Source organism: Leucopleurus acutus (genome assembly GCF_964270905.1).
Source record: "Leucopleurus acutus genome assembly, chromosome: 15".
NCBI lineage: Eukaryota > Metazoa > Chordata > Mammalia > Artiodactyla > Delphinidae > Leucopleurus > Leucopleurus acutus.
Window position 1 is genome coordinate 55412126 of NC_139157.1, and position 72089 is coordinate 55484214.

The following is a 72089-nucleotide window of genomic DNA, read 5'->3' on the forward strand; positions in this document are numbered from 1 at the left end:
GTTTGATATTATGCTAACAACTGCAGCAAAAATGATAACAGAAATAAAAATACTAATTAATATTTATGAATTACTATGTGCCAAAATTTCCTGTTTCATGTGCATTAACTCCTGTTTTTTCCAGTTTTATTGCGATATAACTAACATATAAAAATGTGTCTGTTTAAAGTGTACAACATAATTTCACATATGTATATATTGTGAAATGATTACCACAATAAGTTTAGTTAACATCCATCACCTCACATAGTTACAAATTGTGTGTAACGAGAATTTTTAAGATCTACTCTCTAAGCTTTCAAATATACATTATTGTAAACAGTAATCACCATATTGTACATTACATTCACAGAAATTACTCATCTTATAACTGGAAGTTCACACCTTTTACCACCTTTACCCATTTTCCCCACTTCCTACCCCCACCTCTGGCAACTACCAATTTTTTCTGTTTCTATGAGGGTTTTTTTTTTTTTTAAGAATTCGTATAGAAGTGAGATCTTACAGTATTTGTCTTTCTCTGTCTGATGTACTTCACTTAGCATAATGCTCTCAAGGTACATCCATATTATCACAATGGCACAGGCTTTTCTTCTTCTTTTTAATGTAATATTCCATTGTACATATATATCTATACATTTTCTTTATCCATTCTTCTGTTGATGGACATTTAGTTTGTTTCTATGTCTTGGCTACTGTAAAAAATGCTGCAATGGACCTAGGAGTGCAAATATTTCTTCCACATAGTGATTTTGTTTCCTTTGGATGTATACCCAGCAGTAGAATTGCAAGATCATAGGGTAGGTACGTTTTAAAGTTTTTGAGGAATATTTATATTGTTTTCTGTAGTGGCTGCACCAATTTACATTCCCACCAACAGTGCACAGGGGTTCCCCTTTCTACATCCTTGCCAATACTTGTTATTTCTTGTCTTTTTGATAATAGCCATTCTAACAGGTGTGAGGTGATAGTTCATTGTGGTTTTAGTTTTCATTTCCCTGATGATAAGTGATGTTGAGCATCTTTCCACCTACTTGTAGGCCATCTGTGTGTTTTCTTTGGAAAAATGTCTGTTCAGCTCTCCTGCCCATTTTTTCATAATTTTTTTTTTACTTTTGGGATGTATGAGTTCTTTATATTTTTGCATATGAACATTGATCAGATATATGATTTGCAACTATTTTCTCCCATTCTGTAGCTTGCCTTTGCATTTTGTTGATGGTTTCCATTGCTGTGTGAAACTCTTTTGCTTGATGTAGTCCCACTTATTTATTTTTGCTTTTGTTGCCTTTGCTTTTGGTGTCAAATCCCCAAAATATATATATATTTTTTCAAAACCAGTTTCAAGGAGCTTACCCCCATATGTTTTCTTCTAGGAGTTTTATTGTTTCAGGTCTTACTGTCAAGTCTTTAATCCTTTTTGAGTCAGTTTTTGTGTATGATGTAAGATACGGGTCCAGTTTCGTTCTTTTGAATGTAACTGTCCAGTTTTCTCAACATAGTATTATTCAACATGGTATTCAAGTATTCAACATAGTATTGAAGATACTATCCTTTTCCCATTGTTCATTCTTAGCTACTTTAGAGGATACAGCTCTCTTTTTAATCCTCACAATAATCTAAAACATAGTGTTACTTTCACCCCCATATTAAAGATGAAGAAACACAGGTAGAGATGTTAATTAACTTGCTTAAGATCTTAACAATGGTTAGGAAATAATGGAGCAAGGTTTAAGCCCAAGAAGTCTGGCACCAGAGTCTCACTCTTAATAACTATGATACCTCAGTCCCCATTCCTTAGATCCATAATTTCTTTATGAAGTTTTCTTGCTTTTTTTTATTAGGCAGACTTTTCTGCTCTCTTGTTTTCTTTTATGAACAAATACTCCTTTCTCTTCCTCATATTCATGAAAGTCACAAAACCATACGGCTTTCAACATACTTTGTGGTAGTGTCTTCCAATGCAAGCTGTCACCTTCACTCTCTGATTAAATCCATCCCACCACTTCAGACTCGTACCTCAACACTTTCCTCTAAACATATGACACTCTAGTGTTTGGAACATTCTGGACTACTTTGTGTTCCAAACAGTGGGCAAATGTGACTACCCACTACTCAAAACCTGTGTTCATAATATTCTTCCAATCTATCATGTGTTTCATTTCTCTTTTACCAAAACATAACTTACTACTTAGCACAAATGCCATTCCCTCTGAATATTATTTTTTCTAAATAACTGTGTCAGATTTAGTTGTTTCTTTTCCTATTCCAGCCTATCATCTTGTCTATATCCTTATGATTGCACTTGTTTTATTTTCCTTTTATCACAATTTGATTTTTAAATCTCTAAGTCCATAAGGAATCAAACATCTTTGGAGTGTTAACTTTTTAGCCATCGAACAAATTTAACATAACTAATGACAAAATTGTACACTCACTCAGGCATAAGGTTGATTTTTGCATCACTGCTTATAATGGCAAAATTTGTAAAGTGTCCAGTCATCAAAAGGGGAATGGTTAATTTGATTAGTCTATAGTCATACTCTAGAATAATATCAGTTTTTAAATATAATGAATTAAATTTATGCATAGTGAAAACAGAAAATCCTACAACACTTATTATTAAAAGAAATAAAACTAATAAAAGACAAGCACTCTGATCTGATTTTCCTGGTTTTTAAGACAAGACTAAAACAAAGAAATAATGTTTGTGTATATCTGGTAATGCTAAGCAGAATAAAACCTCTGAAAGATGATCACACGTTAATCCCTAGAATTTGCGGCTATGCTATTACCTTGCATAGCAGAAGAGAATTAAGGTTGCAGATGCAATTAAGGTTGCTCATCAGCTGAGTCTGAGATGGAGAGAGTATGCTGGATTATCTAGGTGGGTCCAGTCTAATCATTTGACTCCTTAAAATCGTTAAAAGAAGAAACATCTTCATTTGGTTCTCTGAATACCAGACAGTAGTGTGAGAAAAACTAGATGCTCCAATGCCAGCTTTGAAGATGAAAGAAGGTGGCTACAACAGGGAATGCGGGCAGCTTCTAAAAAGTGGAAAAGGCAAGAAAAAGATTCTCCCCTAGAGCCTTCAGAAAGGTAAGCAGCCCTGCTGATATCTTGATTTTCTCTCAGTGGAACCCATGTCAGAATTCTGACATAGAGAACTGTAAAATATTACATCTGTGTTCCTTAAACCACTAAGATTATGGTAATTTGTTATAGCAGCAAAAGAAAACTAATACGCCTGGAAATAGAACATTGCCTGGAAGTACATACCAAACTGTTAATTGTTCTCCATGGGAAAAGCGTTAACAGAGGAAGCAGTCACTTATTTATTATTTACATAATAAAGAGGAAAATAAATCAGAATAATAACAGAAAATATTAAACTGTGATATTAAAAGAGCAAATAAGGTCACTAAAACAATTTGGCTAATGTGCAATTAAAAATGGGGGAATGATGCAATGTTGTGTTAGTTCATACAAGATTTTTCCTTACAGCCACTGAAAGAGCTGCTGAATGCAGCAGTCCTTGGTGTTTTTCCTTTTGTCTGATAAGACCATCTAATTTTAGTTGAGAGTGCTCATTGCATGGTGCTTCCAGATTTTGTGCATTAGTGAATTCTTTCCCCATCTAATGATTTAGGATATGTGTATTTATTTTTCTTATTCTAGTGATTACCTTAAACATACTGAAGAAACCTATATTTTTGAATTCATCAACTTCCTTATCAGCTCTTTTTATCACATAAACCTTGAGAAAATTAAAATTAATCCCTTCCTCTCACACACGCACCCAAGCTGAATTCAAATTCTTGCTGGCAATTTCAGGATCTCAGGGAGGTCACAGCCTGGTCTTTTTGATCCTCACAACTATTCTGGCTGCTCCCCAAACACTGGGCACATTTTTGTTTGCCCCTCATGCCATTTGAGTCCACAAACTCTCTCAGGCATTCACCTGTTTTTCTTTTCAATCTTTCAAATGAAAAAGACATATCCTAGCTCTTTTTTTTTTTCCTGGAAAAGTACTGTAAGATGGAAACAAAATTTGAAAACAAAACAAAATTAAAAAAAAAATAAACCCACAAAACAAGCAGTATATTCCATATAACCATTATATACTGAATGTTGACTCTTCTTCCATTTCTGGAGTTTGACTGCCTCCATATAATGCAAAGACCACAGAGGTAAGGGTCTTGTTTCCTTATTCCCATTGACTCTCACCCACACACAAGTCAAAATACTGTCCCTGAAATTGAGTGTTTATCTGGAGGTTATTTTTTTGTTTTTCTTAAACGGAAGAAAGAAAATTAAGAGATCACAAGTTAAAAGTCTATAAAGCACCCTCACTGGAATGGGTTTCTTTAAACTCCTTGTTCAAAATGTCAACAACAAATTTAAGTGTTTATTCTTTATTGATCACACTGAAACATACTGCATCCTTTGAATCTGCAGAACAAGATCTTTATTTCAGGAACATTTAATTCTAACATAATACTGTTTAATTATAAAACATCATGTTGACTTTTTGTCTAGTACTATATATATATATTCTTTTTAGTTTATTAATTATTCTTAATGCACTTCTCCTAAGACTGCAAGTCATCTAAAAAGGATATTGGTGTCTTCCTTCCACTATTACCTATCTCCTTTTAATGTTTCCTTTAGAAATGATTTATGAGACTTATAGTTTTAATATAGTAGAATATAAATATCTTTATCCTTTTCATGTCCTTTTATAATCTCCTCTTGAATGCGGGTAAGAGTTGTGACTTGCTTCTAACCAAGAGAATATGGTCAAGGTGATAGGATGCCAGTCTTATGATTATGTTGTAGAAGACTGGTTAGACTCTGGCATCATGCAATTTTCTAATATTGCAAATATGATGGGGAAAACTGGCATCTCATTGTTGCCTTAAATATTATTTCTCCTATTCCTAATGATTTGAGAATTTCTTCATATACTTACTATCATTCAGATTTCCACTTGTGAGTGTTACTTATCCATACGGTATTCTTTATCTGTATTTCTATTGTGTTTCTGAGTGATTTACATGAGTTTCTTGATTCACCTTTCTCTTAGTTTTTGTTGTATATACTAAAAATAGCATTTTACAAGTTGTTAATGGTCTGTTGACTTTATGTAGGTACTCTGTATAGAAATCCATAATTTTGATGAAATCAAATGAGTATGTGTTTGCTTATTAATTTATTATTTTATTTATTTAAACTTGTGCTAGGGCCCTATTTGAAATTTTTCACACTACTAGGCCAAATATATTCTAAATAATTACATAGTAAATACTAATTACTAAATATGTTTAACTTTCACATTTAGATCTTTAATACATCTGAATTACACATCTACATATATTATAAAATTTTATATTGAAATTCAATTTTATTTTCTCTATATAAGAGTTTTCTCTAACACCAGCTACAAAATCTTACTTTGCTTATCTATTTAAAATCAAGTATTCAAAAACACATTTCTTGGTCTCTGAGTTATCAATTCTATTTCATTGGTCATTTTTTTTTTTCATTCCTTGTTTGCTTCTATTACTATGGCTTCATCATACCTTTTCAAAACTGGTAGCACATAACACTTCCCTCATTTTTTTTTTCTTTTTTTTCTTTCTGAAAAAAAAAGTGACAGCCTTTAATAGATCTTTATTATTCCAGTGAAATTTGAAAATAATCTTGTTAGTTCTGGTTATCTTAGTAAAGATTTATTTTTAAAAACAGATTCAAGTTTGGTCATAGCCATGTATCACTTTCCATGTTTTATGTTTTTCTCATATCAATATTAATATGTGGTTGTATGATTAGATATGAGATGGTATTTTATAATAGAATTTATTTGACTTTATTTATGAATTATAATTTACTAGCAACAATTTTTGATACTATTTTAAGCAAATACCTTGTGGCTACTTTTCTCTATGTTATCTTAGCCATCAATTTATTCACTTGTTTTATTGCTTCCCAGATTTCACATGCACACATAAAAATATTGTGAAAATACTGACAGAGACTGGTTTAGGGCTTACTTGCAGGAGCTTTAAGTGTTTTAATGATCCTAGAATGGTTTGGATATTAAGTGTTTAAATTAAATTTATTATAACCTATAGATTAAAATCCATACCCTTACATGGTTTTGGCCTAGGTATTTTTATCAGGTTGCTCAATGTTGTCAGTAATGAGCATTCTACGATTGTTGATATACATTGTTTTATTGCTAAGCTTCATTTCTAGACAGTATCCATATTAGGAAGTTATTGAAGTGTACAGAAAAAGGCAGACAGCAACCTAGTTCCTAAGCATACCTTCCAGTCTTTGAAGAGGTCTGCTCTAGTTCTTCCATGGCTAGTCTACCCCTCAGCCTTTAAACTGGACCTGTTAGTAAGATACATCAGAACTTCTTCCACCTATTTCCTATACCTTTTATTGCATTATAAAATACACACTGTATATTGTTCTGTACTAAATTCTCGGAGCCCCTGTGAATTGTACAAATGTCATTGTTATTTATCAGTTATTGTTCAGCTTGTGATGTGAAATTGTGGCTTTCTCCTGTCTTCAAAGTATATGAAATACTCTAATGAGCTGTGCCCTTACACTTCCATCTTTCTTGGAAGTCAACAATCAAGTACTTATTTTGGCATTGCTGTGGATGGTTTCTTCCTCTAGAAGTATCTGCAGAAAAAGCCTCGTTTACCTTACCACATAGTAGAAACTGCCTGTGCATTGCTTTGCAGCTCTATGACTCTCTTTAATAAAAGTGCTCTTTGTCTTCTGTGATCTCTAATGAAATCCATTTTTTTCCTAAATATGAATAAAGTTATTTTAAGTGACTCTTGTAGAAAGAGTCAATTTCTCACTGGGATCTGGACTAAAACCCAATCCTCCAATTTTATACAACCATTAAAAATCTATATAATTATATTTCTGCTCAAAGAAGATAATGCATGATTCTTGTCTAAATGAAGTGGAATTCTCTTTAATACTGCATGGATGTCTTATATGGTAATTACATGTATTGCATATGACAATTACAACATGACTATACAGATAGAGACATTTCTAATAAATATGAAAAGCTTAGAGTAGCATGACAATATTTATAAGACAAATGTATACATGTTTACTGTTAGTAAAAGACTGTAATGACTATTTTTTATTTACTACATCAGTATAATTTCAGGAAACCATAAATAAATAAATAAATAAAGTCAATAATATAAACATTAAAATAGAGTGCATGTTAGAGCATAACACTAATAGATTGCACGAGTTGTGTATTTATCTGCTATGCTCAATTATAAATCTTTTATAGAAGTTTGCTCATTTAACTCTTAGTAGGTACCGTTGATACCTGCATTTTACAAATGAAGTAGCTGAGGCATTGAGAAGGAAATAGTTTGCCTGACACCATACATCTAGTAAGTGGTGGGAGTAATACTGGGATGCAGAGGATTTAACTCCAGTGCTCACATTTTTAATCGTCACATAACAGGTTCATTCACCATAAGGTGATTACCTTCAGGGTGTTTGGAATTTGGAGGCAAACTAAAATCATGATTCTTTTACACAAAGTGTTAAATGATTTATGTTTCCATAGGTGTGGAAGATAAGCTTGTGTCACAACAAAAATGCAGGTCACAGCACTATCATTCCTTTGTCCCTGCTTATTTCTTGCTTTTCAGTGTTTCAACATGCAATGTCTCACATGATAGATACTTCCATTCTATCATGTGTATTCCAATTATCCTGTAGCTGGTCAGTGAAATAAAACTAATTTGAGAATACTCCACCTAATTAGCCATTTTTGTCCTGATGCATATACAGCAAGTGATGTTGCCATTGATTCTAAACTATAAATTTGGAAACCTGTGATTATCTCCCAAGCGTTTATATATATTTAATACATATGTAAAGGAACTCTCAGTAAACCATGTAATGTTGAGCTTATTTATCTCCCTGATGTACAAAGGGCTGCTCTAGTTATGAGAATCCCTAGGATGTTTGACTTGCCCCACTCCACTCACAGCCCCACACCAGTAATTCTTCTGCTCACTAGAAATCTCTCCTAAATATTTTCAAGAGTTCTTAAAAGTATTCACAGGCATCAAAGGTATAAGAAGTCTGCTTCAGCTAGACATATTGTTATTTATCTAACTGTTAGGAAATAAAGGAAAGTAAACAACAAGGCTGCATCTTAGCCGTAGAATCTCTCCTTGTCTTGCAGCTAAGCCATACTGTAGCACATTGTTATTTGAACAAAGAGGAGAGACAAGAGATCCATATCTGTTTCTAAATTAAATTAGCAATATTGGATAATATTTTTAAAGCATATTTTCCTATTGATTCATTTAGAAAATTCTGATTCAACAGGACAAGGACAGATCCATGGACCATACATGCTTCCAAGATATATTTTACCTGCTGCTCTGTATTCAAATCACTGAATCCATTATCCTCTTTTGTAGACAGAGGATCAGCTGACTTTTAATCTCAAATTTATTTCCCAGGCTAAGGAAGCCAATCAAATATTTCTTTGTTAAATAGCTATAGTCAAATGATTATGTTCTTATACTGTGAAATGGGTTATTTTCTCCTTTATTTTCTCTGTTTATTGATGCCAGGAAATCCCTTTGGCTAGGCATCTTCATTTATTCAATTTACCTTCAGTTTACTATACTCAGAATTACCTGTCTTAAAAATACTCATTTTCTAGAACACTGGGCTTGAAAAATAAGGCTATACTAAATAAATCTATGATTCTGTGAGTTGGAGAATGGAATTAGTTAAATTTGCCAAGAACATTTTTTTTTTAATTTATGTACTAGTGGTCAGAAAAAATACTTTCTCTATAAAATAACAAGATCACTACCTTAGTTTTACTGTTCAGACCTTTCCAGTTGTGTCAGGGTAATTTTGGCTAACGAACCTAGTATGGGAAAGGCAATCTTTGACTTCCTACTGAGCTACATTTTGCAAACTTTTTAAAGAAAAAAAAAAAAAAAGGACAAATTATGAATGTTTTTTTCCCCAGCTCATAGTAGAGGGTCAAGCACATAGCAAGTACATGCCTTAAAAAGACTGAATGACTGACTAGCTAAATCAATGCATGAGGTGATTTTCCAGTCACTACAAGGCGGTTATCTGTTGTGAAAAGGAAATTGCACTCTGAAAAAAGTAAAGCTTCTAGGATAAAGCTCTCAGACATGGAATGACTGTTTTTTAAAGAAAAATAATGGCTCATTTACATGAAATACTTATTTATTTCCTAGAAGAGATTGTGTAATTTGCAACCATATCACATCTACCTTTTAGATGCTTGAGTAATTTGTGCCGACTAGGTTTGTTATCGAGTGGTACTTGTGAATCAAGTTACTGGTTGCCCAAAATGATAAAAAGCATTATCACATAACTGAATGCTATATCAGAGTTTAATATTCACAACTGCAATCAATCTATTCTGAAAAGTCTAAGATAATTGTAAATGGGCAGTAATAGTTCTTAAGAAAACACAATCAAAAGTTCATTCATATGTTATTGCTGGAGGTTCAGTAATAAAAGTTTTTTTCATATTCTTAAGAAGTCCTTTGATCATAATTAACCTCTGACACTGCCTTCTTGCCCCCTTCAGTACGGTATCAAAGATACTTTGCCATATGGCCCCAATCTACACATCAATTATCATCTTCCAGTGCTCATCCCTCTTCTCAATCTCACCTCTCAGTATATACAAACATATAATATATCCTGGCATGTGAAAACCCTCACCACCTCCTGAATATACCTGTTGTTTTTATGCCTTTGTTTAGCATATTCTCCTTTTAAAAGCTGTAACTATCCACCTCTACTTGTTAAAAGACAATTCACCTTCACAAACCATCTATCTCAAACACCACTGGTAGCCTTAATAAATCTGATGTTTTATTGAATCCAATTTTCTTCTTTATTTGACAACATTTTTAAAAATGGAACTGTTATGTAACTACTCATATTTTATTCACAATATATGATTTAAATGCCTTTATATTAAACAACTCTTCATACCTCAATGGCATAAAATCTTCGTATTTAATCCCCCAGCATTTAATACAGTACTTGTATAAAGTAGGTTTTAAATATAAAACTGTGAATGAGTTTGAGAATCAAATAAAGTTAAATAAGGGACTGATTTTCTAAAAGAAAGAAAATAAGAATATGTCATGAAATATAAAAATGTCAATTAATATTCTATGGTTACTTAATCTCTTCAAATACAGAGCTATTTTAAACTGTGCAAAAATACCAAGACAGCAATCATGAAAAATGTGTTCCAATCTTTGGTCTACCAATAAGTAGCTATTTTCTCCAGGTCATTTGCCTCAATATTCAAATAAGAGATTACACTTGATGTCTCTGTTGTTCCTTTCATCAGTCATATTTATGTGTCTGATTTGGGCTCTCTTTAAGACAAGTGAGAGATTCATTCAGCTTTCCTAGGTATTCCACATTGAATAATATTTCATTTATTATTCCTACATAGTGGATTACCCCAAAACTTAGACACTTTAAACAATTTTTATTTTACCCGATTTTATGGGTCAAAGATTCAGAAAGTGCTGGATTAGGCAATTCTCACTTGGGTCTCATGAGGCTAAGTCAGATGCTGCTTGGAGCTGTACTCACTTGAAGGCTCAGCTTGGTTGGCCATCCAATATGCTCCCTCAAATGCCCATCTGTCAGTTGGGAGTTCAGCAGGTCTGTTAACCCAAGTACCTAAGTATGATCTCTCTAGCATGAGAGTCTCAGAGTAGTAGAATTTCTGATATGCCAACTGAATATCTCCAAAGCAAGTAACCCATATGATAAGGCAAAAGCTGCCTCACCTATTATGGGATAGACTTGGAAGTCTTGCAGCTTCACGTCTGCCATATTCTTTAGGTGACAAGCAAGTCACATGCTTGCCCAGATTCAAGGGAAGGAAATTCGCCTCAAGGTCTTCATGGGGAAGTTTTCTAAAGAGCACATGGGATGGAAATATTATTACAGTCCTTTTTTTGAAAATAAATTTGGTCACAGTTGGTAACTATTGAATTTGAATGTTATTAAACTAAAAATAAAATACTAAACTTAAAATTTGTCAATTTTTCACTTATCAAAATATAGTATGGAAAATTTTAGTGATGACTCCCATCACTAAGAAAAAAAAATATTTCTAAGACACATAATATATGTCTCTGACAAGTTCCCAAGCACTGACCATACTTTATTAATAAATACCAAATGATGTGAGTCGAATGATTTTTACCTTGAAGAGCAAGAGAAAGGCATATGCCAAAATATTTAAAGTTGTTAATCATAAATCACTTGATATAAGGAGGGGAGTGATAAAGTGCCACACAGTTTATCTCACTTATTAGTTTTGATCCAAGTTACTATATTGAAAAGAGGATGATAACTTATTTTGGGAAGAGACTGAATATTTCTCAGGGAGAAAAATGTCAACATAGTTACTCTTATTATCACAAAACTCATATACTGATTAAAAAGAATAATTATTATATAATTATTATATATTATTATATAATTATTATATAATAATTATTATATATATTATTATTATTATAATATATATTATTATTAATAACCTCATTTCCTCATTATTTTAGCCAGTATTATAGCCAGTATATAGCCAGTATAGCCAGTATATAGCCAGTATATAGCCAGTATAGCCAGTATTTTAGCCAGTATTATATATTTTTCAGTATTATTCCAAAGTACATTGTACTCATTTCTCCATTTTACTCTAATGTAATTTAGTCACTTCCTATTTTAAAGATTTACTTAGTAAAATGTATATACAAATAATTGCACATATTTAATGTATACATTTTGACGATTTGGGACATATTCATATACCCATGATACCATTACTACAACCATGGGACTAAACATATACATTACCTCGAAAACTTTTGTTACATCAAATCATCAAATCATCATGTTTGCTGTGGGGTTAATATCCTAAATATATAAGAATCTCCTATAGCTCAGTAGCAAAAAAGCAAATAACTGATTAAAACATTGTCTTTTCAGAAGAGATTCTAAAACATTTTATTGAAATTATTCACAAAAATTTTGAATGTTGACTAGATTTTCCCTTTTTTCTCTTATTTTTAAACCTCTTTGTTCTCTCAGAATTATCAGTGATCTGAAATTATTGGTCATTGACCCAATTACATATATTAATCTATACTTTTTAGAGTAAACCCAAACTGAAAACAACACAACTGTCAAAAACTGTCGAAACTCATTGAACTGATTACATTAAATGCATTAATTTTATTGTATCTAAATTGTATTCCAGTAATGTTCAGTTTTAAAATCTTCTCTATGTCTTAATGGAAGTACTATCACCATCAAGGTAAGTAGATTTATTACATTAGAATTATATATAAGGATTAATAAATAGTAGTAAGAGTGAGGAATGGTGGAGTAGTAAAAATTTGAGAAACTAATTATAGAATAAATGAGATAATCATGTTCTCTTGAATTCATAAATAGGATACAAAATATTTTTTAAAATATCTAAATACTCTTACATCTACTTACCATAAAGTAACCAACACTGATATTTTTAGTGACCTTATTTTTTATACAATTTCATACATATATAATTTTGCATAAATATTACTCTGTTGTAATACTATTTTAAAATCATGGGTACATTTGTTTCTTTATATGTAATTTTTTTATTTCCTTTCCTTTTCACCTACCAATAAACTAACATTAAGTGTCTGATGTGTGTTTTTACATAATTTGTTCAGGTTTGTACAAACGTACACACATATACAAATTGATTCTGTGGTTGGTTATTAAGTTTAAAAAATTAGATTACATTACAAACATGTTTCTGCATCTTGCTTTTATCATTAATATTATGTTTGGAAAATCTTCTAAGTCAGTTGATATATGTTAAATTCATTCATTTCTTTAGCTACAGACTATCATATGGAATGGAGTGACAACAGATAATCATTCCCCTATGATGAGCATTTTATACAGTCAAAGATTTTTTAACTTCTCTAAATTATTCTAAAAATGACATCCTCATATAAATATATTGATACTCATGCATTTGTTACAATGGAATGGATCTTCAAGAATTGGACTGCTTAAGTATATGTATATTTTTATATTAACAATTATTTACAGATTAATCTAAAAAAAAACTATAAGAATTAAAATGTCTCTATAAATGAAAATGTCTCTTTCCCTCCATTTACACAAGGAATATGTTGTATAACAATTTTTTTGTCAAACTAATACATGTAACTTAATATGCATTGTTTTGAAAATAAATTCGAACATCTTTTCCTATGTTAGTCATTTCAATCCATTTGGCTTGAGGTATGTATTCCCATTTTGGCCCATTTTAATATTTGATTGTGTTTCTTAAAAAATTGTACAAGTGCTTCCAGTAGTATAAGTGTTAGCACTTTATAACATGCTTTGGAATATATTTACTAATCAATAAGGAAAAATATTAGTTTACTTTTTTTTTTACTTTGAAGTATAGTTAATTTACATTGTGTTAGTTTCTGCTGTACAGCAAAGTGATTCAGTTGTGTTTGTGTATATCTATATAAATTTTTCATATGGTTTACTTTTTTGACATGTTTTCTTAGAAAATTTCATTAACTGTTTGGCATTATTAGTATTATTTCTATATGAAAACACCGGGTATGAAAAAGGTAATATAGGAAAAGCTATTTGATGAATTATATTGATAATGTCACTTAATATTGAAAGTGTAGAAAAGCAGGTAAATTCATGTATTCCTGATGGTAGTTTTTAAAGCTGTAACATTTTTTAAAGTAACAAAGTAATAACTATTGAAGTAAAAATTATGTATATCCATTGTTATAACTGCAGTTTTAAGAAACTGACATCAAAAGAATAAACGGTGTGTAATATATGGACAGGAATATTTTATACAGCATCTTTGCAACAAATATCTTGGAAAGAAAATCTGTAAATATCCAACCAAGAAGAGACTAGGTTATGGTTTATCCATAAAGTGGAATATATGTGGTTAAAAAATGGGATGACTTATAGCTCTGAGACTTATCCTGGAAAAATACCCTGTTATATTTTACATGTGATAAAACATATTGAAAATTAGCCTATGTGCAATCATGGTGGTTCTTGTAAATTATACAAAGGACACTATGTTATATATTTATGTGCACAGACAGAAAATCATGAACAAAACTATGCACTAAACTGTTAGCTTTTCATAAGTCTTGAAAATAAAGTTGAATGGGTTGGCTGATCTGGTTACTTTTTATAACATACTCTTATACACTGTGGGGCATGTAACAATGGGTATGAAATGCCTTTGCAAATCTAAAAACTAACTTAAAGTTTTTCAAACTTAGATGAGATGCCTGAATTTAGTTATGATTTATTTGGAATCAATCTGATGACTGGTGCTTTCAGAATACTTAAAAGAACTTTCATAATTATCATTTGTTTTTTGTTTGTTTATGCTGCAAGATTCCCTTCCATCTAAGCATTTTCTGTAGTCAAAGGAATTGAATTTTTGGAATAAGGGACCATTGATTAGACTCTTTCTAACAAGAATGCCTGCATTCTGGATCTGATCTTTGATGTATGTACCACAGAGTTCTATTATAATAGTTAAAAACTTTTCAATTTTGGAATTCAAATGTCATATTTAAAGGTAAATTATTACAATAATATTTTACACAATCAAAAACCTTTCTTATGTTGCTCATTTTGTCAGTAATATAAGAAGTGAGGAGAAGAAGAATAGAAAGAAGAGGATTGGAAGGAAGAAAAGGAGAGGAGAAAGGGTAACTAATATGACGTGGCTGGAAAATTGACTCTTGACTGAAGAGGTCACCATTTTGTAGGAATTGTGTAAGTTACACCAACAAATAGATCTCACTAGCATTTTAACAAGAAGACCTGATATAAAAAAAATAGAGAGTGCTGTTTCATTTTCATTAGTCAAAAAACAGTTGGCAATGGAAGGACTACAGCCACTTACAATGTATTTGAATCATCTGAACCTCCACAATTTAGCTGATTCAGTAAACACACAAAGTTGTTAACTGACATCCTGTAGAAGAAATAATTCTTTGATTTTTAGCTTTTATATATTTGTATTATTGTCCAACTGTCCAACAGTTATAGGGAAGAATGTCTTCTGAGGTTAGGCTTCTGCAATGAGAAAATTTTGAGAAAAGTTTTGATGAAAGAAAAGTAAACTTAGTAGAAATACAAAGATGGGGAGTACTGAACTATTCCATTTTCCTGCAGCATGAGATTTAAAGCCAGCAGAACAGAGGTGCTAACTCTTCACTGTGAACATTCATCCCTCTCAACCTCCAAGCTTACTGAACTTAATATCCTGCCTATGAAAACTGGTGTATAGCATAAGAAACCTGCTAGCCTAGCAAATTTCTGAAAATGTATAAAGTGAGAGGTGAAATGATGAGTGTTGAGCTGACAGGAAAAAGTTCAAGTTGGCTAGGAAAAATGAGACCAAAGATCTAAGTTTCTGTGACTTTTAAAGATGTGATTACTTAAAAATGGAGAATACAGAAATAGAAAAATCAGTATTAGGGCATTCTTGTTTTTTTGATTCATACTATTTCAAAATAGATTTCCACATATATGAAGCACATTTTAATCTCAAGTGATCAACATGTTATATATATATATATATATATATATATATATATATATATATATATATATATGGATGCCATACATTTTAGAGTATATTTGAGCATGTTTAACTGTGTATGTATATATATGTATCATTATAATGAACATTTTACTACTTAAACATATAGCGGACCCCTACCTATTCTTCATTTCCTTCAACTGAGATACTCAAATTTAAAAAAGCATTACCAATACTATGCTGTCTTAGTCTGCTTAGACTGCCATAACAACAGAGACTGACAGGGTGGCTTAAGAAACAAAAATTTATTTCTCACAGCTCTGGAACCTAGAATCTGGAATCAAGATCAAGCCATCAGCCAATTCTGTGTCTGGTGAGAAATCTCTTCCTAGTTTATAGAGAGCCGCCTTCTTGCTATGTCCTCATATGCTGGAGAGAGAGCAAACTCTCTGCGTCTCTTCTTACAAGGGCACTAATCCCATCCTGAGGGATTCCCTTATAAACCTCATCTAACCCTAATTACCTCCCAAAGGCCCCATCGCCAATACCATAACATTGCTCAGGGCTTCAATATATTTGAATGCCTTTTCTTTTTCTTGCCTAATTGCTCTGGATAAAGCTGACATTCAGAAATGAAGGAGAGAGAAACAAATTCTGGGAGAGCTTATCGCCACTAGACCTGCCTAATAAGAAATGCTAAAGATAGTTTTTCAACTCTTTTTAAACAGAAGGGCACTAAATAGCACCACATAAGCTCATGAAAGTATAAAAATCACTGGTTATGGTAAATATATAGACAAATACAGAATCCTCTTATATTGTGATAATGATGCATAAATTGCTTTTAAATCTGGTATAAAATTTAAAAATACAAAAATATTAACAATAACTACAACAATAATTAGTTGATGGATACGCTGCATAAAAATATGTAAATTGTAACATCAGTAACATAAAGTGTGTGTAGGGGGGTAAATGTGTAGAGGTTTTGTATTCAAGCAAATTTCAATTGTTATTAGCTTAAAACAGACTGTCATAATTATAAGATGATTTATGTAAGCCTTATGGCAATCATAAAGGAAACCTTATGATAGATATACAAAAGATAAAGAAAAAGGAATCAAAGTATAACACTACAAACAAATCACAAAGGAAGAAATCAAGAGAAGAAGAAAGCATCAAAAGAAATACCAAACAGACAGAAAACAATTAACATAATGCCAGTAGTAATTTGTTACCTATCAATCCTTAATTTAAATGTAAATAAATTAAATTCCCCAATCCAGAAACATAAAGTAGCTGAACAGATTAAAAAAAAATAAGATCTAAACATATGCTATCTACAAGAGACTCGCTTTAGCTTTAAGTATACATATAGGTAAAAAGTGAAGGTATGGAAAAATATATTACATGCAAATGGTAACCAAAAGAGAGCAGAGGTGATTGTGTTTATATTAGAGAAAACACAGTTTAAGTCAAAAATGTTTACCAGAGCCAAAGAAATCATAATATAATTACAAAAGTGTTGATTTATTCAGGAAGACATAACAATTATAAATATATATTCACCCAACATCAGAACACCTAGATACATAAAGAAAGTATTAACAGAATTGAAGGGAGGAAAAGACAGCAATATAATAATAGTAAGAAACTTTGGCATTCCACTCTCAACAATGGATAGATCATTCAGACAGAAAATCAATAAGGAACACCAGACGAGCAACATTTAGACCAAATGGACCTAAGAAATACATACAGACCATTCCTCCCAACAGCAGCAGAATACACATAATTTTCAAACACAAAACATTCTCCCAGATGGATAACATATTAGGGCACAGTACAAATCTTAACAAATTCAAGAAGACTGAAATCATATAAAGTATGTTTTCTAAGCAAAATTATATGAAATTGGAATTGAATAACAGAAAAAACTCGGAAAATTCACAAATGTGTGGAATTAATACACTCTGAACAACCAATGGGTCAGAAAAATTCAAAAGGTAAACAAAAAAAATATTGAGACAAATGAAAATGAAAGCACAACACACCAAAAGTTATGAGAAGCAGCAAAAGCAGTATTGAGAAGAAAATTTATAGCAATAAATGCCTGCATTAAGAAAGAAGAAATATCTCAAATAAGTAACCTAACTCTACACCTCAAGGAACTAGGCGAAAAGAACAAACTAAGCCCAAAGTTAGCAGAAGGAAGAAAATAATAAACATTAGAACAGAAATAAGTGAAAGAGAGACTAGAAAAACAATATAAAAGATCAATGAAACTCTGAGTTGGCATTTGAAAGGATCAACAAAATTGACAAACCTTTGGCTAGAAAAATGTAGAAAAAATGAGAGAGGACTCAAAATTGCCAATGAAAGAGGAGACATTGCAGTTGGTGCCACAGAAACAAAAAGAATCATGAGAGACTGCTATAAATAATTATACACCAACAAATTGGATAACCTAGAAGAAATAAATTCCTAGAAACATACAAACTATGGAGACTGAATCATGAAATAGAAATAGAAAATGTAAATGGAGCCATAAGGAGATTGATCAGTAATCAAAAACCACCCAAGATAAAAAAGCCCAGTTCAGACAGCATTGTTGGTGAATTCTACCAAGCATTTAAAGAATTAGTGCCAATCCTTCTCAAACTCTTCCAAAAAAATTGAAGAGGGAACAATTCCAAATTCATTTTATAATTGCAAGAAAAGAAAATTGCAGGCCAATATCCCTGCTGAAGATACATGCAAACATTCTCAACAAAATTCTAGCAAACTAAATTCAACATTAACAGGATCAGATACCATAATCAAGTGGTATTTAGCCCTGGGATACAAGTATAGTTCAATGTACACAAATCAATAAATATAATACAGTACTTTTACAGAATGGAAGACAAAAATCATGTGAACATCTCAACAGATGCAGAAAAAGTATTTGATAAAATTCACCACACTCTTATAATGTAAACATTCAACAAAACAGGTGTAAAATCATGTACTTCAACATAGTAAAGGCCATATACAAGAAGTCCACTGCTAACATCATACTCAGTGCTGTAAACTTGAAAGTTTTTCCTCTAAGATCAGGAACAAGACAAGGATGTCTACTCTTACCACTGCTATTCAAATCATTTTATTATAACCTATATGGAGTTTGGAGGTTGACAATGTTCATCTTGATATTTATTGTAATACAGTCTGATGACAACTGAAGCTGGAATTGTCTGAACACTCTTCACTCACATGTCTGTAGTCTAGCCAGGGATGGGTGAAGAGCTGGGGGTATGAGGTATTTTTTTCCTCCATGTGTCTTTTTTAAGTGGCTACCATAGCCTTCCCAGCAGGCAGTCTCAAAATAAGTTTCTTACATTGCAGCTGCGTTTCTCCAGGGCAAGTTCCAAGAGAGACAGGTGGAAGCTACCATTCCTCTTAAAAGCTAAGCTTGGAACTGCAGTAACTCCAGTTCTTTGAAAATTTATGGTGAAAGCCATCACAAACCAGCTCAGGTTCAAGGGGTTGGAAGAACGTACTTCACTCTCAACTGAGAGATGGAAAGCAGATATTGAGAAGGCAGGCATCAGTGGTGACCATCTTGGAGATAAGCTACCAAAAGTATTAGACTAGCTGCCCTTTTAAATTGAGGAAATGAGAGTCAAAGGCATTTTTTAACTTGCCCAGGGTAAAAGTAAAACCCTAATAATCTAGCCCCAAAGCCCATCTTCCTAACTAGAATATTTTGCTATCTTTGTATAACAGAAACAGCACAGGAATCAGTTTCTGCAAATCAGTAGGATAACCTCTAGATTTTCTTTCAAAATAGAATTATGATCGTGATAGTAATTGACAATCATTTAAAATCCATTAATTCGGTTATTCAACTTTAAAACTGTATGTCCATTTCAAATCCACTTATTTAACTACAGAAACTTGGGAGCAGCAAGGATTATTTGTAATCTTTTTATTGGCCTATTGGGTGGCAGATATTCTACTTATCTCTCTAAATTTGTGCACAAATGTTATCTGTTCAATATTGTCAAGGAAATGTCTTCTTAGATTAGATAAATATAAAATATCTAATTAAATTTCAGCTTTCTTAAGATCCATATATCTAACTATCCACTGGATATCTTCCTATAAGCTGCAGAGACCTCTCACTCAGTATATCTTCCACTTGATCATCTGTTCACAATCTTTAATAAAAACACCAGTTCTTCAGTTGATAACACCAAGAGTTATCTTTTACCTCTCTCTTTCTTATCTCTACCTATCAACAAAACTATCACATAATTTTAATGAATCTAAAGTTTTTATATATCTTATAATCTAGCACCCCTCCTTGTTAAAGCATACCTTGGTGAATGCCTTTATCATATTTGTAAGAGTTACTGAAACAAACTCTGTTCTATTCTTGCCCCATTTTAATCTGTTCACGTTACAGTGATCATTCAAAACAGAAAATTAGATCATCTCACTTCCCAGATTAGAAATACTTATTATCTCTTCCAAGTTTTCAAATTAAAGTAAAAGTTTCTTAGAAATCTGTAAAAATTTTAGTTGGCTGCTTAAAAACTTCATGTCTCCGCTGCACAGACTATACCCACTTCCAATATACATGCTGTTTGTATAAAAAATACTAGAAGTTCATACTGTGTTCTTTTTGAATGCTTCAACAATGATCTGATATGCCCCAAGTTAAACTGATCTTACTTTCCAATCCATGGCATCATATCATCACCTGTGTTTACAAGACCCTTTTATTTTGTTTTATCTTAAAATTTATCTTTTTTCAGTTTCATTCTCTTTATCCTCCATGCTTAATTTCTTCCCATCTCAACACATTAGATAACCAGTTTTAGTGTATTTAATGTATGTGTGTCTAATCACTGCTACCAGATTTTATTTAAACATATGCATATTCTTGGAAAATAAAAAACTGTATTTTGTTATATTTGCATATTTATTCCCTCAATATTTTACTTCTGAATTCTTTTCAGTTTACTACTTAACATTATACTATTATGTTAAATGTATTTAATTTCAAATTATATTACATTACAGAAAAGACTGGAGTGATAACAATAAGGTATCCGTTGATAGACCTATGTGATAAATTACTTGGGTTATAAATTAAATGTGCTGTAGAGTGGAATAGGTTGTCTAGAGGTTATATGCATACCAAATTTCAGTACTTCCAAATTGCTTTCCAGGATAGCTCTAACAGTTTATAAACCTTGTACAGTGTATGAAAGTTGTTTTTTTCCCAAATCCTAGCAAGTGCTAATTCTTACAATCTGATGGATGTAAAGTGGTATAATTTGAATTTTTATTTCTCTGATTTCTAGTCAGGTTGAGGGTCTGGGTCTCTTCATATATTTAATGGCACTTTGGTTTCCTGTTTTGTATACTACCTCTTCAAATCATATGCTTAATTTATTTTTTTCTGTTGAATATACTGCCATTCTCTTGCTGATTTTTGTTAAATAGGAATTTAAAATTCAGTATTAGATGGATATTTGCAATTTCTAGTCAGATCAAAATTATATTTGCTCTTTTGGTTTAAAAATGCTAATGTTATCTACTAAGCTTAAAATGCATCAATGCAGTCAAAAAGTTCAATATTTTCCTGAAGTCTCGAGTAATTTTACTTGGTGGACTTTGTATCTCTGCAAATGTTTAACACACTCTACTCGAGGCAGATAATTACTTTAGGCCTTGGTGTTGGCACAACTTCCCTTGTAGGCCTCTTCTGTTCTAACTCATTCTTTTGGCTTATATCTAACCCTATTTGGAGCACATCACTGACCCACTATTCCTCAGGCCATTCTTTGGATTGTGGAAGATGTGAAAGTACATAATTTTCTCTTTTGGGGTTCCAGATAGGGACTATACTCATTCTAAATCTTTCTGTAAGAGAAATTCTAATATTCAGAATCTGGATTCCAGATGCCTGACATCATGTTTTATACTTTCTTGGCAACCTCTGGTATACTTTTACTTATGAATTAATACTCCATATGTCTCAATGGATGTCCCTTTTATCACCTACAGTAAAAAAAACTTGCCTGAGATAAAAGAATTATCTTTCATTTCTTCTGCCCCAGCTTCTTCTTGCCCTCTTTGTATTCGAATAACCTCCACTAAACGGAGTTCAGATGCATATATCTGTGTTCAGTTCTGAGTCAGTATCAATTGATTCTTTTTCTCCTTATTTTAAGTCATCTTTCCCTGCTCTTTTGCAAGCCTGGTGATGTTTTAAATTAGATTCCAGATGTTGTAGATTAACAATAGGAAAACACTCTAGCTGTTGTTTTATTTCAGAAAATTTCTAGTTGAATAAAGTTGCACATGTGATCTGATAATTCTGAGAATATGATGTTATGATTCAGGATATTGTCACCTTTGTTCTGCTTTTACAAACAATTTAGTAAGTTCAATAAGCAGGACTTGTTTGCTTTCCCTAGAAGTAGAGCAATTAAGATGCTTCCTCTTCCCGAGAGTATGAATATGCTGCATTACAAAGCTAGTCCACTCCAGAGGTAGAAAGAAATAGTGACACAGGTTATACCTGTTATAAAATGAAATGCTCTACTGGACAAAATAAAGCTAGAAAGCAGTGTAATGCAATGCAATGCGGCCAGATTAAGCAATATATATACATATATTTTTTGTCCCTCAGCACTTAGAGTGCATTAAAAAATTCAAATCAGTGATATTAGAAAACTATATTTTAAATACCACTGAGATTTAATCATCAGTTTGATAAAACACCATAGCTTATTTAATAAAATATTTCAAAGTCTTTGCATAATATTTTGTTAAATATTTATTTTTATAATATTAGAGTAAGCTCAAATTACTATCGTTTTTTTCCTGTAGATCATTTGTGAGAAACGTTCTATTTTTTAGCATCATGTTCATCCTTTTCTCAGTTTTCTACTTCGGGAAACATAAATATCTTCACTGAAAATAAAAATGTTGCCTTCAAATCTTCATTTGGATAGGCATAATATAATTAAAGTTTAGAAAGGAGAGCTCTTAATTTTACAGTTCTGCTATTTCAAAAATATCAATGCAAATATTAATGAAAATGGAACATTTTCATAAAACCTAAATTTATTTATTATGTCCTTATAAATTCAGATGCAATTTCCTATCAACATAATTACGTTAAGAAGATAGTCTTAACGTAACACGTGTACAGTTTGGCTGTTTAACTAAATGATCCTGTCATACAAAGTGATAGAATATCTGAGATGAGGAAATACTGCTCTATTATTTAAAAAATAAAAATATAAAACCAAATATGATTACAGAGTTTAAAAATGATATAAAGACAGCAGATAACAGATTGAATTCTGTAGAAAATAAGTTTACTGATTGAAAGCATTAGCCCAAGAAATCCTTTCAGAACACAAGAATGAGTCATAGAAGAAAAAGATAAGTGAAAGGTTAGAGGCAGGGGAATGTGTAGAAGAAATTCAATACAAGTGTAATGGAGATTCAAAAATGAGTGCTGAGCAGAAGAATAAGAAGCAACAACATAAAAATAATAATGAAAACTGAAACCAACATAATTCCCTGTCCCTATCCAAACCAATACTGGGACCAAACATACTTTCCCATCCTGTGACCAGGCATGCTTAGGAAAGCATGTCTTTGTATTGAATAATCTGATTACAGGCAACAGCAACTATTTACTCCAGGACATGGTTGGACCTGGAAAATACGACTGTAAACCAATAAAATAGATTGTTTCTCAAGCCTAACAGCTTACTATTCAAGTCTCCCTTCAAAACCCTTAACTTAACACAAAACTACTACATCATAAACTCTGCCTAATCCCAACTAGCTCTCTACCTTTAAAGACCTAACTTGGAACAGTAGATGACTCAGGATATGCTTAATACTTGGAGATGAAGAGCAACAGGTAAAATTTATTTATGCATGTAATATGTTTTCTATCTTAATATTCAATTCCTGGAAATTATACTTTATATATTTAACATCCACTCAATAAAATTTTATTATCTACTCTACACACAATGTTGCAAGGCACTGGAAAAATGGAATACAAGTATCGCTATCAAGGAACTTAGAACTCTTAAAAGAAGTAACATTGCATTTCAATAAATATGCACATATAAAAGGATAATCTCAAGCATCTGGAGACCTTCCTCCCTCTCCTCAATAAAGTCTACTTCTAAGTCAGCTACTTACTAATGGATGGTACAGACTTACAACCAGGGACAAGGCTAAAAATCTTAGGCAACACAGCTATTAATTTATCTTCATAGAGTGTTTAAACCTTATGAGTTTATGGAATTTCTTATCTATATATGAAAACACAAGTCTTTTCTCCCAACCCCAGACTTTCTTCTTTGTTGGTATCAAACTAAAACTCATACATTTTTAAAGAAATGGCCCACTCCTCATTAACTCCCATGGTGTTTTGCTAGGGTAGGCAACTAGGCACATGGGTGCTGTGTGGATACCCTTGTAATCTGACACATGTCTAATTTAGGGCTTGCTCAATCGCTGTGTGACAAGAGCAAGTCAGTCTGCTGACTCTAAGGACTTATTCTAGCAATCTAAGGAAATCTCTCTATAATAGGACAGGGCAGCTATCAGCTCTCAAGCAGCTTAACTTTCTAAGCTCACGTGTTTCTTTTAAATATCATAATCTATTTTGGAAGAGATACACACATTTTGAGTATAAGTACAGAATCATTTCTCTACAACTTCCTATTTTCTAATTTACTAAGTGGCATGCCAAGGGATTCAAAATTAATTCTATGATGATTCACCAATCAATGGTAGGATAATAAGTCCATCAAACATTGTGTAAACTATAACAATATCCTAGATACATGTTATACCTCTGTATAAAAGAAGTAAATCATTTTTATTGCTCTGAAAGAAATTTTGACTTATTTAACAAAAAACATGATAGGAAAAAACAGTATTAGGCAACAACCTATCATTGTTAACAAGGGTGTACATACAAGATCTACAGGGGATCAGAGCAAAGAAAAATGAAAGTACAGCAGTAAGTAGAGTTGGATGCCAACTAAATGAAGAAAGAATTTTAGCTAGATGGAGGGAATTAAAGTTCTGTGCCACAGTAAGAAAATAAAATCACTACTAACTTAAACAAATGATATGCTGTCCAAACCAAGATTCACTGGAAAGTGAAAGCGGGTGCTAAGAAGTTAAAATGATATATTATTTTAAATTTTTTTATTGTCCCCAAAACTGATTTTATTACGATGTTGAACTTATTTAAAAACTTATAGTATATTTAAAATTATTTTCAAAAATAAACTTCCTTTCAGAACACAAGAATGAGTCATAGAAGAAAAAGATAAGTAAAAGGTTAGAAACATTCATAGTGAAACATATGAATAACTGGTAAGTTTTAAAAGATTGAATATCGAATACCCTGGGCCAGTGGTTAGGCTTTCACTGCTGAGGGCCAGAGTTCAATCTCTGGTCAGAGAACTAAGATCCCACAAGCCGCGTGGGGCAGCCAAAAAAAAAAAAAAAAAAAGATTGAATATCAACAGTATTTTATGGGAAAATCAAATTCTTTAGAGGAACCTTGCAATATTCATTTTGATTACATAAACATTAAAAATTAACAAAGCAGTAGTAATTACTATTGGTTTATGTTTACATACTTAATTAGGTTTGTGTGTCCTGAAAGCTTTATGACTGATATATTTCAGAGTATGGTATTATTTATTTAGTACAGAATTATGTTTTCATATAATAACTGGGGATATTATTCAAAATTGCATCTTATGGTTATAACTTTGACACCACTGACACAATTATAGATTTTTTTCTGAGGGCTGCAATAGGTCTTTTTAAATACATTTTTGGTGTACAGTTCTATGAATTTTAACACATGTACACATGTACAGATACACGTAACCATACGGCAATCTGGGTACAGAACAGATCCATTACCCCAAAACACTACCTTGTGATATTCTTTCTTAAGTCACACCATCCTCCTAACTACTACCATCCTCCTACACTCTGAAGCAGCGACAGCACGGCAAGAAGAATGGAAAATGTTTATAGGAGGCCTTAGCTGGGATACTACAAAGAAAGATCTGAAGTGACTACTACTCCAAATTTGGTGAAGTCGTAGACTGCACTCTGAAGTTAGATCTTATCACAGAGCGATCAAGGGGTTTTGGCTTTGTGCTATTTAAAGAGTCAGAGAGTGTAGATAAGGTCATGGATCAGAAAGAACATAAATTGAATGGGAAGGTGATTGATCCTAAGAGGGCCAAAGTCATGAAAACAAAAGAGCCTGTTAAAAAATTTTTGTTGGTGGCCTTTCTCCAGATACACCTGAAGAGAAAATAAGGGAGTATTTTGGTGGTTTTGGTGAGGTTGAATCCATAGAGCTCCCCATGGACAACAAGACCAATAAGAGGTGTGGATTCTGTTTTATTACCTTTAAGGAAGAGGAACCAGTGAAGAAGATAATGGAAAAGAAATACCACAATGTTGGTCTTAGTAAATGTGGAATAAAAGTAGCTATGTCGAAGGAACAGTGTCAGCAACAGCAACAGTGGGGATCTAGAGGAGGATTTCCGGGAAGAGCTCATGGAAGAGATGGTGACCAGCAGAGTGGTTATGGGAAAGTATCCAGGCAATGTGGTCATCAAAATAGCTACAAATCATACTAAATTATTCCATCTGCAACTTATCCCCAACAGGTGGTGAAACAGTATTTTCCAAATTGAAGATTCATTTGAAGGTGGCTCCTGCCACCTGCTAATAGCAGTTCAAACTAAATTTTTTGTGTCAAGTCCCCAAATGGAAGTATGACTTTGGGTCCCTCTGAAGTTTAATTCTGAGTTCTCATTAAAAGAAATTTGCTTTCATTGTTTTATTTCTTAATTGCTCTGCTTCAGAATCAATTTGTGTTTTATGCCTCCCCCCAGTCTCATGTTAAAAGCCCAGTGTGACAGTGTCATGTTGTAGTAGTGTCTTACTGGTTTTTTAATAAATCATTTTGTATTTAAAAAAAAAAAGAGTAGGTAGGTAGGTAACTCCTACCATCCTGCTACCTACTCTCTCTTTGTCGTTACAGCTGTATCTTCTTGTAAATGTCACACAAATGGAATCAAACAGTATATGAACTTTTGAGATTAGCTTATCTCACTTGCATAATGCTTCTGTGATTCATCCATGGTGAAGAATGTTAAGGTTGTTTCTAGTTTTTTTGAATTATGACATGTGAATACTCATGTACAGGTTTTTTCTTGAAGATAAGTTTTTCTTTCTTTAGGTTAATACACAGTAGTGTGATTACTGCATCATATAGGTAACTATGTGTTTATCTTTATTAGAAACTGCCATACCCTATTCAGAGTAGCTCTATCATTTCGCATAACCAAGGGCAATACATGAGAGTCCCAGTTGTTCTACATCTTTGTTATCACTTTAGTTTATCGATAATTTTTATTTTAGCCATCCTAAAAGGTGTTATAGTGGCTCTCATTGTGGTTTTCATTTGCATTTCCCTCCTCACTAATAATGTTGAACAAATTTTATGTCCTTTTTTAACTTTTATATATCTTCTTTGATAAAGTATCGGTTCAAATCTTGTACCCACTTTTGCTAATTGGGGTTTTTGTTTTATTTCTGTTGAGTATTGAGAGTTCTTTGTATATTCCAGTTAAAATTCTTTTGTCAGATGTGTGATGGCAAATATTCTCTCCCAGTCTGTTGCTCCCTGTCATATTTAAGAATTCATTTGTGGTCTAACACCAGGCCACAAAGATTTTTATCTTATTTTTTTCCCTCCAATGTTTTGTAAGTTTACTTTTTACATTTATAATCTACTTTGACTTACAGTGTAAGGTGGGAGGTTTAGGTTGAGTTTAGTTATTAGCTTATGGATTCCACTTGTTCCATCATCAGTTGTTTAAAGGATATTCTTTATCCACTGAATTACCTTTACCTCTCTGTCAAAATATATTGGCCATATGTGTGTGGGTCTACCTTTTGATTCTCTTTTTTTGTTCCATTGATCTATGTATCTAACCTTTGCCAATAGCATACTCATAATAGTTTACAGTGCATTACAACTATATTTTATAAATCCTGAGTTTGTACATAAATTTTGCATGTATTCTTTAATATTCTACTAGGTATTAAATTATAGAAAACATCACATAAACCTGGCATTTAATCTGGGCTATTCTACTTAACAGAGAAACTACGACTTTGTATAAGTTATATAGCGTATATAATCTCAATTTCCTCATCTTTAACATTGTCATACATTATCCAAATTATAGGAGTGATGTAAGTGTTAAATGAGTTAGCTTTTTTAAAGTAAATAACAGTTAATATATGTTCCCAACAAGTGTTATTTCTTTTTGCTCTTTATTCTACCCTAGCATTATGCATTTGCCTGATTTTATTGGATATTATTTCAATAAAAGTAACCCTTTAAAAATACATAAAGCATGGGAAAAGAAATAAACACATATAAATATAATTAATATAATTTTCTGCATGACTGCAGAAAAAGCAATATAATATGAGGCTTTCAGAGAAGAATTACTATTTTCCACTTGTGACCTTGAGCTAGGGACAAAAACAAAAGAGAACATATCATGCAGCTCAGGTACCCTTTAGATTTAGTGCACAGAGAACTAATCCATCTGTTTATGGTTCCTTTTTTTGTCCCCTGATAACACTTAGTTAAAAGACACATGCTTCAACCTTCAAGATAAATTATCCTTTCAATTCTTAATGGTTGTAAGTGATAAAATCTAAGAGCAAATCAGTGCGTGCATTAAAACTAGTGACATCTATGCCTTTGACTTGTTGAATGATTATCAAGATATTTAAAGGTTAAATGGTTATTTATACATTTATACATGGATGGAGTTCATGAATACACTCATCGTTGCTCTCAACATTTGAGTGCCATATATGAATAAGTGGGTAGATGAGGCAGAATAATGGTTCAAATGAGAAATAAAGATTAATAAATGTACAAGGCTCAAAGAATTTGATGTCTACATTCAATGTAGTAGTCATCTTAACAAAAACAGAAAATTTGGAGATGGGAAACTGATTTTATGAAAGGTATTTCCTCTATAAATAGCATTTTAGTGCACATCTGGGAGAAGTCCCAGAGGCAACCTCAATAAACATGCATTGGAACATTTTTCTAAGAAAGAACTCAAGCTGTGTTCTAGTAATTTAATTTTCTGCCCCTTATTTCAACACAACAGTAAAAATATTCACTTTAAGATTGCTATAACTGTTCTCAGAATCTATGGTTTGGGACTCTTTTAGGTTATATGATAATAATTCAGTGTTCATGAGATCACATTAGCTAGGATGGCTATACACAGAATAAAAATTACTTTTTTCTGGGTTTTTTTTTGGCAACTGTTCCCATACAGGCTGGGTTGAGTCTTCTATTCCCACCAATGAGGTCAACAAACAAAAGATAAGAAACATAGTGAGATGGTAAGATTTCAAGAAAATATTTCATAAGCTTTGTTTTAAGCCATATATAAATCTATTGCTAGGCATTTTTCTGAGTAAAAACATATGTGTGTGTGTGTGTGTGTGTGTGTGTGTATACACATATATATATATACATATATATATCAGAGGATTGACCTAAAATCACTGCCAGAAAGAAAAATTCCACCTTAACTGTGAAAATTCTGAAAAGAAATGTGGTTTTTCAGAGGACTGAACATGGGGGAACAAATTAAAAGTGAGCACAGTTCTTGGGCTTAAGCTTTGCAAGTCATCATGGCTGGGCAAGAAAATGGTGCAAGAAAAAACATCTGTTTCCATATTAACTGGTAATGGAAATAAGAGACAAAGAATGAAGTTTAGGGTTTTACAGGAAAAGATGGCAAAAAAATAATGAAAATACCAGAGTTGGCACAACACCTCTTCCAAATAGCAAAAATAAGCACAAAAAAGAAAATTACAATGAATGATTTAACATTCGTATCAGTTAGCGTTCTCTAGAGAAAAGAACCAATGAGATACCAATAGATGATTGATAGACAGATAGATGAAGAGATTTATTATGAGAATTAGCTCACACAATTATGGAAGCTGACTTATGCTTTCTCCAAGCTAGAGAAGCAGAAAAGCAGGTACTATAATTCAGTCTGAGTATGAAGGCCTGAGAACCAGGGGAGCCACTAATGTAACTCCTAGTCCAAAGCCAAACACCTAAGAAACTGGAGGAACATTGGTGTACCTCCTAGAGTCCAAAGGCCCGAGAATCAGGAGGCCTGATATAAGAGAGCAGGAAAAGATGGATATCCCAGCTCAAGAAGAGATAGAGAGAATTTATCCTTCCTCCACCTTCTTGTTCTATTTGAGCCTTCAACAGATTGGATGATGATTCTCAATACTGTTAAGTATGAATCTTCTTTACTCAGTCTACTAACTCTTTAGAAACATCTTCACAAACACACCCATAAATAATATTTCACCAGGTCTCTGGGCTTCTCTTAGCCAAGTCAAGTTGGCTCATAAAATTAACCATTAACAATATTAATTTAAAATCCTAAAGAAATGTTTATTCAACAACTTTAAGTTTATTCAACAACTTTAAGAAATACATCACGAACAACTGGCATTTCTGCTAGTAACACAAGCTTGGTTTAATATCTGAAAATCTATTAAGCCAACATGCCATTAATGTATCTAAGGGGAAAAATCATATGATTATCTCTAAAGATGATGAAGTCTTTGACAAAATTAAATACTTGCTCCTCATAAAAATATAGCTAGGAAGATACAAATTGATACATATGTCTTTAACAAGATAAAAGCAAGAAAAATTAGTTATAAAACCAGTATTTTATTTAACAGGGAAAAAGAGGTATTACAACCAAAATCAGAAACAAAGATGCCAACTAAGACTTTAGTATTTAAAACTGTATTGGTAATACAGAAATCTAGAAAAATGGTACAGATGAACTTATTTGTAGGGCAGGAATAGAAAAGTAGACATAGAGAAAGGACATGAGGACACAGCGGGGGAAGGGGAGGGTGGGACAAACTAGGAGATTAGGTTTGACATAAATACACTATCATGTGTAAAATAGATAGCTAGTGGGAACCTGCTGTATAACACAGGGAGCTTAGTTCGCGCTCTGTGACAACCTAGATGGGTGGGATGGGGGGGTGGGAGGGAGGTCCAAAAGGAAGGGGATATAGGTATACAAAAAAATAAATAAATTTTAAAAACTGTATTGGAAATATCTGCCAATCCAATTAGAAACAATAAATAAATTAGTGTCTCAAATTGTAAAATAGGAAGTACAACTCTATTTGTACATGATAGGATAGTATTCTTGGAAAGCTCAAAGAATCAATAATACATTTGTCTCAAAAATAAAATAATTTGCTAGAGTAGGAGAATAACATGAACATACAGAAATCAAAAGCCTTCTGACTCATAAACAACAACCAGTTCAAAGACATAATGGGAGCAAAAAAAACTCTATTAATTATAGCACACCAAAGATGAGAAAACTTAGAAATATATGTAAATATGCAAACTGTATATGAAGAAAACTTTAAAATACTTATGAAAGACACAAATTAGGCTTGAACAAACAAAACAAAATATATTATTCTTTAACAGAATGACTCAGCATCATAAAGGTGACTCCTCTCTAAGTAATTTTATGAATTTAACACAATCATGATAAACATGCCTACAAACTTTCATGGATCTAGACAAGCTGATTGCAACTGTGTAATAATAACATATAATTAGAAACATGGGGGCAAGACATACACAAGTTTAAACATTCTTTAAAGCCATGCTCCTCAAAGTAGTGTGGTGTTGGTGCATAAACATAGAAATAGACCGATGAAATAGAATAGAATGTCCAAAAACAGAGCTAGTTATTAAGGGACATTTGATATATTATAAATATTACATCTGACATTACTAGGGCATAAATTTACTTCTTAATAAATGGTGTTTAGGTAACTATTGTACAGTCAGTTGGGGAAAGATATAAAATATTAACTAGTTTAGAAAAGAGAGTTAGAAAGCAGAGTTAGAAATATTAGACAGAAGGAAGATTAGAATGAGCTCTTTCATGCTGCATTGTGACATTAAAAACCTATTTATACATATATACACAGTTTTATATTCACTATTTGTGTATATACACATACATATACTCATATACACATAAATATGGGCACCTTGCTGCCATGCAAAACAACAAGAAAAAGCAGGGAAATGCACATAAAATAATGATAGCATGTCAATGAGACAATGAAACCAACTTGAAGGACCTCCCAATAGTCAAAGCGTAGAAAATTTGAGCATCAAAAGAAAAAATAATTGTAACAACTTTTCTGAAAAAACAAGAATCTATAAATGTGTACTGATAGAAGTGAATGGGAGAAAAGGGAAAGATCTCTCTTACCATTTAATGCTATAATGATTTCATATGAGCAGATAATTGAAAGGACCCACAAGACTTTGGAGAGCATATTCACAAAGATCTTTATAAAGTCAAAGGATACAGAAAGAGTGTGCAGGCAAGAATCAATAGCCTGAGAGACTTCCAGGCACAGTTGCCCAGAATTATTCTTATTCACACATGATGTATTCATCTCTGGAGTATAAACCTTTATAACCTGTTTGAGGCATCTTGGTTTTAGAAGAGCTTCCCAAATGTTCCCAGTGGGATCTTTTATGCCCTTATATAGTTATACAGCCAAGCCAAGCCGTGTAACATGTTACACCATGTGTAAGTGATCAATAGGCAAACTGGCTTGGTGACACCTGGAAAGTTTCAAACTTTTAATAGCACATTATAAATCATTAGTTAGCACTCTCAATCTTCTCTTAGCCAGGAATCAGTTTGAAACTTCCAGGCATACCTGGAGATAAGCACTGAGCTGTCTTAGACCAGCTGAAAATAATTTATACAGAAAACTGATATAAAGAAGGAATGATAGAGTTAAAAATAACACCACTTAGCAACTATCATAATAATTGAATCAGACAAAATCATGAGTGGGAGCTAATCTAATGGGTAAAAGTTTAATGAGGAGCAGGATATTTACATATTCTCAAAGTAGTTTTTTTTTTTAACAAGGAGGAACTAGCAATTTTACAGTGGATGAACCTAGCTGATATCACCTTAGGCAAATCATCAAAGTTAACATCATCAGTAATGGAACAAGGTGACAACATGTGCCCCCTTATCAGTCACTGAGAAGGACACAGCATCACTTCTATGATACTGCTGTCAAAAATGCATTATTTGAATGGAATCGTTAGCAAGTGTGAATCAAAATGAAACTGAGGGACAGCCTACAAAATAACTGGTCTGTAATTTTTTAAATAATGTCAAGCTCATGAAATCTAAAAAAAAGGCTAATGAATTCTTATAGAATAAAGGATACTTAAAGAAACACAGCAAACTAATATAGATTGTCTGAACTGGAATCAGCACTGGGAAAAAATAGCTAATAAGTACATTAATAGAAAAATCAATGAAATTTGAATATGTACAACTGAGCTAATAAAATTACTGTATCAATGTTCTAATTAATGATTTTGATAATTGTACCATGGTTATAGATTCTTAGGAGATGTATTCTGAAACATTTAAGGGTAAAGGTATAGAATGTTAGCAGCACGATATTAAATCTCTATCTATATATCTATCTACCTATCTATCTGATACATCCATGACCCATGCTCACCTACATAACTGAATTAAAACATAGTATTATGTGTGCCCTCAAATACTGATTTTCTGGCTCAAAATTAAGCAATAGTGAAAATATTCAGAGGGTTAAATGAATGATATTTAGTATGACTTTTCAGTTTAATCACACAAGATAAAATAACAGTGCTAAGCACTGACTTTTTAAAGTCTTAATGAGTTACAGTAATAATAGTTTAGGTAGCCCTGACCATTTCATTACTTAAGTAACATTAGATGATGGGAATGCAGAGAAACGACCATGGTTCCCATCTTTTAAAGAGGACTGGAACATATAGGAAATCAGATTATTCAGTTTAGCCCAACTAATTGAAAAAAATGTTCAACTGCTAACTGAATTGTTGTTGATAGTGTTGGCTAATTTTAGGGCTTTAAAAATGAAATATATTAATTACATAAAGATATATTTGCTATGAACTATTATTGATAAATCAATCCAAATTCCTTTTAAAGTGAACTATTTAAAATCTCATTTTATGAGAGGAAAATGAGTCTTAGAGGTTTTAGAGATCACCCCACTAGCCGTAAAAATATCAGGGAACAACATTTTGTCTGGTTCCAGTACCAATGCTTTTAATCACTGTTCTATACTTTTTTATTTCCAGTAAATCCTACAGTTCATAAAATGTGAAATGTTGTGAAAATGATGCTGTGACTGCTATGGACTTGGATGTTAAGAGACCTAGCAGCTCCCACTTTCTCTCTGGGGATCCTGCTGCTATGCTGCAAATAAACACAGCTACACTATTAAATGGAAGAGCACCAAGGTGTCAGACAGGCAAATAAAGTTTTCAAGGACCTTCCAGCCCAGCTCAGCAAAATGAGGAACACAGTCAAAAAAAAAAAAAAAAAATTATTGGGCTTCCCTGGTGGCGCAGTGGTTGAGAGTTCGCCTGCCGATGCTGGGGACACGGGTTCGTGCCCCGGTCCGGGAAGATCCTACATGCCGTGGAGCGGCCGGGCCCGTGAGCCATAGCCGCTGAGCCTGCGCGTCTGGAGCCTGTGCTCCGCAACGGGAGAGGCCACAACAGCTAGAGGCCCACGTACCGCAAAAAAAAAAAAAAAAAAAAAAAAAAAAAAGAAATTATTGCGTTTATCTAAAAGAACTAACCTATTTTACTAATCAAATTGAATCTGTACTCCCATTTTCCAATTTTCCAAAATAGGAATACTGGTTGAATTAGGTAATATAACAGCTTAAATGACAGGTTTATGGAAATTACATGCATGTGGGGAGAGAGTGAGAGCAAGAGCAAGACTTTCAAATCACAGTGCTAGTAAATAAGAATTTAGATTAAGAAAAAATTGAAGAATGGATGATATCCCTTCTTATGCATAAATTCTAGTTAAGTCAACAATTTTTGGTCATGACATAGGTCTAAGAATAATTTTATCAAAGTCTATCTGAGATATAAGAAACAGAAGACTCTGAAGAAGATAGCATCAGAAAACTGTTTTCTGCTCACGCTTCATATATCACACTTATCTCTAGGACAGAGATCTTAAGATGATTGTCCTTTCTCATCATTTAACAATAGGGGCTCACCCAAGACACAGGGGCCAACTGAGGATAGAATATATCCCATCATCTCCATCCTTCTTATCTGTATATTTTTTGCCTCACAAAATTTTTTATGCCAGACAAACTATTTATCCTCAACCTAAATGAAAAACCAAACCAAACAAGACAAAAACAAAACTTCCATGCATTTGAATGTGGATTGAAAACATATTCTGAGAGAGAGAGAGGGAGAGGGGGAGAGAGAGAGAGAGAGAGAGAGAGAGAGAGAGAGAGTGTGTGTGTGTGTGTGTGTGTGTGTGTGTGTGTGTTTATGTCTATGTCTGGGATATTACTCATCTTATTTAGTAGTACCTTTTTTCTCCCTAAGGAGAGTGTTTTCTATTTTTATTTGCAAATTTGGGATGATAGCATAAACATCAATTTTTTTATTGAGAATTTAGGTAATTTTGTACATTCTGCAAATTTAATTAAAGCAATATTTCCAAGTAGTAACAGATAGTATAATAACTTGGGATGATTTAAATACCACTTGATAGCTCAAACTACTCATAAAAGAGTACTTTGGAATATTTACAAAAAATATATATCTTATAATATGTAATATTCAATAATATAACCTGAAAATTTTCAGCCCTTCTCAGTCTTTGAATAAGATCTGAGTAAATTGCATATGTTTAGAACTTTCAAAATGGCAAATGATGCTCAAAATTTTATTGGTTTTAAGTTTTTGTTTAAAAGTTGTGCCATAGGGCTTCCCTGGTGGCGCAGTGGTTGAGAGTCCACCTGCTAATGCAGGGGACGCGGGTTCGTGCCCCGGTCCAGGAAGATCCCACATGCCGTGGAGCGGCTGGGTCTGTGAGCCATGGCCGCTGAGCCTGCGCGTCCAGAGCCTGTGCTCTGCAATGGGAGAGGCCACAGCAGTGAGAGGCCCGCGTACCGCAAAAAAAAAAAAAAAAAAAGTTGTGCCATATATTTAACCAATTGGAAAATGTTCAATAAATATAAAAATACTTTCAGCAAATAATGTGAATATAAGGATTTTCATGAAAAATACTATGTAATCAGATAATATAACTCAGCTATTGAGGAATATGATTAAAATATTAATTGTTTTTATCTAGTAACTGATTAGTCAGAAAACAAAAAGAAATATTTTGAAATCACAAGTCATTTTAGAGACAAGATTCTGATAATTCATCCAATGAAAGTTACACTGAATTTTATTACAGAATTACCATGCTATCTGGAAGAAATGTGAATTGGCTTTGAATGGTCTGAATTTGGTATGTAAAAATGATGAAATATGAAACCATATGAAGTGATTACCTCAAAATGAATTAAAACAAGACTCACATAGGAAGGAGGGAAATTATAGATTCCTTTTTTCCAGCTTTGGAATAATAATTTTTTCTCAATTGTATTGAGATATAATTGACATATAACATTGTGTAAGTTTAAGGTGTATAATGTGTTGATCTGATGCACATACACTGCAATATGATGACGACCTTAGCATTAGCTAGTACTTTCATCACCTCACATAATTATCATTTCATTTTTGTGGTGAGAACTTTTAAGATCTACTCTCTTAGCAACAGAAAAGTATAAATTCTAATAAAAGTTGGTTTATAAGATAAGTATAGGAACCGTGCTTATTGTTTTTAAAAGCAATAAAGGCTGGCATATTCATAAAAATCACATTCATCATAGTATAATTTTAAATCATGATTGTTCTAATTGAATTATGAGAATATCTGTAAAGCTATATCAACTTTATTATAAAGTTTTACTTATGTGATATTTTAAAAAATCTAAACTAATGACATGAAACATTTACTAAAGAATATTTTTATCCATTAATTACTTTAATACAAAAATTTAATACTTTAATTTAATATTAAATACAAACGTATTTAATATTAAATTAATAAAGTAATTTGATTACTTTAATCAAATTGATTTATTAAGTACATATTTAAAAAATTTACATGTATGCATATACACACATAGAGAAATGTACTACATATTGCAACATGTGCATTATTCTGTACTTAAAGCTTTAAACCAGTAATACATGTATGTATAGGTACGTATATATGATATTTTTTTCAAGTCATATTTTAACCTACTTACATTAAAAATATTGATGCTTAGCAGCTTTAGGTATTCGATAGCAGATATAGAATATATCCACTAACATAGAAAGTTTCATTGGATAGTGTTAATTTTGATTAACACTGGGCAAGCATTTTTTTTTGCTGGGCAAGCATTTACATTGAGTAATTACTATGACAAAAAATACTTGAAGAATCATCTTTGTACAAGAATTTGTGCCCATGTATGAGCATTTCACCAGGGCACATACCAAAAGTAGAATTATAGATTTATAAAAGATTGATATTTGAAAGTTTGAATAATAACTATCAGCAGGTTGCCTTTCGAAGAGGCTATACAACATATACAAAAGTATATGAGATCATCCATTTAACCATAACTCTTCTGATATTTGAGTTTTAAAATATTTTCACGTATTAAATCTGATGCTCACCTAGTCTACTTTGTAAAATGCTTTCCACACTTAGCTTCTGCAATCAATACTGTCCCTGATTCTCTTCCTGCTTATCTATATTCCCCTTGTTTTCTACAGTGCCCCTTTCTTCTGGATGTCTTTAAAATGGGATGTTTACCTCAAGATTTTATCCATGGTGCTATTGTTTTACTACTCTGCACTCTGCTCCGTGTCAATATCTTTAGGTATATAAAATCCTTTTCTTCCCCCCAAGTTTCTACTGCTATCACTAAATATCTCCTAATGGACAGTCCCAGACTAGAATGCATGCTCCACATTAATGAGGGGAAGATTGTCTTTTTTCTCATCTTTTTCCTCAAAGCCTATCACTGTATCTGGCACATTGTAGCCTCAAAATATACAGCATATGATGATTGACTAAATGAATAAACAGTGGAAGATAGAAAATTTAATAAGAATAATCTTAAAAATCTATACTTGTTCACTGGTTTATCAAAGTAGGTATTAATCTTCATCCTTTGCCATTATCCTGATTTGATCAATTTCATACTGTAATGATTTTCTTCCTATAGTAAGAAGGAAGAAAATCACTTTTTCCTTCTTCTCTTCTTCTCTCTCTTCTCATCACACCAAATCTCCTTGCAATTTTATTGCTCCTGTACTTTCTTCGCTTGTTTTGAACATATATTTTGGGTATATAATATTTAGGTCAGATAAATAAGAGTAGGGTGAAATTTGACTTTTAACTGAGGCTAATCAGATTTAACATTTTGCCACTGATGCATAACAAAATTTGCAGTATTTCATATAGTGTGCTCTTAAAAATTGAAAAATTCAAATTTATGTTATAAAAGACTTGTAGTAACAAAAGCAGGAATTCTCCCATTTGTTTTTCTATATTTGAATTTAAAAAGAATAAAATCTTCTAAGTAATAAAAGTTTTTAAGATGTCACTAAGATTAAAGATGTTATAATAGGAAGATTATACTGTATTATCAAGGGGGTCTCAATCTAGGTACATGACCCTTCAAAAACAGAGAGATGTGGCAGAAGTTAGTGAGATGCATAGAAGGCAAAATCAGAGTGATTCCAAGTGTGAGAACTCAGCACACAATAATGGGCCCTAAGATGAAGGGGACATTGTTGAAAGGACAGAGGCCTCAAGGAGCTAGGAGTGGCCCTCAGCTGACATTTAGTAAGGAAACAAGGACCTCAGCCCTACAACCACAAGGAGAAGATTATTCTGCTAACAATCTGAGTGGGTTTGGGATTGGGTTCAATCTCAAAGCTCCCAGGAAAACAAAAAAACAAGCCCTGCTAACATCTTGATTTTAGTTTTGCGAGACACATCCTAGACTTCTGACCTACAGAAATGAAGATAATAAATATGGAGTTTTTTAAGCCACTAAACTTGGTAACTTGTTATTGCAACAATAGAATGCTAACACCGTTACACAAGACCAAAGGCAGAATAAAGCAAGCATCTCTTTTCTTATCCAGTTCAAGAACTAGAAACAGAATGACTTGGAAGGACTAAATGATAGGCAGTATTCCAGACACATTTCTATTACAACCCACAGGATGGATTGATAAAGTATATCTCAGAGCTTCTGGACACAGATCTGCTTAAGTTTCAGAGCATTAGACCCAAGCATTGTTGGTGTTTATGCCAGGATTAGTTGAAACAACATTTTGTTCTAAAATTTTCTGGACTTTCTCCACAATTTTCAGTAATTGGTACACCAAGGAAGTCAGATAATAAAAACAACTACATATTAGCAGGGAACTTAGTGCATCACCAAGAAGGTAAAATCTGAAAATGAGCCTACTTAATGCTGGGAAAAAAACACTTTGAATGTGTGAACTCTCCTTTCAGAGTCTGATATTAAGAAACTGTTCTGTATTTGTTTATTAATTTTGTAAAAAAATCTTATCAAGTATGGAATAGTGCTCATGAGATAATTAAATATAAATATATGGTCAGGAAAAGTCAGCTATAAGGTGCAAATAAGGAGCAATTCAAATAATGAAATGTGTGATTAATGAAATCATCTTTTATATGAGGACATTGATCAAAAGATCATAACGCATTTATGAGGAATGCAATTGCTCAATCAACAGAAAGAAATCAAGCACTTACTCCTCCCTACAAAGCACTATGAAGAAATCTTGAGGGCTTCAAATTTTATTGGAATTTTAATAAAAATGATTCCCTTATATTCCTTTGATTTATTTCCTGGTATAATATTATGAATTCTAATTTATTGTTCATTTACCTTTGGACTTACACTATACTTCATATATTCTGAAGTTTGTAAACCAATACATTGTTGTTATGCAATGTTTATAAACCCTGTATTCTCTAAGTTGGTCATGGTTTCCTTGCTTCTAATTATTTGTTAATAATCATCACCCAAACCTAGGAGACAATTGTATATAGGGTAATCTAAATAGGCAGAACACTTCTCTTCAATGACTCATTTCATAGTTCACAATTCTTCCTGAATTCTTAAAGTAAATAGGAGCAAATACACAATATAACATAAAGCTACAGCTACAGGTCATTTTAACTTAGAACAACCTGTACATATTTTGAAAAATTAAATTCAATATGTGTATGTACCTTAAAACTTAAAGACACAATTATATGAATGAGAACACTATAAAAAAGGATGGAGTGATGAAATTTTCTGGAAATAAGAAACACTTTGTATATGTATAACTGATTCACTTTGTTATAAAGCAGAAACTAACACACCATTGTAAAGCAATTATACTCCAATAAAGATGTAAAAAAAAACAAAAAGAAAGAAACACTGGTTCACTATAAATTGGAGAGATCAGGTATCTGAATGCTACCTGATTAGAATAAGGGTTGGGCGGTAGAGTGTTATAATGATTAAGGCAATGTCTATCACTTGTAGCATGAGCATGTGAAACTACACAGACAGCAATTCACATGTACATTTACATGATGTGGTATGAATAAACAGGAACATTCAAAAGAAGAAAGCAAATTCAATGTAAGAGATAGGAGAAAAAAAAAAAACACCCAGCAGAAAAAAATGAGAAAATTATTTCTGATTAGATGTAAAAATTCCTAAAGATAAACAAGTACTTGTTTGATTTCTATTTATCTTATTATAATGATTTAAACATAATTGAGTTACAATGACTAAATATACGCAACAATTAATAGTATGCTCGCATATGGCATTACACATTTATTACCTTAGATATGTTTGTGCCTATGGAGTACTCTTGTTTTAGCAAATTATAAAGATGATTTAATTTCCAGATTCCAAAGTTTAATATATATTATTTGTGACATACCTCTGCATAGGGAAACAATAAAAGAAGAGATAACTGATGATTCAAACATAGTTGTTATTATATATTGTATTCTCTAGATTTAGTAACTGTTGCCTAAGAAAATTAATTATTTTTATATAGGAGATATAACTTTGTTTTCTTCCCTAGAATAATAAAGTATGTAATCTTAGCAAAGCAAAGCATGGAGAGTAGAGGTAGAGATAGTCATGGTTGAAGCTGTGATCTAGGAAAACAGGAGATAATCTGAACAGGTATAAAGCAGGAGAGAGTCTTAACACACACTCTCAAGACAAGGAGACTATAGGCTAGGTATATGATCTGATAACATAATATACATAATATATAATTAATATTATTTGATTGGTGTATTAAGAATAAAGAAGCTGGATATCTGAAGAGAAAGTGAAAAGTGGCATACTTGCATAAATCTATGACTCCAAAAATTATTTTTTCTAGTCCCTTGGTAATTCAATGCACCATGAAATTTGAGGTGAAATTCAGCAATGATAAGGAAAAACAAGAAAAAATAGGGAGATTTTATATGCTTTAGTTATAGTTATATTTTATAGGTATCTTTGAAACAGTATAAAGCATGTTTTAATATGAGAAATCAAATTGAAAACTGTTAAATTTACTTAATGGCAATTAAGTGGCAAAAGTAGTCCAACAACAACATATAAGTTCTATATAACACTAAGTTCTCAATTAACAGAGATGTGAAATGGTCTGTATGTGCAATATCCAGCTATTGTTGCATACTTGTTGAACCCCATATTAAAGTAGTTAAAAAATGAAAGCATTATATTTAATAATTTTACAGAAAGAGAACCAGCTGCAGTTCTTTCATAAAGGTATATAATGGGTTTGTACCTCAGTACAGTTGGAAGACTTGATCATCATTTACTGATGATTACTATGGCCCTGAAGCAGTGCTTTATCAAAGATGGTTAATAGAGAGGATAACATTCCTCGCTGCTGGCAAGCTTTCTCAAAGAACCTTCATTGGTAGAGATGAGTAACATAGTGAATATTAGTCTATTGTTTTTATCCAAGAGGGCAGCAGAGACGAATGGCTTTGCCTCTAACCCTTCATTCAGGCATAACACAGAATCACTCCCTGAAGACTGTAGGCTTAAGTAGTCATCATCATCGAAATTTTCTTATCTTGGTTCAATGAACATTGGGCACAAGAGATTTTTGCAAAAGTGATAACCTTTTGGGTAATAGCACTACTAACATATTTGTATTATTTTTTTCATCGTATCTGAGACTTTGCAAAATATGCACAAAACACATGGATACACCCATATACACACACATGTTAAAAGTAGATGACATTATTCTCAGTGCAAAATTTTCATACTATTATACTTAATTTCTAAAAAGTAAAAGAGAAAAGGCCTTCCCAGAAGGAAGATGTCTTAGCTGTCTCAAAGTCAATACCTATACCTACTCTTCTTTTTCCCCCCCTGGGCACAAAGAAACAACTTTACCTCTTTTTATCAAAAATAAACATGTTTATCTAGTCTTGACTCCATATCCATCCAACTTCAAAGAACTTTACATTTACCATCTCTCTCTTTATAAGAAGGGGATATTTATAGATGTAGGATTTCTGGAGAAAGGAATATAAATTTACAAATACTTTGAGTGTAATTATCAACTGCCTTCTAAAAGGTTGCCTCATTTTATGATCCCAAAAATAACCATGACAGTTTCCTTTTAGGCCATATCTTTAGTGTTAAAATAATTGACTTCTTTAAAATGTGTGATTATGTGGAAAATGTCAACTACTTGCCATTCTGTTACATTTATCTTACTACAATGGTTCAAATAATTGTTCATACTTTTCCTGTGGATTGCTTTTTTATATATATATTTTTAAACTTATTTATTTCAAAGAGTGCTTCAGGTAAGAGTCCTTACAATCAAATATATATATACACAAATATATACACACATATATGCATATATGTATATATATATGTGTACACACACACACACACACACACACACACACACACACACACAATATTCTTTAAATTTACCAAAGAAGAATCCAATCTTGAATTTATTTCTATTAACCTCCAAACAATATTTTAAGATCTTGGAAATAAGAATTAACCCTTTGTACCTTACTTTTCTCCTCTATAAAAGACTAAATGAATTAATATATTCAACCCACTTAGAATAAAGATTGGCAGAACAGAAGCACTTAATAAATGTTAATAATAAAATACTAAATATTTTATCATTACCTAAAAAGCAGTTAAATAATTTTTTTCTTCTTTGGCTCAGTTCTTTGAAAATATTTCTTTTTTTTAATTTTAAGTTGGCACTGGCTCTTTTTCCCTAAAACAATATTTATTTTTTTTAATATGGACCAATTTATTAATATTTAATTTAATGGCATCTAGAATTTGAGACTTCAAAGACTTTATCATCACAACTATGTAACACAACTATGTAAGTGTTCCCTCTTATTTTTCTGTTATATTAAAATTTGATTTATTTTCTAGTGAATATTTACACTTCTTTTTGTCTAGACTACGTATTTATGAAAAATGTATGAAATATGAGTCTACTTGCTTCTTTATATTGTTATCCAGGTGTCCCAAGACCTTTTAGATATTAAGACAAAGATTTTGATAGCATATTAATTGATAGAATTTTCTTTATTTTTTAGAAAAATGACATAATTGTAAAATGACTTTGTAGCAGATGCTTGAAATCCCAGTTGAATTTAATGGCAAATTAGAGCATTACAACTTGGATTTTGTTGTAACCAGTAAAATAGGTAATATCTGAAACATTAAGCCAATTTTTTCTATGTTTTCTAGCTTAAAGTCCTCCCCTTAAACTGTGTGTAAGGAATTCCAAACTGTATGCCACAAGAAAGGATGTCAGTACACAGAATAGATGACAAATTATTTGAATATGATTTTTTACTTTGAAGATAAGCTTTTGAAAACTTATGGCAGAGACAACAGTTTGAGACCAAATGATTTTCTCAAAACCATAGTCATGGGAAACTTACCAAATCTACAGAACATAAAAGTGATGGGAGAGGGCTTCCCCTGTGGCACAGTGGTTGGGAATCCGCCTGCCAATGCAGGGGACACAGGTTCAAGCCCTGGTCTGGGAAGATCCCACATGCCGTGGAGCAACTGGGCCCATGCACCACAACTACTGAGCCTGCGCTCTGGAACCCATGAGCCACGACTACTGAGCCCGCGTGCCACAACTACTGAAGCCCATGCGCCTAGAGCCTGTGCTCCACAACAAGAGAGGCCACCGCAATGAGAAGCCCATGCACCGCAACGAAGAGTGGCTCCCACTCGCTGCAACTAGAGAGGGCCCACATGCAGCAACAAAGACCCAACGCAGCCAAAAATAAAATAAAATAAATATATTTAAAAAAATAATTGGAGATGGAAAGTGTCAAAAAGCAAAGGAAAAGATAAAACATGAAAAAAGGGAATATAATTAATTTTAATAATTTTGATTTTTGATAATATTGTAGTTTTGTTTTTAGCAATAAACATATAATTATTTATTTATGGTTAAATGGTTATGCACATACATATTATACATCTTAATATATAGAAGATATTTTGGAATTTTATACACTTATAAGTAAATCTCTGTCCATATCAATTATGTCTCAATGTGTAAGGAAAAGAAATGTTGTATAGTTCTATATTAATATATATTTATTAATCTTCCACCCTTGACAAACATGTAACTATGTTTAAATTTTTAAAAATTAAGTTAAAACATTTTACCAGTTTTATGTCATTTTGTATTTCTTTGACTATTTGTGTTATTTAAATATTTTTCTTTTCTTTTTTACATTCTGTGAAAGTATTTTTAATAAAGTATAGTTGATCTACAATATTATATCATTTTCAGGTGTACAATATTCAGTATTTTTATTGATTGTAATCCATTTAAAGTTATTATAAAATAATGGCTATATTTCTCTCTGCTGTACAATATATGCTTGTTGCTTATTTATTTTATACATAGTAGTTTGTGTCTATTAGTTTAGTACCTCACTCTCACTTCACTCCCTTCCATCTTACCACTGTTAATCACTAGTTTGATCTCTGTATCTGTGAGTCTGTTTCTGTTTTGTTAACATATATTTGTTTGTTTTATTTTTAAGTTTCCACATATAAGTGATAACAGAGTATATATCTTTCTCTGTCTGAATTATTTCACTAAGAAAAATACTGTTCAGGTCTGTCTGTCCATGTTGTTGCAAATGGCAGAATTTCACTCTTTTCTATGGCTGAGTAATATTCCATTATATATCCAGGAATTAGGAGATTTTTTTTTAGATGCAAAAATGGACACACGTATTAAAATATTGTTTGATGTAATGAGAAGTTTGCATATAGCACTTCTGCTGCATGCCAAAATGCCATGGTGTCTGCAGGAAAAGTACTATTGTGATTGCTTTAGTTGGAAAAGAACAAGCTGCCTTTCTCATGAAATATTATTTTTAATTTAAAGAATTACTGACAGAAGAAAACACTTATTATTCAGAATTGGGTATTATACAATAATTTTGTTCCAAATAAATGGTTACTTTAAGGAAAACAAATGATGATGGTAGGTTTTTGCCAAGGTAAAACTTGAGTTGAAAAATTTTGAAAAACTGCTACAATGAACTTAAGAGCTCTGGATACTTAAGGACTATACTGACAAAACTGATGGTAATGTTAATTAATGGGTTTTTTTTAATTATTTACCATAAAATATATCAACTTTGACAGATCTACATAACTGCAAGAACTAATATTTTCCAACTGACAAAAATACAATGTTACAAAATCACCCATGAGTAAAAGACCAATTCAAAGTACAAAACAGACCAATGGATTATAATATAACAGATTATAAAATTGTCATTGATATGGCTTCTGATTTCATTTTGCAACTAACTTTTAAGGAAATATCGCTTATCAAATTATGGTGTAGTATACAAGAAGAATGTCACAAGCATCTGAAAACTAATAAATGTGCCTCCCTTTTCTAAGTGCATATTTGAGTGAGGCCAGGTTTTCTTCACACACAGAACAACGTATTCCAACAGACTGAATACAGAAGCAGATTTGAGAATCCTGCTGTGTTCTAATAAACTAGGTATTAAAGAGATATGAAGCATTATAAAAGATTGCCACCTTTCTCATTAATTTTTGTTTTGGAAAATTTAGGATTTTTATAAAAAATAAGATATTTCCATTTCCATTAATAATTTCTTTTGCTATTTTAAATGAATTATGAAACATTTGTTTTTTAAGTGTTATCTTCTAATATGATACATCTTGATAGATATGAGCCAAATCAACAAAAGCTATTTGGGGTCCACACCAATTATTGTATAAAAGTGTCCTGAGGGGCTTCCCTAGTGGCGCAGTGGTTGAGAGTCCACCTGCCGATGCAGGGGACACGGGTTCGTGCCTCGGTCCGGGAAGATCCCACATGCCGCGGAGCGGCTGGGCCCGTGAGCCATGGCCGCTGAGCCTGCGCGTCCGGAGCCTGTGCTCCGCAACGGGAGAGGCCACAACAGTGAGAGGCCCACGTACAGCAAAAAAAAAAAAAAGTGTCCTGAGATCCAAAATATGACAAAAACCACCCAAATAAATAACTAAATTATGGTGAAGAGGAACCACATTATTCTGAATGGCCAGTTCACTGCAAAGTTGAAAAGATCTAGTACAAACCTTGCTATAAGAGGAGTATGCCAGGTATATATATATGAGTGCTTTTTAAAAAGAAAACTAATTAGCTGTTATTGTTATGCATATTGTTTGCAACTGTTTTTCTGTTATTGGGTATGGTCTCTACTCATCCTGAATCACATGACTTGAGTTTGGTATAGGGGTTACATAAAAACTTTGAGAAAAGAGGAAGGAAATAACAGATTTGCCTATTAAAAGTGAGAACTACATATTTAAGTCAGTATATAAGAGTTCTGAAACTCTAAATGAGACTAAACACATTTCTTCCACTGATCCATTTTTAATCATTTAAAATTCTATAACTTTTTCCTCCAAATGCTATCTGAACTTTATTCCTGAGCTTGGGTATGAAATAACACCTTCTTGTCTTAATAAACAAAAACAATGGCATGTTAAAATTTGTCTCTAAAGTCACAGCATAACAGAACACTTTACAGGAAATAATAACTCTTTTGTGGTTGTAGACTAAAAAAGAAAATTCTGAAGGTAATTCAAATAAAAGACTCTACTGGTTATCTAACTGCCAGCTTCAGATACTGCTATTAATTTGTAATTGCATGTCAGTTAGTAAGGAATAAAACCAAAGAACAGAATTCTATCACGTGGATTTGTATGCTTCCCAATTCAGTGATGGTTTAGTTCAAGCTGGCAACTGTAACAAACAAGCCTCAAAACATATAATCAATCAGAAATTATAAAAGTTTATTACTCACTCAAATGAAGTCCAAAGTTGGTGTTCTGTATCCGTGACTGTCCCTCGTGCAAGCAATCATTTGAGCACCCAGCTCCCTTCATTTTGTAGTTCTGCCATTTCAAGAAGTGCCTTCTAAGTTTCCCATGCTGCTCTGCATGAAGATTGTGAAAAAAAAATAAGAGTATAAAGATCACACATAGGAGAATCTTATGAAGTGGCATACATGATTTCTGCTTATACTCACTGCATCATCTAGAATTCCAACTTGTTCCTGCATTTTACTAAAATGAGGCTGGAAATCAGTATAGTTGTGGGTCAATGATAAAGGGAAACAGGTTTGCTAATACAATGATTATACTTGTTCATTAACTAGATGAAAGAAGGAAGACACCCCATAATCATGGACCTGATAAGAGTTTTCAACATTTTTATTTAGGTTGAAAAATTTGGTATCTACATGGGGATGAGGTCATATCCCTAGCATAAAAAAAATTAGTAGTAGCATAAAATTCTAATGTCTGTGTAGCAGTATTTCTATTTTGGATTGTTTAATAGCTGTCTCAGGCTAAAAGCTTACTCTTCTAAACCCATGAGAATAATAGGCTGTGGGGGAATAAAAAGATGAGATTTAGTCCCGTTGGCCTCATTCAAATACTAAAAATGAACTGTTAACTCAACTTTGATTTATCAAGAACTCTTTTGGGTTTAAATCACTGTTTTTATAGATGAAAAGTTTATATAATATACTACAGGCTCACAGTTTAATGATATATGTATATAGATCAAAAAGAATGAATGAAATGGATCTCAAACGTAAGAAATGTACTAATGTAATTTTTGAATGTGCTATAGTACATTATTATTTACTCATTAACCATGGGTTACAGGCTCGTGTTATTTGAAAATTTGCTATGCAACATATATTCAGGAGCAGGTTACAGAAGAAAGCAAGGAATTACATTTAGCACACAAATATGGCATCTTGATTTCTTATTGAAAATTTTATTTTGGTAAATTTTTATGTCCTTTCTTATAAAGATGTCTCATTTTTTCAGCCACTCCTAACATTCAATATTGACCAATACCCCATATTTTATTTAACCAGTTTGTTTCCAATATTTTCATATTACAAAAATTCTACAATAAATGTTTATCTATCTATGTACCTACTTACCTTATTATTGGAGGCTGGGGATTACGCTATTCCTGAAGGTCAGCATAGTTCAACATGTTCCTGCTCCAGCAGCGTAAGAGACCCTTATTTTATTTCTTGTACAATTAAAGCATTTTCAGTCTGGTGAGTATTGACAATGCTATTTCCTCAAAAAGTTCATACATTCTGGTCTAGTTGTTGCATTTTGTTATATTCAACAGCACCCTAGTCAGAACTTTGCCCTAGAGGGAGACCTTCAAGATGGCGGAGGAGTAAGTCGCGGAGATCACCTTCCTCCCCACAAACACATAAGAAATACATCTCCATGTGGAACAACTCCTACAGAACACCTCCTGAATGCTGGCAGAGGACCTCAGACCTCCCAAAAGGCAAGAAACTCCCCACGTACCTGGGTAGGGCAAAAGGAAAAACAGAGACAAAAGAATGGGGACGGGACCTGCACCAGTGGGAAGGCGCTGCGAAGGAGGAAAAGTTTCCACACAGTAGGAAGGCTCTTCGCGGGGGACGCTGAGGGTGGGGGCGGGGGAGCTTCGAAGCCGCGGAGGAGAGCGCAGCAACAGGGGTGCGGCGGCCAAGGCGGAGAGATTCCCGCCCAGAGGATCGGTGCCGACCGGCGCTCACCAGCCCGAGAGGCTTGTCTGCTCACCCGCTGGGGTGGGCGGGGCTGGGAGCTGAGGCTCGGGCTTCGGAGGGTGGATCCCAGGGAGAGGACTTGGGGTTGGCGGCAGCGTGAACACAGCCTGAAGGGGGCTAGTGCGCCACAGCTAGCTGGGAGGGAGTCCGGGAAAAAGTCTGGAGCTGCTGAAGAGGTAAGAGACTTTTTCTTGCCTCTTTGTTTCCTGGTGCGCGAGGAGAGGGGATTAAGAGCTCCGCTTTAACGAGCTCCAGAGACAGGTGCGAGCCGCGGCTATCAGCGTGGACCCAGAGACGGGCATGGGACGCTAAGGCTGCTGCTGCCGCCACCAAGAAGCCTGTGTGCGAGCACAGGTCACTCTCCACACCCCCCTTCCGGGGAGCCTGTGCAGCCCGCCACTGCCAGGGTCCCGGGATCCAGGGACAACTTCCCCGGGAGAACGCACGGCGCGCCTCAGGCTGGTGCAACGTCACGCCGGCCTCTGCCGCCACAGGCTCGCCCCCCATCCGTACCCCTCCCTCCCCCCGGCCTGAATGAGCCAGAGCCCCCGAATCAGCGGCTCCTTTAACCCCGTCCTGTCTGAGCGAAGAACAGACGCCCTCAGGTGACCTACATGCAGAGGCAGGGCGATATCCAAAGCTGAGCCCCCGGGAGCTGTGAGAACAAAGGAGAGAAAGGGAAATCTCTCCCAGCAGCCTCAGGAGCAGCGGATTAAATCTCCACAATCAACTTGATGTACCCTGCATCTGTGGAATACCTGAATAGACAACGAATCATCCCAAAACTGAGGTGGTGGACTTTGGGAGCAACTGTAGACTTGGGGTTTGCTTCCTGCATCTAATTTGTTTCTGGCCTTATGTTTATCTTAGTTTAGTATTTAGAGTTTATTATCATTGGTAGATTTGTTTATTCATTTTGTTGCTTTCTTCCTTTTTTTTATATATAGATATATATAATTTTTCCTTGTTCTCTTTTTGTGAGTGTGTATGTTTGTGCTTCTTTGAGTGATTTTGTCTGTATAGCTTTGCTTTCACCATTTGTCCTAGGGTTCTGTCTGACCGTTTTTTTCTGTTGTGGGTTTTTTTTTACTTTTTTAAAATTTTTAATAATTTTTTAAATTTTAATAACTTTATTCATTTTTCTTTCATTTTTTTCTTCCTTTTGTTCTGAGCCATGTGGCTGACACGGTCTTGGTGCTCTGGTCGGGTGTCAGGCCTGAGCCGCTGAGGTGGGAAAGCTGAGTTCAGGACACTGGTCCACCAGAGACCTCCCAGCTCCACATAATATCAAATGGCAAAAGCTTTCTCAGAGATCTGCATCTCAATGCTAAGACCCAGCTCCACTCAATGACCAGCAAGCTACAGCGCTGGACACCCTATGCCAAACAACTAGCAAGACAGGAACACAACCCCACCCATTAGCAGAGAGGCTGCCTAAAATCATAATAAGGTCACAGACACCCCAAAGCACACCACCGGATGCGGTCCTGCCCACCAGAAAGACAAGATCCAGCCTCATCCACCAGAACACAGGCACCAGTCCCCTCCACCAGGAAGCCTACACAACACACTGAACCAACCTTAGCCACTGGGGACAGACACAAAAAACAATAGGAACTACGAACCTGCAGCCTGTGCAGAGGAGACCCCAAACACAGTAAGATAAGCAAAATGAGAAGACAGAGAAACACACAGCAGATGAAGGAGCAAGGTAAAAACCCACCAGACCAAACAAATGAAGAGGGAATAGGCAGTCTACCTGAAAAAGAATTCATAATAATGATACTAAAGATGATCCAAAATCTTGGCAATAGAATGGAGAAAATATAATATACGTTTAACAAGGACCTAGAAGAATTAAGAGCAAACAATGATGAACAACACAATAAATGAAATTAAAAATTTTCTAGAAAGAATCAATAGTAAAATAACTGAGGCAGAAGAACAGATAAGTGACCTGTATGGTAAAATAGTGGTAATAACTACTGCAGAGCAGAATAAAGAAAAAAGAATGAAAATAATGGGGGACAGTCTCAGAGACATTTGGGAGAACATTAAGCACACCAACATTCGAATTATAGGGGTCCAAGAAGAAGAAGAGAAAAAGAAAGGGACTGAGAAAATATTTGAAAACTTCCCTAATGTGGGAAAGGAAATAGTCAATCAAGTCCAGGAAGCACAGAGAGTCCCATACAGGATAAATCCAAGGAGAAACACGCTAACACACATATTAATCAAACTATCAAAAATTAAATACAAAGAAAAAATATTAAAAGCAGCACAGGAAAACCAGCAAATAACATACAAGGGAATCCCCATAAGGTTAACAGCTGATCTTTCAGCAGAAACTCTGCAGGCCAGAAGAGAGTGGCAGGACATATTTAAAGTGATGAAAGGGAAAAACCTACAACCATGATTACTCTACCCAGCAAGGATCTCATTCAGATTCAACGGAGAAATTAAAACCTTTACAGACATGCAAAAACTAAGAGAATTCAGCACCACCAAAACAGCTTTACAACAAATGCTAAAGGAAATTCTTTAGGCAGGAAACACAAGAGAAGGAAAAGACCTACAATAACAAACCCAAAACAATTAAGAAAATGGTAATAGGAGCATACATATTGATAACTACCTTAAATGTAAATGGATTCAATGCTCCAAACAAAAGACAGACATATTCTGGCTGAATGGATACAAAAACAAAACCTGTATATATGCTGTCTACAAAAGACCCACTTCAGACCTAGGGACACATACAGACTGAAAGTGAAAGGAAGGAAAAAGAGATTCCATGCAAATGGAAATCGAAAGAAAGCTGGAGTAGCAATTCTCATTATCAGACAAAATAGACTTTAATATAAAGACGATTACAAGAGACAAGGACACTACATAGTGATCAAGGGATCAATCCATGAAAAAGATATAACAATTGTAAATGTTTATGCACCCATCATAGGAGCACCTCAATACATAAGGCAAATGCTAACAGCCTTAAAAGGGGAAATGGACAGTAACACAATCATAGTAGGGGACTTTAACACCCACATTCACCAATAGACAGATCATCCAAAGTGAAAATAAATAAGAAAACACAAGCTTTAAATGATACATTTAAAGGTTCTAGTTACATTTTTTTCCTCTTCCTTATATATTCTGCTATTTGAGTTTTAAGTTTATCTTGAAACTTAGAATATATATATATATATATATATATATTTTTAAACCTGCATTCCCAGGTGTGATTTTATTTATTTATTTATTTGCGGTACGCGGACCTCTCACTGTTGTGGTCTCTCCCGTTGCAGAGCACAGGCTCCGGACGCTTAGGCTCAGCGGCCATGGCTCACGGGCCCAGCCGCTCCGTAGCATGTGGGATCCTCCGGGACCGGGGCACGAACCCGTGTCCCCTGCATCGGCAGGCGGACTCTCAACCACTGCACCACCAGGGAAGCCCTAGAATATATTTTTTGTGTGTGTGTTAATTAACATATTTAATTTCTAGGTGTTAGGTTTTTCAACTTCCAGCATTTTTTCCACCTAGATTTTTTTTAAAGTCTTTATTGAATTTCTTGCAATATTTTTTCTGTTTTCTGTTTTGGCCTCAAGGCATGTGGGATCTTAGCTCCCCGACCAGCTGAACCCCACCTCCAGTATTGGAAGGTGAAGTCTTAGCCACTGGACCATCAGGGAAGTCCCCTTTTTCACCTAGATTAATTTCATATCTGATATCATTATGACATGAATATTATCTGTAATTTTAAAACATTTTTTGTAATTTATGAAGATTTTCTTTGTAGTCTAAATAATGATCAGTGTTACATGCACATTTCATGGGTGCATGAAAACATTTCTCATCCATTGTGAAATACCAGGAAGTTTAATATTTAAATTGGATCTAACTAATGTTCATCACACTTTATTTCCTTGAAAAATATACATATTAGTATGGAGAATTTATATACCTGATGCAGGCTTCTTGTTGTGGTGGCTTCTCTTTGTTGTGGAGCATGGGCTCTAGGCGTGCGGGCTTCAGTAGTTGTGGCTCGTGGGCTCTAGAGCACAAGCTCAGTAGTTGTGGTGCACAGGATTAGTTGCTCCACGGCATGTGGGATCTTCCTGGACCAGGGCTCGAACCCGTGTCCCCTGCATTGGCAGGGGGATTCTTAACCACTGTGCCACCAGGAAGTCCCTGTGCAGCTTTTAACTTTGCTTTCATTCTTTGTAGGCATCTTTTTTTTGCAACTCTGCCATCTCACAATCCTTTCTCTCTCTCTCTCTCTCTCTCTCACACACACACACACACACACACACACTCACAATTTTCAGAATATTCTGCTATTTCATCTTTACAACCTTATTTTATAAAGGAGATTGTTTGAATAATTTTTTAATTGATGGTAATATATTAAGTAACAGTTTTCATTTCCCCTATGCCACATTTACTTATATTCTTCCACTGCCATGATTTTTTCCTCTTCTTTTCTTTTATCTTGTAATACATATATTATTATAACTAATTCCTATTTTATTGCAAGGATATTAATGATTTCTGAACAAATTATTTTCTGGATATTCATATATGAATAGATAACTTCCAGAATGAAAGAATTTCTTCTTCTGACCTTCTCTTTAGTGTGGGCTCTTTTAAGTTTTCTGTCTTCATGATCAGCAGATATTACCCACAAAGACAAGTCACAATGGAGAATGTCTCTTCATCTTCACTCCTCTCCAGTCAGAAGCTTCTTGAAAAAATATACATATATATTTTTTATAAGATTCCCTGTATAACCCTGCCTTTCCTCCTTCTCAAGAATTGATACCAAAATCTGATTCAGGAAATATAGCCATCTAGCCTGCATATATGTTTTCATGTTTCCAAAGAGGTAGTATTAGATTTTTTTTTTTTTTTTGCCGTACGCGGGCCTCTCACTGTTGTGGCCTCTCCTGTTGCGGAGCACAGGCTCCGGACGCGCAGGCTCAAAGGCCATGGCTCACAGGCCCAGCCGCTCCGCGGCATGTGGGATCTTCCCAGACCGGGGCGCGAACCTGTGTCCCCTGCATCGGCAGGCGGACTCTTAACCACTGTGCCACCAGGGAAGCCCTGTATTAGATTTTAATTTCGGATTCTGCTATTAATTTAAAGAATAATGTTTTTGTTTGACTTAATTTATGTATTTAGCGATGAATATTCCCTCTGTCTTCCCGCAGTCTTGAACTACACACATACTTGCAAAGATACATGCATGTACACATAAATACATGCATGCATTTGAAATACAGATATCTCCTAGTCTCACAGATGATGGCTCTTTTATTTTTCTATATACCTTGTTGCTTTTGGATAGTTTTTAGAGAAGAAGGAAACCATCATCTTTATTAATCAGTTGATTAAAACTAGAATAAAAGTTATACTTGTAATCTTTAATTTTAGTTTTTAAAAAAAGAAGGTTATATTATTATAATCTATAAGTCTGTCAAAAATGATTTTACCAAAGATCTATAAAGCACCAGAAAAAGTTATATAGGTAGTTTGAAAGAAAGCCTGCAGTTTGATGCTGCTGGTAATTAGGTTTTGTTGTCTGGGCCACATTTTTATTTGACTTCACACATTTTCATTTGAACACCAACTGTTACAAAGCATATGGACTTCCATAGCAATCCCATATGCTACATAATGGCTGGCTGCTATGTATTTAAGATTCAGACAATGATGAGATTTCATAACGATTGTGAAGTAGGAGAACTTTAAACTTTTTATCTAGTTTAATGTATATTTTAGAGACTCTAAAGTACAGAATTATGCTGTTTTATTATGTTAGGTTGTGTTCCTCCTTATGTGCTTTTGTAGTTTGAGTAGGAATGTTTATAAAATATTATAAAATGTAGTACTCTAAATGAGAACTATTTTGTATTAAATGCAAATAATTGGAATGCCCAGCCGTATTTTCATTTATGAATAAGAAGATCATTTTTTGAGAATATCACCAAAGATAGAAGACCTCAGCCTCCATCCCTGCACAAAGATCAACAATTAGATAGCTATATATGAAAAGAAATAGCTCCAGCAATGCTCAGGAGTCCAATTAAGAAACTTCAGCAACACAGTGGAACAAAAAAACTGAGAATAATTGCACTAAAAGGAAAAGAAGAACAGCTTCATTTTGCCTGCATCATTTCTTTACCCAGGCCAGTACTGCTCAATGCCAAGAGGGAACTCCATGGCTCAAAAGAGTTCCCCAAGCCAGGAAAGTGAGAGTGGGGTGAGCAACAAACATCTGTAGCTTTTGGGGGCACTGCACAAAGAACTTGCTTCAACTTTTACTTCACCCAGAAACTGCAAAGCTGAGATATAATAAAGATGACTTGGAATAAGGAAGAAAAGAAGGGCAGGGTCAAATAGTATCAGCCACCAGCAGGAGTAACTGCAGTTCCCAATGGTCTCCTCTCACTGCCTAAGAAACCAAGGACCAGTATAGCCTTCGTGGAACTCTTGGAGATTTTAACACTGAGGTTGTCCCCAGGAGATTTTGTGTTTGCAGACACTAGCCACCTCAGTTCCTCCTCACTCTCTCCCCTCACCTCATGCTGGAGCCCAGGATCCATACTGGCAACCAGCCCCAGCCTCTGTGGCTGCACAAGTGAAAGATGCCATTCTAGACCCCTGTGGCTGACCTACACTGCTGTGCTTGCATTGGGGAATAGCCTCTACAACTGTGCACTTCCTGTTATTTGCCTGGCTCCTGCTGCTGACCTTCACTGCTATGTGCATACCAGTGGCAAGACCTTGGAGCCAATATAGATCAATGGGACAGGATTGAAAGCACAGAGATAAACCCATGAACATGTGGTCACCTTATCTTTGATAAAGTAGGGAGGAATATACAATGGAGAAAATACAGCCTCTTTAATAAGTGGTGCTGGGACAGGGAGATCAGCTCAGTGCTTTGTGACCACCTAGAGGGGTAGGATAGGGAGGGTGGGAAGGAGGGAGATGCAAGAGGGAAGAGATATGGGGACATATGTATATGTATAGCTGATTCATTTTGTTATAAAGCAGAAACTAACACACCATTGTAAAGCAATTATACTGCAATAAAGATGTTAAAAAAAAAGTGGTGCTTGGAAAACTGAACAGCTACATGTAAAAGAATGAAATTAGAACACTCCCTAACACCATACACAAAAATAAACTCAAAATGGATTAAAGACCTAAATGTAAGGCCAGACACTATAAAACTCTTAGAGGAAAACATAGGCAAAATACTCTATGGCATAAATCACAGCAATATCCTTTTTGACCCGCCTCCTAGAGAAATGGAAATAAAAACAAAAATAAACAAATGGGACCTATGAAACTTAAAAGCTTTTGCACAGCAAGGGAAACCATAAACAAGACAAAAAGACAACCCTCAGAATGGGAGAAAATATTTGAAAATGAAGCAACTGACAAAGGATTAATCTCCAAAATTTACAAGCAGCTCGTGCAACTGAATATCAAAAAAACAACCCAATCCAAAAATGGGCAGAAGACCTAAATAGACATTTCTCCAATGAAGATATACAGATTGCCAAGAAACACATGAAAGGATGCTCAACATCACTAATCATTAGAGAAATGCAAATCAAAACTACAATGAGGTATCACCTCACACCAGTTAGAATGGCCATCATCCAAAAATCTACAAACAAAAAATGCTGGAGAGGGTGTGGAGAAAAGGGAACCGTCTTGCACTGTTGGTGGGAATGTAAATTGATACAGCCACTATGGAGAACAGTATGGAGGTTCCTTAAAAAACTAAAAATAGAACTACCATACAACCTAGCAATCCCACTACTGGACATATACTCTGAGAAAACCAAAATTCAAAATCATGTACCACAATGTTCATTGCAGCTCTATTTACAATAGCCAGGACATGGAAGCAACCTAAGTGTCCATCGACGGATCAACAGATAAAGAAGATGTGGCAGATATATATAATGGAATATTACTCAGCCATAAAAAGAAATGAAATTGAATTATCTGTAATGAGGTGGATGGACCTAGAGTCTGTCATACAGAGGGAAGTAAGTCAGAAAGAGAAAAAAAATAACATATGCTAACACATATATATGGAATCTAAAAAGAAAAAAAATGGCTATGAAGAACCTAGGGGCAGGAAGGGAATAAAGATGCAGACCTATTAAAGAATGGACTTGAGGACATGGGGAGGGGGAAGGGTAAGCTGGGACAAAGTGAGAGAGAGGCATGGACATATATACACTACCAAATGTAAAACTGATAGCTAGTGGGAAGCAGCCACATAGCACAGGGAGATCAGCTCAGCTCGGTGCTTTGTGACCACCTAGAAGGGAGGGATAGGGAGGGTGGGAGGGAGGGAGATGCAAGAGGGAAGAGATATGGGGACATATGTATACGTATAGCTGATTCACTTTGTTATAAAGCAGAAACTAACACACCATTGTAAAGCAATTATACTCCAATAAAGATGTTAAAATAAGTAAATTAATTAATTAAAAAAAAAAAGATGTCCTAAGATTCTCTTGCTTTTCACCCACCGGTATCTGTTTGTCAACTGTGGAATATCTATATAATGGAATGCTACTCAGCAATAAAAAGGAACAGACTACTGGCTCTTCTGCCCTGGCAGCCATTGAAGAGCAGCAGCCATAGCTCCCTGCTACCCCATGGCTGTGGGCCTCAACAAGGGCCACAAGGTGACCAAGAAGTGCACAAGCCAAGGCACAGCCACTGACGTGGGCAGCACACCAAGTTCGGCGGGACATGATCCGGGAGGTGTGTGGCTTCACCCTTATGCACGGAGGGCCATGGAGCTGCTCAAGGTCTCCAAGGACAAGCGGGCCCTCAAGTTCACCAAGAAAAGTGTGGGGACACACGTCCGTGCCAAGAGGAAAAGAGAGAAGCTGAGCAACGTCCTGGCCGCCATGAGGAACGCAGCAGCCAAGAAGGGGTGAGCCTTTCCCCACTGTGCACAATAAAACTTTTTCAGAAAGAAAAAAAAAGGAACAGACTACTGATAACAGTCTAAACAAATCTAAAAATCATTATGCTGAGTAAAATAAGCCAAGCAAACAATAGGACCCACGTATAATTCTATTTCTATCAAATTCTAGAAAATGCAAGCTAAAATGTAGTAAGAAGTAATTCAGAGATTATCAGAGAGCTGTGCAGGAATTGAAAAAAGCACAAGGAAACTTTGGGGGGATGATAGAAATGTATACGTATTGATCGTGGTGATAGTTTCACGTCTCTATATGAATGTCAAAATTGGTCAAATCATACAATTTAAACATGTGCAGTTTATTATACATCAATTAAAATTTAATAAAGTTATAATAAAATGAAGCCCAAAATAAACATTTTTCGAGAAAAAGTGTTGAAAAAAGGATTGTCAGTAAACCTGCACTGAAAGAAATGTTACTGAAAGTTATTCAATAAAATGAAAAGGACACACCGGATAGAAATTTGGATATACTAAAAGAAATGAACAGTAGCAGAAATGGTAAATACATGAGTAAATTTTTAAAAATTAAAAATAAAACAAATTTGGCTGTTTAAAGTCAAAACTATATCAATATATTGTCAGGTGTGTAACCAGTGTAGAAATTAGATGTATGTACGTATGTATCAAATAATCAATTCCATTGGTTACATTCAGAGTTGCCCTAAAATGTGGAAGGGGTACTGTCCTCTGTACCTCACATGAACTAGGCATTTCCCTGGGAATTGCTGGGGAGGGACCAGTTTGTGAGCAGTCAGCTGAGGGAGTAAGTGCCTGTGTCCTGAAGGGGAATCCCATCAATGTACCACAGCATCCACTATAATAATAATCTTCTTCTTATTTTTTTTTTTTGATTGTCAATTCAGGGTTATTTTTAAGTAAATTTGTTTCATTGTTTTTACATACATTATCTATATCATATTGATCAGAGAAAATCAGTGTTCACAAAAAGAAATGTATACCATCCCTTATAACACTCACAGTGCACAAACTATGAGTTGAAATATAACCAGTTAGGAGACACTATATGCTATATAATTTATCACTATAAATACGTACTCTGAAAATTAGGTACATGAAATATGAAACAATATGAGGATTTACACATTGATATAGTAGAAAGTATGCGACGCTACAGTATAGCCTACAAACAATAATAAATCAGAACTTTTACTTATTGCTGAATATCGTTTTGTGTGTCACGTATAATTTCATAGGTAATTTTATAAAAATCCTCACCTCCCTGGCTCACAGCAACTTTTGAAACTCCCTTTGTTTTGCAAGCCTCCTCAAAGACTTAGAGGCAAGTGTAAGTATGTTTTACTGATTGATGTTTAGAAATCCTATGAAGTTTAGAATAAGATTTGCTAAGAAAGATACCTGGTTTAATTACGGAATAGGTACCACATATGAAAGCACTGGGAATGAAATATTGAATGTCTGTGTACTCTTGATAAGCACTTTCTTCGTCTGTCAAATGAGGAAGGAAGGATCATGCTTTATATTTTGCTAATGGATTTTCTGTCTGTTAAAAAACCCAAAGCTTGAAGTAGAGAAAAACTGCCTCATACTCCCATTTCTCTGATATCCATATCCATTTCCCTGTTACTTTATTCTTAAATTATAGATTTGAAATGTAGCCACACTTATTTATGCTTTATGCTTGAGGTTACGTTGTGTGATTAAAGAACAAACTAGACGGGAAAACCAAGTATTTGTCCTTTCCCTTTATAAAGCTACTATAAAATTTCAGGAAAATGGCAGAGTTTAAAATTGTCAGTTTTAATATTTATATGGTAGTTTTTTGAAGATCATATAACAAATCAAAAGCTAGTAAATAATATTAGAGGAATTCAGTGTCACATCTCTAGGTAAGGTTATACTTTATGTATTCTTTTAATTATTTTAAACAGGTATATTTAAAAGGCATAAAGACATTTTTAAAATAATTTTTTTAGTAAAATGTCATTATATTCTGTCATTCAACAGACAACAAATGTTTCATTTTTTTCTAGAAATATGATCTTTATATATACCCATATTATCTATGTATCTATCTATCTGTCTGGGCATATTCTTTTCTCCCATTTAGCATTGACAAAGACAAGCAAATTATTCCAAGACAATGAGACTCTGTTAGATATGGAAGTACATACCTACAGAAGAAGTATCTAAACCTTAGAAAGGACTAATTGCAGGCTTAGTGGTATGAGGCAACTGCTTTATTTTTATTAAAAATAATGTCAAAGTAATATATACCCAAGAGCTCGTGATCCAGATAAACAGACTCTCAATACACATTCCTCACCTCCAAGGCCATTCCTCTAAGGCAATTACCTTCAAATATTTCTAGTTTTATTCTTTTGATGTTTAAACTCTTAAGCTCTATGTAATGTCTATGGACAATATCTATTGACTCCCTTAAAAAAAATTACTGCATTTAAATTATCACGACCTTCTGGTTGTTTCTTATTCCTAAGCTTGATAGCTGTATTATTATTCTAGTTCTTCTCTCATAAGGAAAATCTTGAATTCTTTTTCCTTTTTTATTTCTGTATGACTTTCAGGCATTTACCTCTTTAAGGTTTTTAACTTTATATAAACTGTGTGTGTATACATATATATAAATTTATTGAAAATATGGGACATATTATTTTTCATTGTAATTTTATAATAAATTTTTCTTTAAAAAAAGCAAGTATCTCCAGAATTACATAAAAAGCCTTTTCCTCCGAAGTCAGTTTTCAGAAATAACCATAAAATGCTTGTGTAACACTTCTAAATATTTGATATGTGTACAAACACATGAATGTATGCATTATGATATGACTAATCAATGTTGTAGGGTTAGACTTTTAGCTTGTTTTTGCTGTTTTCCTGTTAAATTAACAAGAAACATCCTTTGAAACTACATATACTTTGTAAATATATTTTCAGGATAAAATTTTATGAGCAGATATGATTAGTCAAGTCATATATGTAATTTTAATTTTTACAGATATTTTCAAATTGCCTGCTAAAATGGGTGCTTCTCTTTATAACGTCACAACTTACTCTTTCATGTCTTATAATCAATTATTTATCTCTTCATCTATATGATAATCATGTTTCCTTCTAATTTTCTGTCTGAATGATCTACCCATTGGTGCAAGTTCCCTGCTATTATTTACTGCTGTCTATTTCTCCCTTTAGGTCTATATATGTGCTTTATATATTTAGATGTTCCTATATCGGGTGCATAAATATTTAGAAATGTTATATCATCCTGTTGGACTGACCGTTTTATCATTATGTAACAACCATCTTTATTTCCTATTACAGTTTTGTTTTATGTTTTTAATTTTTTAAATAATTTTTATTGGAGTACAGTTGATTTACAATGTTGTGTAAGTTTCAGATGTACAGCAAAGTGAATCAGTTATACATATACATATATCCACTTTTTTTTTTACAATCTTTCTTTTGAAGTGTATTTTGTCTAAGTATAGTTACTCCGTTTTCCTCTTGGTTTCCATTTGCATGGAATATCTTTTTTCATCCTTTCACTTTCAGCCTGTGTGTGTCTTTACAGTTGAAGTGATTCTCTTGTAGGCAGCATATCGATAGGTCCTAGTTTTTTTTTATCCATTCAGTCACTCTATGTCTTTTGATTGGAGAATGTAGTCCATTTACATTTAAAGTAATCATTGAAAAGTATTTACTTATTGCCATGTTGTTCATTATTTTCCAGCTGTTTTTAAAGTTCTCTCTTCCTTTCTTCTTCTCTTGCTCTCTTCATTGATATTTGATGAATTTCTTTAGTAGTATACTAAAGAAAAAGTGATATATATATTCAATATATATATATATAAGTGTATTTTAAGTTGATCATAACTAAAGTTTTATCCCATTCCAATGCTCAACATATTTGCTCATCACCCTCACATTCTATGTTTTCAATTTCAAATTTTATTGTACATTTTTATCTTATGTATTCCTTATTTAATTACTGTAATCATGTTATTTTACTACTTTTGTTTTTTAACCTTCAGATGAGCTTTATAAGTAATAATCCACTACCTTTACTATATTTTACCTTTCCAGTGAGATTTTTTCTTTGATATGTTTTCTTTTTACTAATTAGTGCCCTTTCGTTTCAGCTTTAAGAAGTCCCTTTAACATTTCTTGTAAGGACAGTTTAATGGTGATGAACTCCTTTGCTTTTGCTTATCTGGAAAACTCTTCATTTCCCTTTCAATTCTGAATGATAACTTTCCTGGGTAGAGTATTCTGGGCTGGTAGTTTTCGTATTTTTTTTGTTTGTTGTTTTCTTCTCTCAACACTTTGACCAGCACAGTTGCCTTTAATATTTTCTCCTAGTCTTTAATTTTTGATATTTTAATTATAATGTGTCTTGGAATGGGTCTTTGAATTGTGAATTTTTATGACACATATTAAGATATATTTTTTTATTTAACAGCTACTCTTGTGCAATACATTTGTTACAAATATTTTCAAGTATGTTTTATGTTTCTTTGCCATGCAGATTTTTTAAAACTTTTCTTTTGATATTTTCAGTCTTTCTTCCTAATCATTGTTTTGTGTCATTTAAGAAATGTTTTGCAAATTATTTTGTTTTAATCATCTGGGTTCTTTCATACATACTAGTATTAATTATCAGAATTTAAATATATTGTGTGCTTCCTTCTGGGATTATTTTCATACTTATATTCTCTAAATTGACTGCAGTGTTCTAAATGGTAGAATCTTTATGAAGAACCCCTCAAATGTTATTGGTGCTCTTTTATTTTATTTTTATCTACTTATCCTTTAGTGCTTCAGAGTTCATTGGGACTGTATTTTCCAGGGAAGAGTTTCTGTGAGATTTTCTTGTTTCTTATGAAGCAAATCTCTTTTGTTTATCTATCTTAAGTTTCTCTTCAACATGATTACTGTATTTCAACTTTCTTTTGTTGGCCTGCTGTTTCTTCCTTATACATATTTTCATTGTGAATCAAGTTTCCCTGCTATCTCTTATTATGAGTTTATTCAAATTCTTCTAATGACTTTGTTTTTTGTTTATGTTAACCAGTTTTGTTTTCTTGCATTCAAAGAACACTAGCTGGTAGAGTTCTCCTAACTTTCACCAACTGCTGTTAAAATACTCCTATTAAACCTTAAGCTAGAAGTTTAGTTTGTATTTCCCTACCTATGAATGCATCCCCTAGGTCCACTGTTTTAACATACCTGTTTTAATGTGAGTTAGTGACTGGAGTGCGTGCTTGCAAGTTTTTGTTTCTAGAAATGATCACCAGAGTCCATTAGATTGGAAATTTAAGTTTAGTTGTGCTAATTGCCTTACATTATCAGTTAAGAAAATTTAAGTCTGTAGGTCCAATCACTTTCTCATGGGTCTTTCAGATAGAGTACATTTTAGCAGACCTAGCATTAAAAACTCACTTCTACGCCTCAAAACTCTTTCCTTCTAACTCTCATAGCCCAAGGTAGTATACAAGGGGAAAGAAGGAGAATCTTCTCTGAACGTGAAGCAGTGTAGACACATTCATCTGCCCCCACCTATGACCCCCTTCTCACAATAGTTTCTACCAAGTTAGGTACTGGTAAATGCCCTTGTCTAAAAGTGGGATAATCAGTGGCTTGGAAGAATGCTTCTTTGCTTTGGAAAAAGAACCAGTGCAGGGGAAACACAGTGTAGTTAATTAGGGACCACCAGGGGACCAATAGAAGACTATATTTCTCTGTCCCCAGTTTTGTAATATATAGTTTTTTTCCCCCAAGAGTCAAATGAACAAGTTAAGTCTTAAATTATCCTGCATATGCTCACAAAAAGGGTTATGTGCTAGGTGTATGAAACCTAAGAAACATTGTGCAAAACACAAACCAGGATCTGAAAGAAGACAATGGGAAAAGGCCTCATTAAATGTTCCCATACATTCAGACTAAACCTTGCAAGAAACTAACAACCATAAATCCATGAAAAAGCCAGTGTTTGCGTGACTGCAGAACAGCTGGAGCTAGCAATGTCTGGATTCATTACTCATGTTGGAAGGAATTAATGGAGGAGACTAGATTATATTTGATTTTGAGGTATTTTTAAACAAATTTCGTTCACATCTATTTTCAGTATATTAGTTTATAATATTTACTCAATAAAGCCATTGTGTGTGGGGGGGTGGCAATTCTAAGAAAATCAGTTTTAACATCCTGAGCTGAAATTGAACCTTGGATAATCTTTAAATCAAACACGCTGATACTTAGCTATTTTCATCTCTTTTATGTATCATCACATGTGCATTGTATTACAGTCCAGATCTCAAATGCATATTTTAGGGAAAAAATAAATAATACTACTTTTCTGTCTGAGGGAGCAGTTTATATCCAGCTAGAAGTTTGTTGTCTTGTATAACAATACTTGTCAAACATTGAAAATATATACCCCTACATAGTGCCTCCAGCTTTAGATGAGAATTGTTGTATGAACTGGAAACTACATAGCTCTATCCTGGAAAACTTTCCCTAGGTTTCTCTATTTGTGAGACACTAAAAGTAAACACTTAATGTTTATTGAGCAGGATTTATGAAGCTGTCAGAGAACTGACACATGGCAATAAAATGTATTGTGTCTGGAGTCTAGATAATCTGCAGCTGAATGAATTACACTAATTCTGGTGCTTGCATATTCATGCTATGGAAATAGTTCTTGTAACAGATTTCTTCATTGTCTGCAGGTGTCACAGCATGGCTAGAAGTAGAGTTAATTGCACTCCAGGACGTGTAGGAAATCACACGTCCATAGAGTTGGCTTGTTTTCTGGAAGACTATTCATGATTTGTGTAAGGAAGCCAAAATACCCATAATTAAATTATCAAAACTGCAACACTTAACTTTTGAAAAGACATTCAAAATAGAGATAGAAATTTCTCATTATTATGTTAATATCAAAATTTTATCTAAATCTGCATTCCAATTAAAATGTACACTATGTTCCAAATTTAATGTCATTTGATAAAATGAAAGTGTTGGTTATATCACTACAGTCAAGCTACTTGCATAACTACTATACCTCCTAGCTAAATGAGATTACCTAGCTCTGTAAGCTTAATTAGAAGAGATGTTTTCCCTTATGGGGCATATTAAAAGCAAAGTGTTTTATTTACTTCAGCAGAAGGTACATTAGGGGATCTGAAAGAAGAAGAAAATTAATCATAAAAAGGATGCACACACTATTTTCTTATTGTGACCCAGTATACACAGCTGCATTGCAGGATTCGGCTGGAAAAATGTGCCGATTCTCTGGATTTTGTGTTGGTTAATGATTAGGAATTGCCAATGTTTTTATTTTTTTTTAGGTTTATAAAAACTTTCAGAATGATTACATATATTAATAGTCCTATTTTCATCCAAGCCCATTTTATTTCTTTGTTGGATCTCTTCTTTGCCTTACAGATATTTTTCTTTGGAAAATTCTGAATTTTCTCTTCAGGAACAGCAAATATTTTGAGGACTCTTCTGATAGATCAACATATTAGATATACGAAAACAAACACAATAAGATTTATTGTAATATTATTAGTATAATAAATGTAATAACACATATAAAAATTATGTATAGGCTTTTATAGACACCTAGAAAAATCAGTACCTTATGCCATCTTGGGAAATTATGCCATCAGGAAAAGGTGACACTAGGGCTGAATTTTGAAGAGAAAAAAGGCATTAACTGCTATGTTAGTGAAGAAATTATGTTTATTAAAGTGAAAACGTTGTTAAAATGATGGAGATTTAAAGTGGCAAGTTATGGAAAAGTATAAATATGCTGATATGGTGCTCATGAAGGAGGTATCTAGGGTTAAAGCAGGGGATAGTGTGGGAGAGAGACCAGAATAAATAATAAGCTATAAATCTCATGCTAATGCATTTGAAAAGGATGCAAACAGTGACTTTGAAGGATTTCTAAAGTGAAATCTGCAAATCTCTTAAATCTACAAATCTCTCTGACAACTGTGTGGAGGCTGAATAAAATAAAGAGAGGGGCATCAGTACTGAAGGCAAGTAAATGAATTAGGAGAAAAGAAGATATAACATCCTAAATGTTTGGGTTGCAACATCATAATGAACATCTATAGAGTTACTGTTTTAATTTCTGGTGACAGCGCATTTTATATATGGTGGTGCAATATATGAATTAAAGTAATTAATACGGTTATTGATGTGACATTAATATGATAGCCCTAAAAACATATTGATAGCCCTAATAACATATTAATAGCCCTAATAACATTTCTCTTTTTTCCTAGTACACTCATGTGCAAAGTAGATAGCCATTGTACCTAAATTTTTATTTAACCTCCCGAGATATAAAAGAAAGTATTGTTTTTCAAAGGAATTTAAATGTGTGAATTATGTGGATAAGAAAACATCTCTTGTAAAAACAGTTAACCATAAAGTAGAACTTCCTAGCACAGCCATAAATTTCAGTTTGAAATTTCAATTTTAAATAAGAATTTTTCAGGCAAAGGAAGTAACATAGAAAACTTGGAAAATAAATATGATCATATAATTATTGAAATTGCCTTCACTGATGTCTTCCTGAGAAGACGTCACTGAGGTTTCACATTTTGTTAGGATTGTGGACTCTGAGAGGATAACCTTTCAGATACCTATGATACTAACTTTGTGTTTAATATATTGTTTACTATGCAATGTTGTTTACTTTAAAATGAAGTGATGTAGCAACACAAACTAATCATTAAAAATATACAGTAATATGTTATGTAATATAAATATAAAATGTGTAATGTATATAATACAAATATACTTGTTCATATTTAAATACATATTTAACATATATTAAATATGTATTTAAATACATTTACAATTTTCAAAATAAAAAGCAACCTCAAATGAATGTATTTTGTATGCCATACAATAGAACTTATAGTAACACAGTTCTTAATTTTAGTTTGAATACAAGTTGCAAACATTTTCCTTGAGAAGAAATGTTAACCACTGAGTGTTACTGGAGAAGACGCCTGACTCTTACAAACTAGTGTTACAGGGAGATTCTATCTATATGACTGTTACATAGCAAACATTTTAAATGGTAGTAAATAAATACATAAAGAAGACACACAAAAATATTTTGCCCAGGTTCTTCCTCTCAAAGGTTGACTGGTTTCTGCAGTATCATACAGTATTGACTCTTTCTTCAACATAAACTCAAAGAAAAATATATTTAATGTATTTATAGTGATATGTCACTAAAACATAGATATCTATGACTAATTTTTAAATATTTCATTGAAGATTATTTTTCCTGAAATTACATTCTTCCTTTTGGGTGCAGTTTATTCGATTGCTGAAACTTCACTGAATTATAAACCTTCAAAGACTTAGAGGCAATAAATTGAATATATTTAATTTTTGGAACAATATTCTTAATAACACTTTTATTTAGTATGATTTACTCTAAAATTCTAAACATGCAGAACAACAAGCTAAAAGATACATAGATAATTCATTAAGCATTATTAGAAAATTTAGAAGTTTATTTCATTTTATATTTATTGTCTGAAACATATTTTTTTAATTCTATATGTTTACTAAGCACCACTATTATGTGCCAGTAACTGTTCTAGACACCTGGGATACATCAGTGAAAAACCTGATGGAAATGTCTACCTTCTTTGAAAATTTGATCATAAATTTGTACAAATCTCTTACACTTGTATAAGAGATGTGTGTAACTACTTAATACTTAACTAGAATTTAAAGAGCATCTTATATATTTGTTATTCATCTGGCTTTTATAAGAGAGTATTTGTATTTCTTTAAAGCCCTATGGTTGTTAAAAAGGTCATAATGCCATTACAACATCAATTTTACTTTGTAACTACAAAGCCATATATCTCCTTTGGACATTTTTAAATTTAATACAAGCACTTTAATTTTATCACATTATTTTTGTAATTAACTTTTATTGAGTTCAGTTTCATCATGTTACTTAAGTTTGTTTAATTAAAATATTTGTTTGACTCATTAAAACAAATTACAGATAAGTAATTAAAATGTTCATTTTATTCTGCCACAAATGTACCATAATTAATGCCTCAGTTATGGGTTGATCAATCTGTTGCTAGGGCCAGTACTACAAAGAAATTTGTTATGTTATTTTTCTATTAGCTTCAACTAAATATCAATTATTATATTTACTGTTTATACTTTTTTATATGAAAATATGTATTTTATTTCCAAGATGAAGTTTTTTTAATTTACTATTTTATATTCCATATCCTTATGTTGGTTTTATGTTTGATAAATGATGGCTAAAAAATTACATCAAACTGATCATTTAACAAATTAACAATTAACTGTTTTCAATAATTTTAGAAATTACAATTGTATACAAATTACTTCATCTTTGCCATTTTCCACCTAGTTTCTTTCACAAGTTAATTCATCCCAACAGAGTTTTAAACTGTGTGTGCACATACATGCATGCAAGTCTGTGACATCGGTTTAATGCTAGTTTCTTAATGAAAATATTTTTCTATCAAGTGATAAAAATACTGTGAATTCAGAAGATTCCTAATATTTTCCTCCACTTTGTCAACTCAAATGGTCAGATGTATATCCCCATATTCCTTGGGAGAGTCAATCATACTTTTTTCTTGAAAATATTCTTCTTGGTTTCTAGAATATCATATATTCCTGAATTTTCTTGGCAGTGGCCACTAATAGCATGCCTTGAAGAAAATCCAATAGCTTGGTGTGAAAAAGATTACAGAAATATAAAAATGTGTAACTGTGAGGCTCTGAGTATCTCCCTTTCTTATTATGAGTTACATTCTTAGGCACCAATGTGATTCTCTTTCTCATGCTATAAAATACTATAAAATCCAGAGCTTCTGGTTCCTTAGCTCCTCTAACCTGGGACATTTCTCATTTCCTGCTAACTGTGCCCTGCCTGTCTGAATACACATGTGCCATTATAAGGAACTGGAGCATCACTGATGAGATTCTGCATCTACAAATCTACATCCTTATTTTATATTTCTTTTACACTGAGTGTTTGCTGGTTTAAGAGTAAACTGATACGAAAGCAACAGCAAATCAAGTCTGAATCACCATTGTTTCCAATAATTTATTCTGAATTGGCTCCCTTTGCACTGGCTTAGTTTACAGCTCCTTCTCAGACTACTTTATTCAATCTTTTTCATGTACTCCAACTCTCACTGTTAGAGATACAGCAAGACATCCAAATAATTCCCAAATGATAGCAGCCAACTCAATGACTTTGAAGTCTAACCTCAACCTTGACCTTAAGATCTAGCATAATATAACCAATGCCTTCTTTTTTTTTTTATGTTGAGCCTTCTTTTAATTAATTAATTAATTTTTTTATTTTTGGCTGTGTTGGGTCTTCGTTTCTGTGCGAGGGCTTCCTCTAGTTGTGGCAAGCGGGGGCCACTCTTCATCACGGTGCGCGGGCCTCTCACTGTCGTGGCCTCTCCTGTTGTGGAGCACAGGCTCCAGAGGCGCAGGCTTAGTAGTTGTGGCTCACGGGCCTAGTTGCTCGGCGGCATGTGGGATCTTCCCAGACCAGGGCTCGAACCCATGTCCCCTGCATTAGCAGGCAGATTCTCAACCACTGCGCTAAAGACTTAGTGTCTGTAATACTCAATTTTGATTCCTTTCTCACTTCAATCCTCCTCCCTCAGTGTTCCAACTCAGTAAGCAATAATACCCTACACGAACTAGGGTCTTGGCTGAATCTCTCCTGAGAGCTGAAAGGCTCAGTACCAGAAACTTTTAGACTTTTTGGAAGAAAGTAAAATTTGTGCAGAAACTCACAGGAGCAAGAACGTGAGAGAACTGGAAATTGAAAGAATACTATGAAATGTGATCCTCATACTGGCACCTTAGTTAGGAAATGAGTGCAGAAAAGGGAAGACTAAAGAAATAACTCCGTGTTTTATCCAGAAAAATCTGTCAGGACCATATGGCGTGTAAGGTACAAACAATGGTGCTCCCTGGTCCAGATGACAATATGTGATGCATATTTAAGAGATTTTCTTCCATGTTTATTTTAGAATATAGCCGGGATCAGGTGAAGTGGGGACAAAATAGAAGTAAGTGGCATTTGGCATATCCAGAATTCACAGATTTTGAATCTGTGATAACCCTCAGACAAATCTCCCTTAGCAGGAAAACAGCTTTCCTCTGTAAGAGCACCAGAGAAGCATTAGCCAAGAACTGAAGACATCATGCAGCTTGAAAAGTGCATGTTTTCAACAGAAATTTGTATCAGGAATATGCCCAGGCAATATAGCAGAAGAAGATGAGAGTGACTTATTTGTAAACACAAGTATGACTCCTGAAAGTCTCAGAAATATTGTTCATGGTCACTGAAGGAAGATGGATGTTCTGAATACACATGTGGAATAAATGAGCTAAAAGATGATGGTTTTTATTATCACAAACATAATATGTACATATATACTGATGAATCTTGAGAATCCCAAGTTACTGAAGTCCTGCAGTACCATTTGTTGTAGGGAATTAGAAATTGAATTAGGATAATTTGCTACAGAAAAACTTTCCAATTATTTAAGTTGGTTTAACTGATTAAATATACCAATAATTATTAATTTTGAATTTAGGGTTCTGTGCCCATGGCAGATTCATCTTAAAAATATTTTAAAATAAAAGTAAATGGATTTTAAAGCAAAGACAACCAGTTAATGATGGTTAACTCATTTAATAACTAGTTGCAAATTAGCAGTTACTGCCTTTAAACATGGTCTCTCAAATCCCACTTTTCTGTTCTTTTATCGTTTGGGCACATTCTACAACTTTCTGTTGCTTAAGTATATTCAACATTCCAGACTAGTTTAAATACTTAATCTTATATCTGACTCCAAGGTTTTTCATCCATAAATTCTGTTCAGTCAGTGAATTCGAAGTAGAAATCAAATTATGACCTTCTTTTTCCTCCCTACAGATTTCTTTTTACTGACTTCAGTTTTCCCTCTGTTGGTCACAGCTTCTCTGGCTAATAACTGATTAGCTGTTAACACAGCCCGCTCAGCCTGCTTTGCTGGGGGCTTTCTTGGTTTTAGCACTGCAAGTCTCACAACCTGGTAAAGCCTTCATTCTTGGGAAAACCGAGAAGTATTGGTCATCCTATACAGCTAATCTCTGGAGATGAGATGAGGCCGAGACAATGTGCTGCATGAACACTTTCCTTGGAGTAAGTTTGACATGTGATCAGTAAATAACTAAATATTTACTTGACCCAGAGGACACTCACACATTTTTGCCTTCCAAATAAAATAAATGCTGTCTGCTTCAGCTCCTCTCTCCCTCCCACTCTCAGCTCTCTAAAATTTCCTTCCTATTCTATTTTTCTTATTTATTTAGACAGGATCAGAGACTGGCAAGTTACTCCAATGCAGAAAAGCAACCTGAGAATGGGAGAATGAAAGCTATTTGTGGCACCATCTACAATGTCTACTAGTGACCCTCTTTGGAACTTATTCCTTCAGCTGACTTTAGGGAATGATCAAGCACCTTTTTCTCCCAAGAAAAGAAGAAGGAAAAAACAAAAACAATGGAAGTGGTGGATGGGTTAAATGGATGAAGGTGGTCAAAAGGTACAAACTTCCAGTTATAAAATAAGTAAATCCTAGGCATGTAATGTACATACAGCATGATGACTATAGTTAATAATGCTGTACTGTATATTTGAAAGTTGCCAAAAGAGTAAATCTTGAAAGTTCTCATCACAAGAAAAAAAATGTGTAACCATGTGTGGTGATGAATGTTAATTAGACATATTGTGATGATCATTTTACAATACTCACATATATCGAATCATCATATCATATACCTGAAACTAATATAATTTATAT

General features: G+C 33.6%; 2 pseudogenes across 2 annotated transcripts; both read left to right on the forward strand.

Moving 5' to 3' along the window:
- Positions 1 to 3035: 3035 nt before the first annotated feature.
- On the forward strand, positions 3036 to 26434 carry LOC309972312 (heterogeneous nuclear ribonucleoprotein D0-like; annotated as a pseudogene). Its single transcript has 2 exons — positions 3036 to 3100; positions 25735 to 26434. The product of its transcript is annotated as a heterogeneous nuclear ribonucleoprotein D0-like (transcript).
- Positions 26435 to 57841: 31407 nt separating this feature from the next.
- On the forward strand, positions 57842 to 58129 carry LOC309972313 (large ribosomal subunit protein eL36-like; annotated as a pseudogene). Its single transcript has one exon. The product of its transcript is annotated as a large ribosomal subunit protein eL36-like (transcript).
- Positions 58130 to 72089: the final 13960 nt, after the last annotated feature.